Source organism: Brassica napus, chromosome C7 (genome assembly GCF_020379485.1).
Source record: "Brassica napus cultivar Da-Ae chromosome C7, Da-Ae, whole genome shotgun sequence".
Taxonomy (NCBI): Eukaryota; Viridiplantae; Streptophyta; class Magnoliopsida; order Brassicales; family Brassicaceae; genus Brassica; species Brassica napus.
Window position 1 is genome coordinate 9,515,399 of NC_063450.1, and position 72,089 is coordinate 9,587,487.

At 37.6% G+C, this 72,089-nt stretch overlaps 4 protein-coding genes, 1 non-coding gene and 2 pseudogenes across 11 annotated transcripts; 3 read left to right on the top strand and 4 right to left on the bottom strand.

The window, feature by feature from the left end:
• Nucleotides 1-6,136: 6,136 nt before the first annotated feature.
• Nucleotides 6,137-9,447, bottom strand: LOC125590323 (annotated as a pseudogene).
• LOC125590893 lies at nucleotides 6,564-6,670 on the top strand. Its single transcript, XR_007326895.1, has one exon. It is a non-coding gene; the product is annotated as a small nucleolar RNA R71 (small nucleolar RNA).
• On the top strand, nucleotides 9,331-12,661 carry LOC106407863. Its single transcript, XM_013848715.3, has 7 exons — nucleotides 9,331-9,713; nucleotides 9,771-10,140; nucleotides 10,430-10,972; nucleotides 11,158-11,304; nucleotides 11,395-11,696; nucleotides 11,888-11,969; nucleotides 12,047-12,661. The coding sequence occupies exons 1-7, from the start codon at nucleotides 9,331-9,333 to the stop codon at nucleotides 12,659-12,661; spliced, it is 2,442 nt and encodes an 813-aa protein (XP_013704169.3).
• Nucleotides 12,662-14,208: 1,547 nt separating this feature from the next.
• LOC106407862 lies at nucleotides 14,209-17,248 on the bottom strand. Its single transcript, XM_013848714.1, has 6 exons — nucleotides 16,945-17,248; nucleotides 16,714-16,857; nucleotides 15,303-16,156; nucleotides 14,718-15,176; nucleotides 14,367-14,522; nucleotides 14,209-14,289 (listed from the first exon to the last, which is right to left on the bottom strand). Exons 1-6 carry the CDS (start codon nucleotides 17,246-17,248, stop codon nucleotides 14,209-14,211), a joined length of 1,998 nt encoding a protein of 665 aa, XP_013704168.1.
• A 5,566-nt stretch (nucleotides 17,249-22,814) lies between these two features.
• Nucleotides 22,815-25,885, bottom strand: LOC106409440 (putative polyol transporter 1). The gene is given in 4 exon segments (XM_013850079.3): nucleotides 22,815-24,013; nucleotides 24,101-24,235; nucleotides 24,237-24,448; nucleotides 24,523-25,885. Coding segments are annotated over 4 exon segments (1,536 nt in total). The 5' UTR covers nucleotides 24,650-25,885; the 3' UTR covers nucleotides 22,815-22,951.
• A 20,913-nt stretch (nucleotides 25,886-46,798) lies between these two features.
• LOC106407861 lies at nucleotides 46,799-51,505 on the top strand (annotated as a pseudogene).
• Nucleotides 51,506-67,581: 16,076 nt separating this feature from the next.
• On the bottom strand, nucleotides 67,582-71,135 carry LOC106410995 (putative polyol transporter 1). 7 transcript variants are annotated; one of them, XM_013851651.3, is made up of 6 exons: nucleotides 70,823-71,135; nucleotides 70,684-70,749; nucleotides 70,166-70,573; nucleotides 69,304-69,433; nucleotides 68,883-69,229; nucleotides 67,582-68,795 (listed from the first exon to the last, which is right to left on the bottom strand). In XM_013851651.3, exons 3-6 carry the CDS (start codon nucleotides 70,190-70,192, stop codon nucleotides 67,734-67,736), a joined length of 1,566 nt encoding a protein of 521 aa, XP_013707105.1. In that variant the 5' UTR covers nucleotides 70,193-70,573; nucleotides 70,684-70,749; nucleotides 70,823-71,135; the 3' UTR covers nucleotides 67,582-67,733. The 7 variants fall into 7 exon arrangements, with proteins under 7 accessions (XP_013707105.1, XP_013707104.1, XP_013707102.1 ...); XM_013851650.3 differs by having other exon boundaries at nucleotides 70,684-71,134; XM_013851648.3 differs by having other exon boundaries at nucleotides 70,166-70,259; nucleotides 70,324-71,134.
• Nucleotides 71,136-72,089: the final 954 nt, after the last annotated feature.

Genomic DNA, 72,089 nt, shown 5'->3' on the forward strand with positions numbered 1-72,089 from the left:
CTCGGATTTCATCCTCAATACCAGCGTACAGGGTTTGCAGCTCCCCGTTGGTGACCTTCGAGGTGAGATCTTTAGCGAACAGGAGGTTTGAGATGATCTTTGCAATGACCCAAAGCGCCGGGTTCCTGATTTACGACTGGTAAGCCTTTCCGGGTGTAAAGTTCCCATTCGCAATGCAATCCCAAAAGGCGTTAGAAGGAGAGAACTTTTTCGCGACCGCTTCTCCTTTCGGTTCAGTGGCTGTCTCATAGATCTCATTGAGTTTGTCGAGGGACAAGGAGTAGTACTCTCCATCGGCCATGAAAGAGAATGAGCAGTTGGCGTAAGAGGGTGCATTGGAATCCTCGTACATGATCGTGGCGGTGGCGAGCACTTGGCGAGCAAGGTCTGGGTAGAGCTCATGTGTTGTATAGCACAGAGGAGCTATCCCTATGGCGTGTAGCGTCTCGAACACGTCCTCGTTGATCCCAAGATCAGCCAGAGTCTCCACGTGGCAGAAACGAGTGGGGAACATGTCAACCCGGAGGAGGGCGTTGTAACGCGCTGCTGTTCCCTTATCCCATCCCTCGCAGTTGAAGTCCAAGAGCAGTGGGCTGTCGAGATCAATCGGTTCACCCTCTTGTTCACGGGGCCATGGGTAGGTCGCGGAGGTTTGTTGTTGTGCTTGCGGGGGTGGCGTACTGCTCGTGCAGGTCGCTCGCGTTCTCTTGGGTGATTGCTTAGTGCATGCCATATGCAAAGCAAACAAAAGAAAGCTTTAGTTCTGTTATGCGCACATTTGAAATGGAATAGAACAATTTCCATCCCTCCTTATGCAAACCGTAATTTGCCTTGACACGACAACCAACAAATCGAAACTCAACCCAATAACTCCATTCAACTATCCACAAACCGAATCCAAACAGTCCTATCAATTACAAATCGCAAATGTGAAATGAATCATGAGTTCATCTTCTAAATCAACCCTAACAGCAAAAGGGAAAATCGAAATCAATGTAGTACAACAAGGATCGATCTATTGAAGCGGTTAGAATGATGAACTTTGCAAACTGAGTATTGCGATTTGGATGAGGATTGTCGAGCCTCTTACCTGTAGAAACTGGTGAAATGAATTGGAAAAACAGAGAGAACTTGAAATTCCAAACAAGTGAGAAGCAAAAACCACTTAAAACGATTGAGAGACAAATATTTGGTGGTCGCTTAAAAATCGCGGGGGGAAGGGTCAGTGTACGGCGCAGTGAAAAGGGGGAAAGTGGAAGGGTGGAGCCTTAAATAGGCAAAGCCCTAACTGCCCTTCCCTTTTTTTTATGTATATATATATATATATATTTTTTTTTTGGTTCGGAACACTTATCTGGAACAGGCAATGGGTTGTTCTACCAGAAGAACAGTCCTTTGGTTGTTCTGACTGAAGTGTCTGATTTTTTTGACCTACAAAATAAATCTGAAAAGAAATAAAATAAACTATAGGAAACAATGTACACACTAACCAGTGGGTTGCCTCCCACCAAGCGCTTGGTTAAAGTCATTAGCTTGACTTGGATCAGCCGATCAGGCTGATGGGGGATCGCTTAGGGGAATTTCTTCGCCCTCTGCGATAGTGGAGTCAGCAAGGTAGTGCTTTAAGCGCTGCCCGTTCACTAAAAACTCGTCTCCTTTTCTGTCCAGTAACACAATAGCTCCGTAGGGTCGAACTTCCTTAACAGTGAAGGGTCCGAACCGTCTAGACTTCAGCTTGCCTGGGAACAACCTCAACCTTGAATTGAAAAGCAAGACCTTATCGTTTGGTTCGAAATGTCTGGCAATGATGCGCTTGTCATGGTAGGCCTTGGTCTTCTCCTTGTAAATTTTGGAGCTTTCATAGGCGAGGTGCCTTATCTCTTCCAGCTCATGGATTTGGATCATGCGTCGCTTGGTTGCTGGCTTGATGTCGAAATTCAGTAACTTGAGTGCCCATGCAGCTTTGTATTCGAGCTCGACAGGGAGGTGACATGCTTTACCGTAGACCAGGTGATAGGGAGTTGTTCCCAGCGGCGTTTTGTAGGCTGTTCTGTAGGCCCATAATGCATCGTCCAGCTTAAGTGACCAATCCTTTCGTGAAGTGTTGACAGTTTTCTGGAGAATGCTCTTGATCTCCCTATTGGAAACCTCAACATGTCCACTCGTCTGCGGATGATAAGCGGTTGCCACCTTGTTCTTCACTCCATTCTTTTTCAAGAGGCCCTGAAATGCCTTGTTGATGAAGTGTGTTCCACCATCGCTAATTACGACTCGAGGCACTCCAAACCTCGGAAAGATGATGGAGCTCAACATCTTAGTCGCCACTTTTGCATCATTAGTTGGGCTTGCTATCGCTTCTACCCACTTAGATACATAGTCAACGGCGATGAGGATGTACTCGTTCTTGAAGGATGAAAGGAATGGTCCCATGAAATCGACTCCCCAACAGTCGAACACCTCAACCTCTAGAATGTAATTCTGAGGCATCTCATTCCTCTTGTTGATGTTCCCAAGTCGTTGGCATGCATCGCACCTGGCTATGTAGGCTTGAGCATCCCTGAACATAGTTGGCCATCAGAAACCTGCTTGAAGGATTTTGGAAACCGTTTTGAATGTAGCGAAGTGGCCTGCGTAAGATGAACCATGGCAGTGATGTAGAATTCCTGGAATATCTGCCTCTGGAACACACCTTCTGAACAAGCCATCCTTGCCATGTCTGTACAAAAATGGTTCATCCCAAACATAACGACTCGCCTCCCTTAAAAATTTTCTCTTGTCGTTTCCAGTGAACTTAAGGGGTTGCTTTTCAGCAGCAAGAAAATTCGCAATCTCAGCAAACCACGGGAGGTGAGAATACTGCTTTTGGATCACGGCGACCGGATGTTTCGCGACGTGATAACAATCGGATCTCCTTTCCAGAGGTTGTTCCGCGATGCTAGAGCAGTCAGATGTGATTTGCAGAGGTTGTTCCGCGAAACGCAGACCAATCGCATTGACGTGTTCCACTGGGTATTCTTCATCAAGAGTTGTGTCGTCATCAATCTTCATTCTGGACAGATGGTCTGCAACCCCATTCTCGACTCCTCTCTTATCCTTTATCTCAAGATCGAATTCTTGGAGGAGAAGAATCCACTTAACAACCTCGGTTTCACATCTTTCTTTGTGAGCAGATACTTAAGAGCAGCATGGTCTGTGTGCACAATCACCTTAGATCCCACCAGGTAGGATCTGAACTTCTCGAATGCAAAAGCAATAGCCAGGAGCTCTTTCTCTGTTGTGGCGTATCTGCACTGAGCTTCATCCATAGTTTTGCTCGCGTAATAGATCACATGAAGTTTCTTATCCTTGCGCTGCCCAAGTACTGCTCCAACTGCAAAGTCGCTTGCATCAGTCATGATTTCGAAGGGGAGATCCCAGTCTGGCGGTTGCACAACAGGTGCGCTGACTAGAGCTCCTTTGATGGTGTGGAACGAAGCTAGACACTCACTGTCGAAATCGAACTTGATCTCCTTACAGAGCAGTCTGGTGAGTGGTCTCGCTATCCTTGAGAAGTCCTGGATAAACCGTCTGTAAAACCCAGCGTGACCCAAGAAACTCCTGATAGCTTTCACATTTGTTGGTGGTTGCAAACTCATCATCACCTCGATCTTTGCCTTATCAACCTCAATTCCTTTCTCGGAGATCTTGTGCCCCAGAACAATCCCATCTGTGACCATGAAGTGGCACTTCTCCCAGTTGAGCACGAGATGTTTCTCCTCACACCTTTTTAGTACTCTGCACAAGTTTGACAAACAGACATTAAAGGAGCTTCCATAGACGCTGAAATCGTCCATGAAAACTTCTATAATGTCTTCGATCAGGTCAGTAAAGATTGACATCATGCAACGCTGAAATGTTGCTGGCGCATTGCACAGGCCAAATGGCATTCTCCTGTAAGCGTACGTTCCGTAGGGGCAGGTGAACGTCGTCTTCTCCTGATCGTCTGGATGGATAGGGATCTGAAAGAAACCTGAATAACCATCTAAAAAGCAGTAATATGGGTGGTTAGCCAATCTCTCAAGCATTTGATCAATAAAAGGGAGTGGAAGTGATCCTTTCTAGTTGCTGCATTTAATTTCCTGAAATCAATGCACATGCAATGTCCTGTCACTGTCCTAGTAGGGATCAATTCATTCTTTTCATTTGTGATAACAGTGATCCCACCTTTCTTAGGTACTACATGAACATGGCTGACCCATTTACTATCAGATATGGCATAGATTACACCTGCTGCAAGAAGTTTCATAATCTCTTTCTTAACGACATCTTTTAGATTCAGGTTTAACCTCCTCTGATGTTCAACAGAAGTCATTGATTCATCTTCTAGGTGTATTCTATGCATGCATAAATCAGGTGAAATGCCAGGTATGTCAGCTAGCGAATATCCTAATGCCTTACGATATTTCTTAAGCTCACACAAAAGCAATGCAGTTTCCACATTATTTAGCTCAGCATTGACAATGACAGGATATGTGGAATTCGGACCTAAGAAAGCATATCTGAGCCCCTTGGGAAGGGGTTTTAGCTCAACCTTGGGAGCTTTAAGCTCGCTCCAGGGATCCTCTGGTTGGTTCGACAGAACATGCGAGTTCGGTGTAGGGGTCGCTCTAGATGGAGTGGTTTTGACCCTGTTGCTCTCCTCCCCCAGACTTAAACTTGCTACCATTCTTCCCATACTCCTTGCGGAGTCAAGCATCTTGGCATACCCATCTGCATCAATGTTCACGACACTCTGCTCGGCCTCGGCTTGCACTAGTGCAAGCTCCAGTGGGTCTTCGGTAAGAATCTCCTCGATTATTCCTTCTCGAGGTTGGAGCGGATCAATCCCTTCATGAACCTCAAAGGTCTGCCCATCCAACATCGGCTTCTTTAGCAACTCATCCATCTCGAACTGCATAACTATGTCTCCAAGATTCAAATCAATCTTCCCCTGTCGCACATCAATGATGGCTCCAACAGTACATAAGAATGGTCTTCCCAAGATGAAAGGATCTTTAGACTCTTCTTCCAGTTCTAGAACAACGAAGTCTGCTGGAACAGAGGTGTTCCCGACCTTTACTTGGAGATCCTCTAGAATACCAACCAGGAATTTGACTGATCTATCTGCGAATACCAATGACATCTTAGTTGGTTTGAAATGCATGTATCCTAGACGTCGAGCCACAGAGTAAGGCATGAGATTCACGCTGGACCCAAGGTCAACCAAGGAGCATTCAAAAACTGTCTTCCCAATCTGGATAGAGAGGAAAAATTTGCCGGGGTCTCCTCGCTTCTTTATCTGCCTGTTCTGAAGCACTGCGCTGCACTCCTTGGAAACCGTCATGAACTCGCTCTCCTCTGATATTTTTCTTGCGATCAATCCCTTCATAAAGCTGCGCATGGAGGGCATCATCTGGAATGAATCCATCAAGGGGAGTCGGGCGGTTAGGTCCTCCAGCATCTTCATGCACTTCATTTCCTCTTTGTCCTTACGAGTGGCCCTTGCTGGAACAGGGTAAGGGACCTTAGGAATGTATTCGCGAGGAGGAACAGCCTCTAGGATCGGGCGCACCGCTTCAGCTGGTTGTTCTGGCCCTGGCGAACTTGTTTCAAGTGCTGGTTCTGTATTCCTCTCATCTGCCTGATCGGCTGGCAGTTGTTCTGACTCTTTCTGCTTCCCTTTCTCAACCGCGGTGAACCTCCTCCTTTCTGGCTCGGAAAGTTGTTTCCCGCTCCTTAGCTGAACCGCATTGCACTCCTTGGGGTTTTTGTCTGTTTTACCAGGTAGAGTACCTTGCTGCCTCTTGACACTCTCAGCAGTCTGAGCTATCTGAATGTCCATCTGTCTCATATGGCTTGCGACATTATCGTACTTGGTGCTCAAATCTCCGAACATATGGTTTCCCTTGGAGCTGTTGTCCTTGGAGGAGTTGCTGCAACATGGTTTTAGTTTCATCTTGCGGAACAGCGACAGGGGTGGAAGTAGCGACCTGATTGTTCTGGTGGTTCTGCATCTGAGGTTGATTGTTCTGTGGTTGGCTTAGAACATAGGTTCGAGGTTGATAGTTCTTCTGATACCCCGCATACTGACCTTGGTTGCTCTGCGCCGGATCAACTGGTTTGTCCTGCTTAGGCCAGAAAAGCTGTGGATTGTTCCTTAGATTAGGGTTTGGGTGGTAATTCTTCAGCTGCCATGCCCATTTACGTAGCTCACTTCCTGCTGATCGTCTCCTGCTTGTTCAGCTTCAAACGCCTTGTCGCCTGCGCTCTTCTCAGGAGCTGCGTCTTCCATTATGAAAACCTGGCTCTGGTTTCCCTTAAGCAGTCTGTCCACCTTTGCCGCTAGGTCATCTATACTGTTCACACTTTTGGAGCGATCATGCTCCTTGTTCTTATTGAGTGAACTCGAAGCCATGTTCTCAATCAGCGTGAACGCACCAGGTGTGGTTTGAGTCATGAAGTCTCCGTTACTAGAGGAATCAAGGGTGTTCCGGAACTCATAGCTCACTCCATCGTAGAACACCTCCAATATGTAATCGTCATCAAACCCATGGTGTGGGCACTCTCTCTGGTACTCTTTGTACCTTTCCCAAGCTTCATGAAATGATTCATCAGATTTCTGCTTGAAGTTGGAGATTCTATGCTTCAGAGCCGCAGTTTTGGACTTGGTATAGAAGTGGCTCAGGAATGCTGATCGAACCTGGTCCCATGAGGTTAGAGAACCGGTTGGGAGAGATTGCAGCCAACGAGAAGCTTTCCCTTCGAGAGAGAATGGGACGACCGCATCAATCCCGGAGGCTTGCTGAGAGAAATGGATACCGAGACATGCTATTAGGATATGTCGGACAGCAGGGGTTGGCCGGACAAGAAGATCCTTCCACACGCCTTTTCCGGCACTTTTCCTGTTGGGAACAACTATAACATCGTCTGTCATGTCCTCGGGGATTCCGGCAGCCCGTTTGATGTCATTGAGTCTAGAGATGGCTTCTTCTTTTGTGTTTGAGGTTTTATCGAGGACTTTAAAAGCATCCCCAAGGCGACCCTGGAGGACTAGCCATCTCGGAGACTCGGGCATTGACAACACTCCGATGGCTAGGCACACTAAGGGAATCGCTCCGACACCTAACATGAATCTCCACCCAAGATGCCCGGGAAGCTTGGCGAAAAAGTAGTTCGATACGTACCCAAGAAGTATACCAATGTTGATAAATATCTGCAGACAAAAGAACATATAAGCAGTAAGTTTCATTTAAAAGTGTTTTTAATTATATCCAAAATTAGAAAGGCAGATCTATTAGACCTCAGGGAAAGAGCTGAGAAAACCACGAGAAGTAGCAGGAGCAACGTCAGCCGTGTAAACCGGTGCGATCATCATAGCATAACCGACGCCAATACCAGCTACAAATCGGCCAACCATAATGAAAGGATAATTTGTTGGCAAACCCCATGAGAAGGGCACCACAAAAGAAGAAGGCTCCTGCCAACACTATGGTGTATCGTCTCCCGATCCAATCAGAAGTTCTCCCCGCGGCGCCTGAACCTACCAGGGAGTAGATGTTTAAAATTCCCATGAGGATCTCAAGCTGTACGTCTGACAGTTTCAAATCTTCTTTTATAAAAATTGCAGCTCCACTCATCACTCCACTGTCTGCAACATCCATATATATGTAAGGATGGTTACAGAAACCAACTATGACATGGATCATTAGAATAAATCGTACCGTAACCAAGGATGATTGAAGTCATGGAGGCTAAGATTGCACATGCAAAAGCAAACCGGCTTCTATTCCCCCTCGGCGCCTCGACTTCTGCAGTGACAACACCTTTCTCGACTTCTGCAGAGGAACTCATCGTTTTCGCTATGATTGCAAGACAATGAAATTAATTAATAGAATAGAGTATGAAACTGACGGATGAACTTTGGTTCTTGTGGATGATGGAATCATTGGGATGATGGAAAGGGTTTAAATAAATGTGTAATGCTCACAACAGAAACTAACTAATATCGACTGTTAAAAACTAGTTAGTTAATTGATTACCTGTTATGGTTAAACTAAATTTTCAGGGATAAAAATTAGATTAGAAGATGTCAAGAGTCAGTGTTTTCCACTCATCTACAAGTTTTGTCCTAAAATTGGTTGTTTACAGTAAAAACAGATCTAACAAGATTCGTTTCTCTCTCTCTCTTTGTTTTTTACTATCCTAAAGTTAGAAACATACGAGAATATAATTAACATAAATCTAAATATATATAAATATCTTTGGACCTAGAAAGCCTTTGGGATTCCCACGGTTATCAAATTTTTTTTTTTATAGATACATAAATATATCATCATACAATGTCTAATATTTTTTATTTGAAATATATAACTAAGTGGTTCGTCCCGCCGCGCCGCCACACCTATCTGAACAAATTCTACATTTATCTGAACAAATGAATTTGTACAATATAATTGAATCATGAAAATTAGGTTGATATTTTATTTTCATCTATTTATTATAATTTTAAGGTTTATTATTTACATGTATTAAATTTACATAGAGAGAGTTTTAGTTGATTATTGTATGACTTTAATTAGGATTATGATTCGGATTTAACATTTCAGATGGACTATATTACTCATTTTTTTGTTACACTGGATTGTTCATCATTACGTTTTGTTGTATATACAGTAGAAACTTTATAAATAATACTCAATCAATTAATAAACACAATAAATTAAGAGAAATTGGCACTCCTATACAAACATAACTGCCTACTTTGCACGGATGGAAAATGGTCTTTAGCGATGATGTGTTTTTTTTAAATGAGAATCCTACCCCTACTTCGAACTAAATCACTCGCGTCTTTACGCATATACAAACACTCTATGTACCTATATCACGCGTGAGAAAGCTTGTCAGGATAAACACGATAACCGATTACATGCATTCAATAGAAACCGTAACTTCTCTTTCTTTCTGTCTCTCTCAAAATCCTTGTTCACTCGTCTTCCCTTTTCATCTCGTTTTCTCTAGAAACCTCATCGATCTCCATGTTCAAGTTCTCCCGAAGATAGTTTTCAATCACAACTGAAACCGTCACATTTTGCCATCATGCTCAACAAATCTCCTTGTTGACTCCGCGTTTAATTTTCTCTCGGTTCCTCGTGAAACATCACCGGTCTCTCTGTTCCTTATTTCATCGCGAAACCACCGTAAGTCAAAAACCATCTGTCTTTTTTTGTTTATTTCGCAGTCAATTATTAGTCCATTCTCAATCAATTACCTTTTTTACATTTTTTAGGGATTCGACTCTCGTTATAGACAGTCATGGCGGAGACCAATGATCTACCCAGAAGAATGTTTGCTCTAGGCCATGAACCCGTCGGCTTGAGAGTGTCACCATACCACAAACCCGGTGCACTTGGCCACATAATAGATTCGTTAGAAGAAGGCGAAATCGAGGTTTTAAAAAGAACTCATTTTGGGAAATTCCTAGAGCTAGCCGACAAGACGCCATACTCTGGCCGTCTAGGTCGATACATGCTTTCGAGACAGCTGAAAGTTCGCAAGAAATACGAAGCTTGGTTTCTTTTTTCTGAAAACCCAATAAGGTTCTCTCTGAGAAAATTCGCCATCGTCACCGGTCTTCCGTGTGGGAAATACCCGAAACAACCGCAGAAAGAGGCGAAGAAAATGATCTCTGAACAGCCGTACTATACAACACTTTTCGGCATATAGAAGGAAGTAACTGCAACATCTGTTATCAGGGTGCTCAAGCGCAAGACTATCACCGACCAAGATGCACGGATAAAGTATGCCTGCCTGGCTATACTCGCATACGTGATACTGCCTACAACACACGTTCCCAAAATATTATTTGAACACGCCGAAAAAATCAGAGAACTTGATGAGTTCTTCGTGTACCCGTGGGGTCGGGTATCCTTTGAAATGCTCATGAGTAGCATAAAAGAGAGAGATGAGGTAGCTCTGACTCAAAGCACAATTGCCCTGCAAGGCTACGTGCAGTCCCTTCAGATGGTCATGACAAAAGCAGTTCGAGGTTTAACAGAGTTAGTTCGTCAAGATTCACCAACGGATGCTGCGGGTGACGATGATGGTGACATTGCATTCCCCCCCGTCCAAGAATGGTATAAAACCAGCTCATGCCAGGACTCTGGATGCTGCAGACAATGTAAGCGGCTCCAACTCATCAACATTTTCTTGTCTTTTCTTTGCTGGCTGCAATGATATTTCGTGTAACCGGATAACAAAGTTCATGGTCACATATCCAAAAAACTAGCCGGCCACAAATGTGCCTAGTTTGTATAGGGGTCATACCCCCCAAGCAATTAGCCGCCCCCAATAGTGTAGTCTATTTATAATCTCATACCTCAAGACTCTCATTTGATGATTTATTTTTGTGTAGGTTCGTGTGACTTCGATTATTCAGCCAGCCACTGACTTCGAGATCAAGGAAGACTGCTTGTTTTTTTCCGATGATGAAGACGATGACAGCGTAGACAAAATGGTGAGCCTCATCAGAGACGGTGCCCGCTTTACAAAGAAGATGTTCATAGGGGGAGCTACCTCTGCTGACGTAGAGCGCATGAGAGAGGAGGCTGAGGCTGAAGCACTAGCGAAAAAGAAAAAGAAGAGGAAAACCCCCTGCCAAACGATACCAACACCAACACAAGCGGCCGTTGATGCAGAGCTCGTTGCCTCACTTGTACAAGCTAAGATCAAAATCCAAATTGATAGGGTCGAAGGCAAGGTCGATGACCTACGGGAATCATTTGATCAGTTGCAAGAGGTCGTGAAAAAACACATTTTCGAAAACTCAGCCCAACTGCTTGTTCTTCAGAACGGCTTTAAGACGATACTAGACTCCATTGCATCTTTATCCTCTCAGTCTCATTCGCGCTCAGTGGAAGACAACCCAATGGCTAACGCACCCGTAGCCGACTCCGTGGTCAGCCACAAACGAGACAGCCTAATCCTAATGTTCCAGCAGAGGCGACAAAGTACATAAACTTTGTTGTAGCGAGTGTCCAGAATACTCACGGAGACACAACCGCAGAGGTATATGCGTTGTTACCAATATATTTTAAGCACATTTTACCTCAAATTTTAACCCTCTTATGTCTGTCATCGCAGGGATCACGTACTCAGACCACCATCCCCGAGCCGCAACGCACCACATCCCGTGGTGATGCTGATATGGTCAATGAGGACACAAATATCAACCAAATGACATCAGGAGAAGATGATGCCAGTGTCCAGAGGCATGTTGAAGAGCAAAACGTTGACGAGGATTAATCTTCTGTGAGTAAATACTTTTCAGCCAGAGTTTTTTATACTTCTCAGCCATCCTTTTCTCTTGGATTGATGCAGGATTTTCAGCTATCAAAAGCTGAATCAGGAAACGAACGCGTGTCTGCAGAAGACTACGAGCCAAACCTGGACAACGAAGCTCCGCCGATTGTTACAGAAGACCATCAGCCTGACGCCGCCATACCAATTCGGAAAAGCACCCGTCTGAAGGCAGTCACGAAGTCACTGGTTGGTGTGTACGAATGCGACAAGCTTATTCTAAATAGGTTCCGGGAAGCACAACTTGGCGCCATCAACAAAGATGCAGCAACAGACTACCATGCGAAGTTCAACAAGTTGCTCCATATTCTGAAGACGTCTAAGTAAGCATCCACACACATGTGTTCCTCTGTCAATTGCCATTAGCTTCGTACATGTATATAATTGGCTGGCTACATGTAGTAATTTCCGTTCACCGTCAAACCTAGCCGTACAAATCAACAATCGCGTGCTACCGTTTTAAGTAGCCGGCCAACTTTCGAACCAAAACTAAACCATTTTCTCCTATCTTCAGGTCTATTACTATAGGTGGCATTTCAGTCAGCAACAAAGACATCATTGATATCGCTGAGAGGAGCCGAGCACTCTCGTTCAAGGTATATGCCTACACAACGCAATGAGCTCGATACACACCATGTTTTTCTAATTCTCACGTACATAATGTGTTTCGCAGATGATCGATGTACTGATGCATCACTCTCATGTTGTCACCTTGCACCAGCCAAATCCTCGCGACAGTTGCTGCTTTCTGGACTCCAAGTTTGTCTCCATCCTCTCCAAGAACTACTCGAGATTTAGCAAATCTCCCCAGAAAGAGGACTTTGTATTCACCCCCAACGTTTTAGAAACTCTTTGTGACCTCGAGTCTCAAACTTTCGAGTCATTGCGTTTCTATCTACCATCCAACTTCGACAAGAATTATTGGGTTGGCATTTGCGTTGACTCCACTACATGGACCTTGATTGTCCTCGACTGCAACGCATCGCTGAGAAGCGATTCGGTCATGGTAAAAGAACTGGCGCCAATTTGTCACATGTTCCCTTACCTCCTGAAGCAAGCCGGCAGAAACATGTGTTCAAAGGACCTCAAGGCACTGACGGTGGAGAGGCCAAGAAACATCCCTCAAAACATCAAGACAACGGACTCTGGCGTCCCAACCACACTGCTTATGCAAGCTCACGCTGTTGCTGGCATAGAGGTATGCAAATCTCTGACTTCGGATGTGTTGGACCATGAGGCAAAAAGGCTGGCTGTTATGCTCTACGAAGAAAACGTAGGGCCAATCTGAGTATCCGGCCTTTTGTCAAATTATCTCTGTGCTATGGATGTATAATAAATGTTTCTGTTGTTTTCTATGTATTGCGTTATGTAACTCCGTCTGGACATATGTTCTCATATATCTTGGGTCCCAACTTCATTATGATCTATGCAATTTTTTTTACGGATTCTTACTGTTTTACACTTACCTTCATACACAATACAAAGACTCCCACATGTAACCGGCTAAATATAGTGTTATCATCTTATCCTCTCACTCCATAACATCTTTTAACATATGGCTGACACGTATCACATGTACACCTTGTTGATATCGACACTTCTATATTAACCACACGTTTTAGATCTAGCTCATTCAAGCCATGGAAGTCTTTTCTCGTAATTCGCTCAGCACAAACCGTGTTCATTCCAAAAAATGTTGTCTTTGCGGCTACCCATCGTCGATCAAGAAGTTGTGGACCGACAAGAATCCAGGCTGGTTGTTCTTGGGTTGCACGCGATACCAGGTTCGCACCCATTTACTCTATTTCTTGCAAACTTCTCGATCCGTATACTTCGTTTGATTGTTTTCCGTTACTTAGCAGGAGGTAGATGGCTGTAATTTCTTTGAATGGTATGATTTAGAAGAAGTTAGAGGGTGGCCGAAGAGGTCTTTGATAGAAGCTCGTGAAGAAATTAGGGCGAAAGATTTAGAGATTAGACGGCTAACCAACATTAAAGCTAAGCTGCGTAGGGAGCTTGATAACCACCACCTCACCGAAGCTAGAACAAATCAGCTGGACGTCGACCATAGCCGTCACAACAGCCAGAACGATGACGATCATGAACCCAACATCAGTGTGAGTGAAAGATTTATTCGTAGCCTCTTCTTGAACTAGTAGCTAACTATGTTTTTTTCCAAAAGACCTAATTATGTGATATATGTGTAATCGTATGATTCCTGCTTTGTTACGGAAACATTAGATCAATTCTCACCTTGCTTGAACGTCTTTTGTCTTAGTATGTAATCAAACCAATTATGTGCTCTGAACATGAATCTTATCAATTATCCGTTTATTTATTCATTTAACCATATACTTATAAAAATATCCGGCTAATCAAAGCATCATGATGATGAACATTATCATCGTGTTCGATGATTGTGTTTACCAGTTATCCGTCCATTTTTTCACGTAACATTTTCCATGTTAAAATAGCCGGCTAATTGTAAACGCTATGAAGATGAACATTTTTATCAAAGTGTTCCCGACCATTTCTACAATAACAAGTTATACGGCTACATATAGATGTGGCCTAATGTTATTATTAGCTTAGCCGTATAACCTCGACCCAAACTAAATAACCAACAATATTTAAAGGGGAAATGCTTTATTTTTGATAACAATACGAATTCATACAAAACACCACATTCACAACCATGGACTTACACACTTATTTATACTGTCTACTCCTAACAGCAATCGAAACCAAATGTGTATCGTAAACCCAAGGCAACCACCAGACGATGCATACAACCCCCCTCGTACAGCAACCCCCTTCTTCTTACTTATTACTTTTTTATATTGCTTGCTTTCTTGTTGCACGATTATGCCCTAGCCCCTTGCAACGGCTGCAATACCTTCTGCGTATCTTCTTCATCTGCATCCAATAGCATATATTTTAGTAAAAGCAATAACATTTCTACTATTCAAATTCATAGCAGTTGCTGCATTTGCCTTAACTTCTTCACGCGAGAAGAGTCTCTTCTTTCTTGGTCTCCCTGGTGGTCGTCTCGTAGCTGGTGGGTTGAGAGTAATTGAAGCAACATCATCAGCCAACCTATGACCGCTGTCCAACTCAACAGGCGGTAAAACATGTTCTGCATACGCTGCCTTCAAATAATTTATAGTGTACACATCACCAATTAATCCCTCCACCTTAACGTTAGCTTTCAATGCCGCCGCAATTGCATGGGAACATGGCATGCTGAGCTTTTGGAATTCAAAGCACGTGCACGACTTTTCTTTTAAACTGACGACAAACAACCCTCATTTCAAGTCCTGGACTTCATAATCATCATTATCTACCTTTCTTACGTCATATCCACCACATATCTCAAAGTTCGCAGCAAGCAAACTGCTAACCTTTGGTGTCAAACCAGCTTCCACATCTTTGATAGCATCACGTCGTGATGTGAACCAGCTCATTATCTTCTTTCGTATGAACTCCACCAGCAGGATAACCGGATACTCCCTTTCGTCCCTAAGGACCAAATTCCAAGACTCAGCCAGATTGCTTGTCATGATGTTGTAGCGCTCGCCAGGGAAATGAGATCTGGTCCAATGTTCAACACCTATGTCAACGAGGTAATCAGCACACTGTTGATTGATGGATCGAATCTCACTGAAGACCGTGTAAAACTCTCCCATTCTAAAAGCTCTCGCTGCCTTCGAAACGAGATAACCGAGTTGCCTCTCCTTAAACAGAGTCTTGATGTTCCTCTTCAGATGAATGATGCACGCGTAATGACCAGCTAGCGGATACACCTACAAAAATCGATTTCAGTGCAGTGGTAAGTGCAAAGTTAACCGAATAACAATTTAGACATCCACAGATCAAAATGTATATACGTACAATAAACAACATAACCGTATAACACGATTACACCATACCTTGCTCAATCCTTGGTAAATTGAGGCATGTCTGTCTGATACAAACACCACACCGTCTTGGTTAGGAACGAATGATGACATCTTATTGAAAAACGACTCCCACGACTTGTCATTCTCCCCATCCACTATAGCAAAGGCTAGTGGGAAGATTTGATAGTTCCCATCTTGCGCAGAAGCGATTAAGAGACAGCCAGCATACTTCCCTCTTAGATGTGTACCATCTATAACCACAACCTTCCGCATATGCTGAAAACCCTTCACGCATGCACCCATAGCTAGGAACATATATTTGAAGCGGTGCCCCACATCCTCTACATATTCGGTATGTATATGGCCAAGGGTCCCCGGATTAGCCACAACCAGCCTCTGTAGATAGTTGGGAAGGCTTTGGTAAGAAGCACCACAAGATCCCTTTGCGATGTCCACAGCCACCTCACGCGAACGCCAAGCCTTCCAGTATGAGATATTGACAGCATGGTCTCCCCTCATAACCTGTCTGATCTCTCTTGGGCGCGGACCCACACCAGTTCCACTGAACTGCTGTCTCAACATCTCCCCAATGACGCTCGATGTTGCTTGTCTCTGGTACCCAGATCGCTCATCAATACTACAACTATGTTCACCGCCAATCTTACGGACCTCATACATACTTGAGCCCTTAACTAGCACCGCATAAACTCGCCAAGTACATGTCTGACCAATACACTCGAGCACCATAACAGAAGGTGCTGATTTCGCACTACGGTCAACGAATTTGTTCTTGATATCGTACAAAGACATGTGCTGCTTGAATGTATTTCTAGTCTCAAAAGTCTTGCCAACGAAAAGGTCTTTATCACCAGATCCCACATACCCTGCACATTGGTGTCAAGTTAATTAATTTTTGCATTACTATGGATAGAAATTGCACAGCTTATCATAAACTCCATCAAATCTGCTTATACTTATACATAAACAACTAGCCGGTTAGATAACACAATCCAATATCATTCAGCAACATACTTTATTTCATAACTTACGAATGGAACATAACATTCTACATCCATCAGCCGTACATAACCGTAAAACAAAATGACATAACTAGATACATATTACATGACCAAAAACAAACAACACCACGATTTTTCACTGAAAAATCAAACACTCTAACCGTTCTTCATAACACTTAGCCGCACGGGGTTTTCACCCGGCTAATATATCACACGTAAAATGCTAACAAACCCATTCCGTTGGAAAACACTTCCTTAAAAGGAAACACACTTAGCCGATTAATACTACAAATAACCCATATTGCATTAGCAGTCGATAGCGATTAAATAAATTTAGTTAAACCCACCATCAGCTCCACTTTCATCAAACGAGGAGTTTGGGTTCTTAGGTGTCACATCTTAGGGTCCGGGGGCTCCCATACCACCACAGTCAATGGTGAGTCTGAGCTTAGCTGTAACGACCACAGTGGTCTGGTCTTGACATTTTTCACTAACTGACATTCCACTCCCAGACGCTACCACGGGTTGAGGGGGTTGAGGCACTTGGCTACCTTCGCCCCTTGATGCTGCATACCAAAACCGGGGTGATATTATTCATCTTGTCACATGTGCAGTAGTCAAATCAAAAAGGAGATAACGCATTGTCTCATTACCCAAGAATTTCTCAAACGCTGCGAGCAACTCGTTACCAGGCTCTGGTGCAGCGTTAGCACCTCCGTGAGTCTCATCCGGCACAGAAACAGGCGGAGGGACCTCCATCTCCAAATCTGGACACGATCCAGTAGAGGAAGCATCATTTTCTTCGTGAGCTGCTGCAACCCCTCCATCACCTACAAGGCATATTGTCTCGTTTGTGCGTCCTTCACCCTCCACTACAGCCCGATCTGGTTCCACGTCCTCAGGGAGAATAAGGTCATCACCCATCAGACCCTCCCAAAAATCCATCGGCGTCTCCATTGTCCATCGCTGGACGATTTGGCCCTCATTTTGATTCACGGTTGCTGCTTCTGGGAGAGCCGGAGCTTGTTGTGTAAGTGGCAACCCCCCTACCAAATCATTATATATTAACCGGTTAAGTTAAAACGTGGACTCCAGATTTAATCATAGACGGATAATATGTAAAACCTAACATGCCGCTAAAAAGTGCAAGTGGACTTCACATTCTGTTAATGCCTACATCTCATACGGGGCTGTAGGTGGCTGGATCAGGGGCAATTGTGACGGATCTGGATTAGGTGCATGATCCTTGCCCCCACCTGTGTAACGTAAACAACACACATATTAACCGGTTAATAAGAAATGTAGCCGATAAGCGAGACAGAATAGCCGGATATAGCCACGCTTTTACAGAACCAGTTCAACTGCGAACTACCAAATCAAACCTGTACCTGTTTGTGCATCAGTCATGTTTTCATCGTTGTCTTCCACCAATATCACCTCGCGAGCAACAGCTTCGTAGCGCCGGTCAGCTTGTTCCTGGAGTGTGTCGGCCAAGTCCATCTCAAGAGCAACCCTATGCAGGACCATCATCTCCTGCTCATTAAAAATTTCCTCCAAGATGGATCTGTTGCATGTCATCCTTCTCCCAACCACGAGCCCTGCAAAAAAAACGCGCCACATGTCTCTTAGAAAAATGAACAAAAACAATCATGCAAAACAAAAGGCCAACAATATAAATGTCCGTACACTTACTTTGACACTCTCTTCTGGCATACTCGTCTTGACTACCGTCAACAACAAACCGCTTTCGGCCAATAACGAAGTTGTCCCTTCGGTTGAAATGGAATCTAGCGATGCTCTCAGCTCCGATTGTCACAACGAGCACGAGCTCGGTGAACCACTCCCTTACACTGAGCATGACTGGTATGTTAGTGGTAGTGGTGATGCTAATCGGCAGAGATCGCCTCCCTAGTGGCCCGAGAATCCATGCCGGAGACTAGTAAGACAGTAGGACAAGAGTCCCTTGCCCCACCACGTATCTCATCCTCACAACGTTCAGCAAAGATTCGTAGGTTTCATTGTGTCTTATCATCGCCCCGAACCCAAAGTCAGTAGGATCAGCATTAAAATTCCAAGCGCCGTCGCCTTCATTGAGCCACTCTCCACGCCAAAGCCTTACAAGCTTCCCCATCTGAAAAGATATTTTCTCTTAAATAAAGTGTAATGACAAAGCAAACGACCACATGCAAAAAGAATGTTCAGATAAAGAATGTTTCTAAGATATAGACATGTTAAGACTGATATGCATCCATCATAAATGCAAACATTATCGGCGGAAACAACAGAAGATACGACATAAATACTAATAACTGACCTGATTATTACTTCCCAAACTGGAGTGATGAAGAGAACCTTAAAAAGCCAGTAAAGACGTTTTTTTCTAAGAAAGTGATAGTTATGGTTTGTGTTTCACCCACGGACCAACACTTGTTATATAGAGCAAAACAAATACACACGTCGGTACAGTTTACTCAGCATGCATACCGTTTTGTTACCCGTGTTAAACAAGCGAAAAGTTGTATATTTTCTATGTGCAGTGAGTGGTCAATTTATTATGCTAATTTTAGATAGAAACCTAGACAATTATAAACGGTCCGACGTATATATATAGATTTTGTAATCATTACTTGCATGTCATCATTGCAAAACTCCTCCGCTTCTCTACGTAAAAGAAAGAGACGAGCAATAGGGGCACCGTCGTCTTTTCGCCCCTTCAGAAGCTGGGCCTTGAGTTTGGGCTGTCTAATCTTCCATCCACGCAAATTTCCCACTCTCTGTGTATTTATGGTGCAAATCGCTCATAAATTAATAAATTCTTTCGGTTCTGAGTTGGTCATGTTCAAAATATGATCCAAATCGATAAAATAATAAAATAATATATTCTAGAAAACCATGTGTAAATGTATGGTCCCATTAAAAACATAAATTAATAATTATATGTATATACATTTTCTATATGTACAAAAAAGCATTTTATTGTTTTTCATATTCAAATAATATTAGCTCTATTTTTTCTTAACATTTAATATATTTTTATAATATTTAGTAAATTATATCTAAAACTGCAATTAAATTCTATAGAACATATTTCAGACACACAAAACAATATAAGAGATATAATATGAAGTTGAATTTCAAAAACTTAATCAATGTATGTATGGTAAAATTAATTATTTTGTTATTTTATATAAGAGATATACTCTAAAATAGAAAAATATAAAAAATAATTTTTTTTTGTAAATTAATAACTCTATAATTAATAAAATATCACAATCTCAACATTGTTAATTTATAGAGTTTTTACTGTATTTCAAAATCATATTTACCGTTTTCATTAATTTACTCGCTTAATTTAGCATTTATTGACATTTACTTTGGTAAATTCGGTCATGTGTGTCCGTCAAAGTGATTTATTTATTTTTCAGTGTCTTATCTTTAGTTATGTTAGTTTTTTTCAATATGTCATGTTAATTTCATCTTTATAAGGAAAATCGGTGGAGCGTTATCGCAAGTACCTTTCCTACATTAGGCCAGACCTTTTTTAACCAAATCCGAAAACCGAACCGAATGCGAAAAACAGAACAAAACTAAATCTGAATCGTTATTATGATTCCTGTATGAAGAATGAGATTTAGGTATATTAAAGTTTGGATACAACTCGAACTGAACCAAAATCCGAATTAAGATCCGAAAACATCTGAACTTAGTTAAACCTATTAATTTTTACATATATTAAGGTAATTTAGATATTTTAAAAAATTTGTATTTTTTGTTATTTTGAATACTCTTTAGTTATTTTAAATAGATTAACTAATTTTAACTAGATTTTTGAATCATTTATTTGAGTATTGTTTCAGTTTCATTAGTTTTAATAGATTTTTGGGAGTTCAATCATAGGTTACAAACCCGATCTAAATTGAACCCGGAAGGAAGAAAATGAATCTGATCTAAAAATTAGTAAAACCCGAATGAGACTTATGATCATACTACCGAAAATCCAAAAATTAGAATCAACCAAACCGAACCCGAACGGGACACCAAATGCCCATGCCTAGCCTGCATTCATGTGTCCATCTTGTATTGTCTTGTGCGTCTGTCTCTTTTTCAGTTTCGGTGTAGATTCCTTTGTACATGCTTTTATCCGAGTAACATGGCATGCATACTTCTGGGGGCAGTAGTCCTGCTGGAAATTTGTTCCAAATGAGCAGAAAGATAAGTGGTGGCAAGCTTTCATTGTACGTCTTTCCTTTCCATTTCATTTTCATTTTCTAAGTAATGAAATAATCATCATAAGTAACTACTAATGTCTTCTCTTATTTGACTTATAAGCATACTAATAAAAATCCAATTTTGAAGGCTCTTATGCCCAAGAAGATATAGAGTTTGATAGGTAGACCTTTGCCAAACAGTCAGAATGCATATATTTTGATCTCTTGACAGAAAATAGAATATGAAGAAATCAAAAGAAGAAGAGAGCGATTTGATATCTGATATTACCCTATTTAGATTCTTTGGTTTGAAGATCGAATTGATGGCTCGGATGAGCTCTTGTGAGTCTGAGAAAAGTCATATTTTGGAGATTCCATGGTGGTGAGCATGAGAGAGGGCTGCTCGAATAGCTAAAGCTTCAGCCAAGAGAAGTACCTATGATATAAGTTTTAACAGTCTCATTCTAATACCGATCTAATAATTGTTTTTGTATATGTCTAGGCTTTCTTGTGGAGATGAAAGTGTCCCCCAAAAACATCAATTTCATCTAGGAATATTTACTGGGTTACCAGTAGAAAACAAAATATGGGTTTCTGCAAAAAAAAAAACCTTAACTTTATCCGCAATCTCGAAAATTCACAGGTCAATCCAATAAATACGAGTCAATCCGCAGTATAATCTTTGATTGTATACACATAAAGAGTGTTCGAACCTTGAACCTTAAACACATTTTGCAGGTTATCTAAGCATTTCGGCCAGCTGATAAATTTGTTTTCTTATCATACGAAATTATTTATATAGCAAACCCGTTCGAAAATGACTTTGGTTCTTCTTCTTATTCCCTTGGACATGAGAGCTTGGGTAATGAATATGATCCTTTGATTTTTACTCAAGCATCTACTATTTTCGATTTTCTTTACTTATAGTTATTATCTCACATGATTTGAACAACAATCCGAATCAAATTATCGTTTCCGGCTCAGCTCCACCTTCTTCGAGTGTATCGTGGCGAGAACAAAAAAGAAAGATATGATATGCTCCCGTGGTGATATCAAAGAAGAAAGATATGCTGCGCTCCAAAGGGTCATCCCACATTCATTGCTCAAGCTCCCATGTCCATGGGACAAATAAGAAACAAGGTCATTTAGGAATGGCTTTGCTATATAATTAATTTCGTTTAATAATTATATATCAGCGGCCGACATGGTTAGATAGCTTGACAATGTGTTTAAGGTTCAAGGTTCAAGCCTTCTATTTCAACTACTTTTTATATTATAAAAAATGCCGAAACGATGTAGTATTGAAAAATGTTAAAATTATACAAAGTTAAACACACATATACAGCCGAATTTTATATTGAGGGTTGAATCCTATTTTCGTGATTGCATAAAAAGTTGCAAAAGAGAAACTCAGAAAACCCAAAAAATAAGATGCTGAGAAATAAATTATAGAGAAATGCCATAAAATAACTCTAAAATTTGTTATCAAAAAAATATCAGACAAGGGTCAAAACGACGAAAATAGATTTCATTAAAAAGATAAAAAACAAAATACTCATACCCCCTACGATTAATTAATATAGACTTAGGATTTAAATTTGAGGGTTGAAAGATGAGTTTAAGATTAATAAACCATTAATTAAAATTTAAAATATATTTTTTAAAATAGTTTCAAAAAAAATTGGATTTCAAAAAAAAATTGAAAATAAAAAAAAATTGAAAAGAAAAATTGAAAAAATATTCGAATTGAAATTTTGTTTCTCAAAAACAAAGTTCACGGATACATGACTTATTCTTCAATGGTTATGGATGGACACAAAAGAACTCCTCAGGGAAAATCTAACTTATGGGAGCCAGAAACCAAAGGATAAGAGTTTCATCCTTACCTGTCGTGCTTGAGACGCTTTCTTAGACAACGGAAGGTGTTCTACAAGTAGCAACATGTCAGTTTTTTATACTGACTGTAAGGATCTAATCTCAATTATTTAAGGCCCAAGAGCCTGGCCATGCTTTTTCAAAAAATTAAAGGAGTTGCCGAGAGGCTAAAATTAAAGGAGGTGAGATAGCAAGATCAATTCATAGGGATTTGTATTACATTGATTGTTCTATTCCGGTCTAGTTCTCCAGACAAGATCAAGTTGAGTAATAGAATAACCGTTTGATGAAAAAAACTCATTATATGTACATATGTTTGTTTATGAGAAAATAAAAAGCGACGAGTCTATTGAAGAACGTTTTCCCCTAGGCGCGTGATGAATATATCTTTGTAAGGTTTTTATGTTCTTGTCAATTAAAAAATAGCATCAGTTAGGTTGAATTGACATTCTCATCAAAATAAAGTTGAGCTTAGTTAACAAGTTGAGCTAGATGGAAACTTACATTATTAAAGCAATTTTCTTTTCTTTGTAATGAAATTTCCCCAATTCACGACAACATATTTCATTATTTCTTATCAGTGTTTCTCAACCACTTCTTGACCTTCCTCTGTAACATTCTTCTTCTTGTTTGCAGTGTAGCTCCCGAAAAGACTCTCCATCTCTTCCAAAGGTATACCTCGTGTCTCTGGAAGGAAAGTAAAGAAGAAGACCCATGCAGCAGCAGCAACTCCGGCAAAGAGAAGGAATGCACCACCGATGGTTAGACCTTTAGAAAGCGATAGGAATGTCATTCCGATAATACCACTCATCAATCTATTCAACATCACTCCCAAACTTGCCCCTTGAGCTCTTAGCCTCACAGGGAATATCTCTGAGCAGTAGACCCACGTCACTGGTCCTGCACCTATTGAGAATGCTGCTACAAACGTCATTACCGTCGTAACGCTAAGCCCAATAGCCCACTTGAGCGTGTGTCCTGGGTTTCTGTCGATGACTGTAAGACTAGTCCCAAGCGCGGTCAATGAAAGAAACTTTCCGCCCATACTCGTGAGCAACAAGGCACGGCGTCCAAACCGGTCGACCACGCAAGTCCCTACAACGATAAAGAGTGTTTTGACAACTCCAACAGCGACAGTTGCCAAGAGCTGGTCATTCTTGGATTTCAGTCCAGCCTTTTGGAAGATGGTCGGAGAGTAAAGGACGACCGCATCAATTCCGGAGGCTTGCTGAGCGAAATGGATACCGAGACATGCTATTAGGATATGTCGGACAGCAGGGGTTGGCCGGACAAGAAGATCCTTCCACACGCCTTTTCCGGCACTCTTCCTGTTGGGAACAACTATAACATCGTCTGTCATGTCCTCGGGGATTCCGGCAGCCCGTTTGATGTCATTGAGTCTAGAGATGGCTTCTTCTTTGGTGTTTGAGGTTTTGTCGAGGACTTTAAAAGCATCCCCAAGGCGACCCTGGAGGACTAGCCATCTCGGAGACTCGGGCATTGCCAACACTCCGATGGCTAGGCACACTGAGGGAATCGCTCCGACACCTAACATGAATCTCCACCCAAGATGCACGGGAAGCTTGGCGAAAAAGTAGTTCGATACGTACCCAAGAAGTATACCAATGTTGATAAATATCTGCAGACAAAAGAACATATAAGCAGTAAGTTTCATTTAAAAGTGTTTTTAATTATATCCAAAATTAGAAAGGCAGATCTATTAGACCTCAGGGAAAGAGCTGAGAAAACCACGAGAAGTAGCAGGAGCAACGTCAGCCGTGTAAACCGGTGCGATCATCATAGCATAACCGACGCCAATACCAGCTACAAATCGGCCAACCATAATGAAAGGATAATTTGTTGGCAAACCCCATGAGAAGGGCACCACAAAAGAAGAAGGCTCCTGCCAACACTATGGTGTATCGTCTCCCGATCCAATCAGAAGTTCTCCCCGCGGCGCCTGAACCTACCAGGGAGTAGATGTTTAAAATTCCCATGAGGATCTCAAGCTGTACGTCTGACAGTTTCAAATCTTCTTTTATAAAAATTGCAGCTCCACTCATCACTCCAATGTCTGCAACATCCATATATATGTAAGGATGGTTACAGAATCCAACTATGACATGGATCGTTAGAATAAAATCGTACCGTAACCAAGGATGATTGAAGTCATGGAGGCTAAGATTGCACATGCAAAAGCAAACCGGCTTCTATTCCCCCTCGGCGCCTCGGCTTCTGCAGTGACAACACCTTTCTCTATTCCAGAGGAACTCATCGTCTTCACTATGATTGCAAGACAATGAAATTAATTAATAGAAGAGAGTATGAAACTGGAAGATGAACTTTGGTTCCTGTGGATGATGGAATTATTGGGATGATGGAATGGGTTTAAATAAATGTGTAATGCTCACAACAAAAACTAACTAATACCGACTGTTAAGAAAATACTTAGTTAACTGATTACCCGTTATGGTTAAACAAAATTTCAGGGATAAAAATATAGATTAGAAGATGTCAAGAGCCAGTGTTTTCCTCTCATCAACAAGTTTTGTCCTAAAATCGGTTGTTTACAGTAAAAACAGATCTAACAAGATTCGTCTCTTTCTCTCATTTTTTTTTCTATCTTAAAGTTAGTAACATATTTTATTATATAAAATTTAGTTCTTTAAAGTTAATAATTAACATTATCGGCACACATGGCACTTAAACATTTGAAATGGTGACATATTTGAAATGGTGCACGCATAGTATTTATTTTTACGTTTTTATACATTTATATTCGTTTTTCATGATTAGTATTATATATTTTAGATGTGTCGCCGTAACTAATTGTATTCAAAAGACCTAGACTGTATCGGGTAATAAGATTATTTTTGGTACAAATATCTGAACCTGTTTCAGATACATTGGTTATTTAGATATTTTTATGTTCCTACACATCTGAATAAAAATCATTCAGACCCGGGATGACCTAACTCAAACCCCACACAAAAATTTATAATATACAAGCGGGGACTAATTTCAAAACCCAAAAAAATTGATCCCGAAAGAAACAACTTGTACCTGAATGAATACTTGAATGTCCTTACCTAACTGATTCTGTAAATAATTTTTTTAAAAAACTCTTTCTATATATTTTGCTAAAATAAAGGAAATAAAAAGAATTTTTTTTATTTATTAAATAGTTATACGGAGTAAAACATTAAGTGACAAGAAATGTAATATGTTTTAATTATTTTGATTTAAATTATTATTTTGTTCACATAAACTTTGACTTTGAATTATGTGTTTGGTTAGGTAACTTTTCACCGATTGGAACTCATATAATTTTTTTTTAGTAAAACAGATTAAACCGAACTATTAACCATATGCAAAACCCGGTTATTTTATATTTTTGATTTTTATAATTTGCACAAATTTAGGGTATGAATAGTGATCAAGGAGCGACGAGGAATAATGCATTTCCTAACGTTTCTAAAAAAATTACCATTCACAAGGAATAATAATTCTCTCTCATTCCCTCTCATTCATTTTTTGTAGAGAATTAAAAAAAAAATTATTCTTTGTTAAATTTGAGAAGGAACAATCATTCTTTTTCATTCCTGCTATTTTATTTCCGTGCATACCTTTTCTATTTGTTCCTCTTGTTTCCCGAATGATCACCAGTCAAACAATGTTGATTAACTGCTAAATAAAAATCTGCACTATTACTTTTATGGCAATATAATTAATGATTTGAAGTATAGTTAAGGTAAATATAATTAATGATGTGAAATTTCTAAGGTAATATAATTAATGAAATTACTGAAAAGACAATATACTTTTTTTTTATATATCTATCCATGTTTCCAAATAAATTTCATTTATACTGCTGATATACCATGAATTTTACAACTTTTAGACCATGGTATATGACATATTTAGAGTCTACTATATGGGTTTGGAGTATGTTTTAGAGTGCTTTAAGGTTCTTGTACGTTTTGGAAAATTTTGGTGATTTTGGAGTCTTTTGAGGTGCAAAACTGCATAGACACGTTAGATGTTTAGCTATGTATGGAGACCTTCCCGCGGTGCGATTGAGTTAGATTTCTAATGCCACCGGTTTGAGGTCAATCAACATCTTATAGCAGAAGTTATGCTCGTTTTACTGAAGAGTGGTACGTCTGCCTCGCGAGAGGAAGCTGTTGAGGAGATGAATGAATGTTGAACGATGACAGAGACTTGGTGTCAATCAATGGTGATTCCAGAAGAGGGGGCGAGCCTATTTCATGACCGTCTTAAGCCCATAAGTTACCACATGTTACCAGAATATCCCAGGACGACTCAAAACCCTATCTATCTGTTTTTATGACATTGTTGACGGCTACACTTTCTTTGATTCATTATTCTTGTTTTAGGGTTGGAGAGAAGATCAATTCTCCTTCAGAGATTGATTGGAACTCCTTTGGTTTTATATATTATTCAGAGTATGATTTGTGTTATTACTTGCATGGCTGAGTAATCGTCTTGTTAGATTTAGGGATTTCATGAGCTTAATGGCAAACTGAATCTGTTAGGATTGCTAGGGTTTCTTACTGAATTCTACACCAGGGTCCCTGGTAATACTAGGATATTGAATAGTTAGAATAGCACGACAGTGTGACTGATTGTTTGAACCTAGAATCATAGGACAATTGAGAAGCACAAAAGTGCAATTAATTACCAGAACATGAACCCTGAGTGAATTAGATACCTAGGGGAATACGACAGTTGGTCTAGGATTTAATTGAACATTATTGATATGTGTGATAATGCTTGTCTGAAGTAGTATCGATTGACGCTTAACCGATTGCATCGATCGATACTCATTCTTTGTTTGCATGCGACGGCTAGAACATACTATTTAGTCATCTAATTAGTAATTGCATGCGAAAGGTGAATTACTTGCTAATGAACTCAAGTTCTAGAATTGAACCTATAAAACCCTTTGCATCCTTGAATTTCAGTTTTGAATCTTTTGATTGATAGATCTCTAAATCTAATGTTTCTTCGTTATTGTTTACAAACATCAATCAATCAATCGAATAATTGCCTTGTTCACCCTGCTTACTGCTTTGTTTACTGTTTTAATATTGATTGCCTAGCTTAACCTTGATTTCTAAAGTCTATTGTGTGTCAACGCTCCATGTGGATTTGATCCCTAAGTACTACAACTGAACCTCCTATTTGAGAGAGAGTAAAGTTTCTCAAAAGATAATTTGAGTGATATCAAATTTGGCGCCGTTGTCGGGGAGCAAGGATGCGCCATTAGACTTGATTAACAGGTTTAAGCTAGGTTTTATTTTCTGTTTTAAGTTATTTACATAAAAAATTTCTTGTCTTTCATGTACATGCCTATTAGTACTAGAAGGAGCAAGGAGAAAGAGCTTTTATCCTCAGACCCAGAACGTTTGGAACGCTCAATCTGCAAGGAGAAACGCACGTCATCGATAGACACTACCTCTAGTTCGTTGATCAACCCTTATTATCGAGCAGCGATCGACGCCTCAACTCGAGGGTCGATCGATATCGACCCGCAAGCAGACAACATGGTGGCGACTCTTGTGCTGACAAAGAATGAGAATGGAGACCTGCATGACCCCGAAGGTCATCTGTGTAATGCAGCAGGTCAAAAAGTATATGCACATGGGGCTATAATCCTTGAAGCATCTGCTGCTACTGAGGTTGATAGAGTTCCTCGACAGAGGACGATTGCAGAATGGATCAGACCTGGTCAGTTCTATGTTAACAGGTCTGCGAATCAACCTCCAGCAATCCAGGGAGTTGATATGAAACCCACCTACTTCTCTTATGTCGTTCAGCACCCTTTTCATGGTCTTCCTCATGAAAATCCCTTGGACCATATTGAGACACTCGAGAATTTTGTCTCTTGCATCCAGGAGCATAAAAGAACCGAAGACTACATCCTCTGCAAGCTGTTCAAGTATTCGCTTTCTGGCAATTCGGTTAATCGGCTGAAACGTCTATCACCAGGATCTCTCACTACATGGAATGAGGTCAAGACTGTGCTTCTGACTGATTTTTTTATCACCCAAAGACTGAATATATGAGGAATAGAATTTGGACATCCTTTCAGGGACCTACTGAAGCTTTCAGAAGCTCTTGGGACAGGTTTAGGAGCTACCAAAGGGACTGTCCACATCATGGTTGCACGGAGGTTCAGCTGTTGCAAATTTTCAAAAGGGGAATTGATTTGCGATATCATATAATGCTGGATACTGCAAGCGAAGGAAATTTCGAGACACCGACCCAGAGTAAGCTAAGAAAATAATTGAGAACATGATGTTTCGTAACAATACCAAAAATCTTGATTTTCGAAGGATGAAATCGCCTGTAATGGATGGTGACAAGATTGTTGAGGCTGATATTGGTTCTGTACATGAAGTCTCATTGGTAGAACAGGAGGTAGAGAAGGATGAGAATCATGGCCATATTCAGATGATGGAATCTATGATGGAAAAGCTCCTTGAAATTCAGCAGAGATGAGTGAATACTTGAATCTGAGGTTGGATTTTATCTACAGAGAGCTGAATAGAAAATTTGAAACCTTGGACGCCCATGTCATGATGCTAGACACCCAAGTTTCTGAGACTGCAAAAGCTGTGAGGAAACACAAAGCTCTGGTTAAAGAGAAAGCGGAAGAAAGTGAGAGGCACCAGATCGAAGCCATCTTAGATGACAACTTTGAGGACGTAGTCAAGCATAAGAAGCTGCTGGAAGAAGTTTTTTTAGTCGAAAGTTCCATGTCCATTGGCAGCTCGCATTGGTGTTTATCGACACCATCAGCATAGCATCGATCGAAACCACTTTTGGGATCATGCAAAACTGTTCGAATTCAGAGCCACACATAATTCGCTGCTCGACACCCGCATCCTCCCATCCTGTACTGTGTTATATAAAAAGTCAAATTTCTAACAAATTTCTGATAAATTTCGGTCAATTGCTAATATACCATGGATTAACTTGTTTTTAGCCATGGTATATAAGTGTTTTAGGAGTTATTTGTTATGTTTTGGACTATTTTTAGTGTGTTTACAGGTTCATGAGTGTTTTAGAGATATATGGTGATTATGGGGGCATTTTGGAGAAAAATCTAGAAGAAACTCGTAGCTACCCATCGAACCAGTCTAGAGTCGACATTTAGAGTCAACCGTCGATCGACGGACAACTCTTGTCATCAATCGACAGCGAAGCGCGCAAAGTCCGACTTGGTTCCCAGCCGACTTATGGACCAAGTTCCACATCATTTACAAGATTACCCCTGGCCGACTTTAACCTAATATTTATGTGCTCTGCCATTTTTTTGGGCAATACACGCTTTCATACTTTCCACTTTACACAACAAAACATATTTAGAGTTTTCAGTAGTTTGGAGGAAAGATCCAAGACTCCTTCAGAGATTTGTATTTGGAACTCCAGTTTTTTTACCTTATTCTATTTATGCAGTTTATTCAAATATTTGCTATGTTCTGTTTTGCTATGTCTGAGTAGTTACTCTTGTTAGATTTAGGGATAGAAATAAGGTTTTGAGAGATTACCCCAAAATATCGATACAGTAAGGTGATAAGATTTCCTTTAAAGGAATTGCTATTAATGCTTGTGTTCTAGAGTAGCTAACTAGAAACCTGAACTTATGATAATTAGGCGCAAGCGAAAACATGGTCTTTTACCTGAATTAATTTCCTAGAGCTAGGATTGCTAGAAACAAGCGATAGCTGATTTAGTCAAACTAGTGAGCCAATCGAACATCTCGGTAACGCTGGACTAGGTAAACATCGAGCGACGCTAGTCACATAGCGTCGATCGACGTTCGAACTATATCAACAAGCGACGGCTGAGATATAGCCTTAGATCAATAGGATTTATTCGCATGCGGAAGCTGGAATATATTGGAATTAGAATTCGTGTTCTAGGATTGAAACCTTAGAATCTATAATTTAATCCCAGTTACCTGAAACCCTCAATCTAGATATTTCTCATAACTGTTTACAACCTCAAATCAATCAACCGAACAACTGCCTTGTTCACCTCTGCTATTTACTGTTTAATTGCTTGCCTAGCTTAACCATAAACTTGTTAGGATCTATTGTGTTCATTAGCTCCTTGTGGATTTGATCCCTAAGTACTATGACTAAACCTCTTATTTGAGAGAGTAGAGTCATTTCTTAGGAAGTCTTCTACCTCGATCTTTATTAAAATTCTATTTTCTCAAAACTTAAAATGAATTTTTAATATTTTCTTGTTAATTCATGTTTATTATAGTCAATATTGGGACTGATGAGTGGAATTCATAACTTAATTTGTGATAATTATGAGGTTATAAACATTCATGTTTATTAATGTTTCTAGCTAATCAGAAAGACTTCTTAAGAAATCCTTCACTCAGAAGTTTACATTTGTTTCTGTAAAATTTGTATTTTCAAGAGTGTTAAGTAACTTCTAAATGTGTTTTTTTTTTTAATTTTCAAAACTGTTAAGTAACTTCAAGATTAATATCAAGTCATGTGGTTTAATATGTTTTCTTAGATCATAAGGTATACTTTTCAAGTTTCATGAAATTTAAAATTTCAACTTTCAACTTTCACTTAAAATTTAAGTTTCCCGCTTAAATTTTAGTTTTCCGCTTAATTTTCCCGCTTAATTCGTGTTAAGTCTACGGAGAAGACTTCTTAAGAAGTTTTCCGAGAAGAATTCTGGAGAACTTTTACGAGAAAACTTCTGAAGAAGTCTTACGAGAAAACTTCCGAAGAAGTTTTCTGAGAGAAGACTTAACTTGTTTTCTCATTAATTTTTAAAGAATTTTCTTAAGAAGTCTTCTGTTATTGATAATGTTAAAGGAAGATTTCCCGTAAGACTTTTAGTGAAGTCTTTAGAAAATTCTTCTAGTGAGATTTATGTATTGTTTAATCTTTTGTGAGTTTGACTAAGTCTTTTTGAAAAGTTTTTTCCCTTAGGTTTAGTAAATTTAACTAAATTTTTGTGTTGTTCTAGTTTGCTATAAGTGGGTAGAATTGTTAAAATGTTGTATCAATAACTTCAATATTATCAAATACTTTTTGGCAAAACATGAACATATTTACCAAATTCTTTTGATTAATTTAAGTTTACAAAAGAATTCACAACTAAAATAGTACACACACAAATCATAAAACAGACCATAAACAAAAATATTACACATGGATCTAGATATCATTCCTTAACATAGATAAGATTGGAATCCATTTGACATCATCTCTTTGTAACACTTTGGGCATAAGACTTCGGAAGACTTCCTGAAGACTTCGTGGGAAGTCTCTAGCATAAAATAAATTAGAAGACTTCCCACTAAGTCTTCTGAGAGTCTTCTGAGAGTATTCCAAGAAGTCTTCCAAAGTCTGATTCAGATATGAAAAATCTGCATATTCAAAAGCATTCAAATGACTTCAAAACAGAGAAAACTTAAAAAATAATTTTTTATGCTTAAACAATCATATTTTGTTGAACCTATAACTTTTTAGAATCTAATATATAAAACAAAAAAATATATATATCAAAAAATTGTACCACTTTGGGCGGAGGACTTCCCGAAGACTCCGGGGAAAGTCTTTTAGCATAAAATGCATTAGAAAAGTTTCCAAGAAGTCTTCCGAGAAGTCTTTCAAAATCTGTCTAAATCTGAAAATCCTGCAAATTCAAAAACATTCAAATAGCTTCAAAATACAGAAAAACATCAAAAATATAATTTTTATGTTTAAATAATAAACAAAACAGCAACATTAGGTTGAATCTTTAGCTTTTTAGAATCTAATATATAAAGCACACAAAAATACATATCCAAAATTTATAGATCTACTTTGAAAGAGTGAAAGATGAGAACCATATAATGAAAAACCTACAAAAAGAAGATAAATTAGTGAGAAGACATAAGAAAAAATGAGAAATAGATTTAAAGTTTGGTGTTTTGATCTTCAAAGAGATTAGAGAGAGGTTAGAGAGTTTTATAGTGAGAAACATTACATTTTTTTTGAAGCCATTTGAGAGGAGGAAGGAGAATGTGTAAATTTTCTTTTTATATGGAAACAAAAATTCTAATTAAGTTAAATATTTTCGATACATAAGACTTTTTGGAAAGTCTTCTAAGAGCCTAAAATTAAATAACTAACTAAATAGCAAAAAAAAACACTTCATTAAACTTAAAATCAAATTTTAAAGTGTTTAATATACACAAAACTAAACAGATATATGTCAAATTTAATTGTTTTCTTTTAAGTTAAGATTTTCAAATCTAACCGTAAAAAACAAATAATACTATAACATATGTTACCAAACCCTAAATCAAAAATTATCATGACCCAATCTACATTCACTCATCTATGTTAGAAATAATTTAATTTTAGTGAAATTAAATTTACACCATTTAGAAATGTTTATATTTACATGATTTAGATTTTTCTCCCTAGCAAAATATATTTTATAAATTACTTTTAAGATCTAATACATAAGAAGACTTCTGGAAAACTTTGCTTTAGGTGAAAAACATATATTCTACTAAATTTTAGATGGGAAACCCACATTCTACAAAAATTCAGGCGGGAATATGTCAGAGTCTTCTGGAAGTCTTCCAAACCCTAACCTAATCAAATAACTAACTAAATAGCAAAGCACAATTCATTAAACTTAAAATCAACTTATATAAAGTGTTTAATATACACAAAACTAAACACATGTAAGTTAAATTTTTTGAGTTAATATTCCAAAATCTAACCCTAAATACAAACAATACTATAACATATACAATACTATAACATATGTTATCAAGCCCTAAACCAAAGTCTTCTGGGAGTCCTTCACACCCTATAATAAAATAACTAAACAAAAAAAAACATTTCCTTAACTTAAAAGAAACTTAGAAGGCTAAACCAAAGGCTATCATAACTTGATCTTCATTCACTCATCTATGTTAAAAATAATTCAATTTTAGGAAAATTAAATTTTTTTTCATTTAAAAATGTTTATTAATACATGATTTCGATTTTATCCCTTTCAAATTTTTTTTTTTTATAAAATTTAATAATTACTTTTAAGATTAATACATGAGAAGACTTCTCCCAGAAGACTTCTAGAAGACTTCGATTTAGGCGGAAAACCTAAATTATTCAAAAATTTAGGCGGAAACCCTAAATTTTACTAAAATTTAGACAAGATATGTCAGAAGCAAAAAAAAAACTTCTTTAAACTTAAAACATACTTAGAAAGTGTTTAAATCTAGTTATTAGTCACTAAACACGTATGGTCAAATAAAAAAAAATAAGATTTCAAAATCTAACTCTAAAAATACCAGCAATACTACAACATTTGTTACCAAACCCTAAACCAATAACTATCATGACTCAACTTTCACTCAACTTTGTTGAAAATAATTCAATTTTAGTAAAACTAAATTTATTACATGATTTCATTTTTTCCCCATCAATTTTATTTTTTAAATAAATTATATTTAAGATTTACTGAATGAGAAGAGAAGACTTCTTTTTGTAAATCTTCTCACCCGGAGGGTTATAATGGTAAAACTCAATACATGTTATTTGTTTGGTCATAAGGATGTTATTGTAATTTCACTAGCCTTTTGAGTTATTTTTGAATTTGATTGAATTTGAAGTACATTTTTGTATTCAAAATCAAATTTTGAGTCATTTTTGACAATTTCTCCATAAAGTCCGTGCAACGCACGGTTCCATATCTAGTGAGAATATAATTAACATAGATCTAAAGATTTCAAGCAATAATTACAAAATTTGTTCACTTTGAACTTTATTTTAGTTTGGTATATATATAAATTTTATGTATAAGATTTTTGTTGTTCAATATAAATATATAATACAATGTCTAATATTTTTATTTAAAATATATAATACAAGGTTGCAGGACAAACCTATCAGCCATCCATGCAGAGATGGAATGACTCATATGGGCGATGTCCTGTTTACAAGAGTTGCAGTACACTGTGATTCATATCGAGACAGACTGTTCCGACCTGGTGGACATGATTGCTAACCCTATTGACTGGCCGACATTTGCCTCCGAGTTAGTTTCCTTCCGACTTCTACGAGCCGGCTTCCTGGAGTTCAGTATCGGCCGTATACCGAGGACAAGAAATTCTCGTGCAGATTCTCTCGCCAAGAAGGCAAGATGTAGCGGTGTTATCTTTTTCCATATAGATCAGACCCAGCCGGACAGAGCGTCTTTTCGAAACGACTCAAACCCGACTACCACTTGATTTTAGAAGATGGGCGTCGACAAAAAAAAAAAAAAAGTAAGTGATTCATCCGCCGCGCTGCCCCACCTATCTAAACAAATTCCACATTTATCTGAACAAATGAATTTGTACAATATAATTGAATCATGAAAGTTAGGTTAATATTTCCTTTTCATCTTTTTATTATACTTATAAATTTGGGGTTTATTATTTACATGTATTAAAATTACACAGTAAGAGTTTAAGTTGATTATTGTATTATGTTAATTAGGATTTGATTTGGATTTAACGTTTCAGATGGACTATATTACTCGTGTTTCCGTTACACTGGATTGTTCATCATTCCTTTTTGTTTTCTATAGTTAAAAATCATATTTACCATTTCCATTAATTACTCACTTAATATAGCATTTATTGACATTTACTTTGGTAAATCCAGTCATATGTCCGTCTAAAGTGTCCGTCTAAATTCGGTTTGTTTCTTTTTCAGTGTCTTCTGTTCACTTTAGTTATACTCCCTCCTTTCTTTAAAAAGAAAGATACATAATCTAGAGAAAAATTTTGTTTCAAAAATATCCATTTTTTATATTTTCAATACATGTTTTATTAACTAATTGCAAATTTCAAAAAACTTAATTGCACTAATTGATTTCTTATTGGCTTAAAATTATAGGAAAAAAATAAACACAAAAAATATGCAAATTTAATGTGTTTTATTAAAATGTGTGAAAAAACTAGAATATGAATCTTTTAGGAACAGAGGGAGTATTTTTTTTTTTTTGAATATGTCTTATGCTAATTTCACATTTTCAAGGAAAATCAATGGAGTTATCGCAAGTACCTTTCTAAAGTCTGCATTAAGCCTGAGCATTTTAACAAAATCTGTAAACCGAACTGAATGCAAACAAAAAAAACTAAACCAAATTAGAATCATTATAAAGATACCTGTTTGGAGACTAAGAGCTAGGTATATTAAGGTTTGGGTACAATTCTAATTGAACCAAAATTGGTATTAAGATACGAAAACATCCAGATTAGTTTAAACTATGAATTTTTACATATATTAAGGTAATTAAATTTTTTTTTATTTTTTTGTTATTTTGAATACTTTTTTGTTAGTTTAAATATATTAACTATTTTAATTAGATTTTTGAATAGTTTATATATTTTGACACTACAAGAAAAACGTTTCTATAACAACGAACATTTACGAAGAAATTATTTTCTCGTAAATTTACATGGCGTTTACAACGAAATTACGAGGAAATTATTTCTATAACAACTGGTTAGCTGCTATCAAAATTACACCTCGTGGACGCATTGTCGCTGGAGAAGAACCGCCCTTGCAAGAAGAAGACGCTATCACTGAAGTTGAGGTACCTGAACAACAAACTGATGAAATCCTTTTGATCGACCCGGAAAAATTTCAATATGAAGATATTTCCGAAGATGCGACAGATGAAGCACGTGAAGACGAGTTCGAGAGAAGCGACGATGATGATTGTAATGATATTGATGAGAACGAAAACGATTAAGAGTGATGTAATATATATAACAAATGTTGTATTTCTCTATTGTAATGTATGTTTAAAGAAATATTGTTTTTATATCATCTTAATATATGTGTAACAAATGTTGTTTTATATAATATGTATTTTTTTAGATTTAAAAAAATTATTTGGAGTTTTAGGGTTTAAGTTGAAGAAAGAGTAAGAAGAAGATGTTAGATGATATGTGACTTTGGGGAGTTTATGGTTAAGGGTAGTAAAATCCTTGTAAAAATAACACGGGCCTGGTAACTTCGTCGTAAATGAAAAGCCTGTTCCACGTAATTTCGTCGTAAATGGAAAAAGACGAATCCTGGTAACTTCGTCGTAAATGAAAAAAGACGGGTCTGGTAACTTCGTCGTAAATGAAAAAAGACGGGCCTGGTAACTTCGTCGTAATATTACGTGGAGTTTACGACGAATGCCTTTCCCTATATATTGAGACGCGCCAGAACGAGGGTGTCTCGTTCATTACTCCCAAACCCCTCTCTCCCTCTAAAGGTACCCCCCTCTCTCCTCTATTATTTTTTTAAGTTAGTTTAGATTATTAATTAGTTAGGTAATTAGTTTAGGTGATTAGTTAGGTAACTAGTTTAGGTGATTAGTTAGGTGACGGAATAATAGTTTAGGTGATTAGTTAGGTGACAGAATAATTTTTTAATTATGTCGTAATTGATTAAATTTATTTTAATTTTTTTTAGATGGCTCCTAGGAGGAAACCAGCAGCACCTACTTATTCTCAGTTGTTTGGCGATGGTTCCGGTGCATCTTCTTCCGGTCCATCATCTTCCGATGCAGTTCCAGACTCTCAGACTTCTCAAAGAGTTTCTTGGAGTCCTCCTCCTCCACCGCAGATGCCTCCACCTCTTCCTCCAGCGGCTGCACCTCAGCCTGCCCCAGCAGGTGCAGTTCATCCAGATTTGCGTGTGCCTTCATATGCACCATACACGAGATATACGGTAGAGGATTTGCTTGCCCAGCCTGGATGGGAGGGTTTGGAAGTTCTAGACCCCGATAGACCCCGAGGAACTTATTGGTAAGTTATTAATTTTTATTACATTAAAATTTAAATTATTTTTATTTTCTAAAAATTAAATTTTTTTTTGTTTCAGGTTTGGGGCTAACAACCGTGTTAGCCGGAGCGTTTCGGCGGTGATTAAGGGTTACTATGACGGGGCATATCTAAACTGGAGCATGACACCAAATCACGTTAAGATCACTTGTTTAAATGTTTTGCGGTAAGATTTTTAAATTTAATTAAATTATCACTTTTAAATATTACTTTTTATTTTAAAATATTTATTATTAATTTTAATTTCTTCAAAAATTTTGTGTTTCAGCAAAGGTGGCATTGGTCTTTGGGAATCACCGAGAGGGTGAAGAGGGAATTCGTTGCAAAGGCAAAGACCCGCCTTTGCAACACAGTCTCCGATTGGAAGGACAAGTGGGAGATCTACGGCTATGGGGGAAAGCCCACTGAGCTCACGACGGATGTGTGGGATGGCCTCATCGCCTATTGGAAGCTACCCTCTTCGATCATAAAGGTCAATTCGTGCTCTGCTTCTCGAAGAACGAAGGATAAAGATGGTCATTTGCCCATGGTTCAAAGAACCGGACAAAAACCTCATGCAGGAGTCCGTCTAGAAGGTGTAAGTTTTGTTTTTAATATTTATTTTAAAATTTTCAATTAATTTAAATTTTAATATTTAATTTTTTTTTGTAGTTAGAGAAGACGGGAGTCTTACCATCTCTGTCTGAGCTATTCAAGATGACTCACGCCACATCCGACAGAGTTTTTGTGGATCCTGCATCTGAGAAACCCTTCCATGCAGTGGCTGCTCGGATTGAAGAATGGGAGACGCAACTAACCCAGTAGTCTCCCGATGGATTACCCGTCACATTGACCACCGAAGAGGCCGACATAATCTTCGAAGAGGTACAACTTAAAATTTTTGTTTACGTTATTTTTAATATTTTAACATAACTAACTATATTAATATATGTTTTAATTTTATAGGTGGCTCCTAAAAAGAAGGGACGAATAGTCGGCATAGGCTCTGTTAACGAAGTTGAAAGGGCAACTTCGTCATACACTTCGAGACGGGATGAAGAGACTTCTCAGATGAAAGCTCGAATAGATAGCCAGCAGGTTCATATAGACTCTGTTGAGGATCTGCTAGACGGGATGGTGGTGGGAAACCCGGCTATGCAGAGAATGTTGAGTGAGAGACGAGCCGCTCTTGGGTTGCCATCACGAAATCCCGAAGAGTCCGATCCAAACCGTCAACAGCAGAGCAACCCCACCGACTACTTCGACAATATGTAGTTTTTTTTTATATTTCTGTTTGTATTATGAATTTAAATATTGTATGACTTTTAAATGATTTTTAAAATATGTTTTTCATTTTCATATTTCGTTTTAAAATTTAAAATATTTTAAATTTCAAATATTAAACATAAATTCAAATTTATTATATACTAATAATAATATAATAAAAATCGATGTAAACTCCTCGTAAACATTACATGGAGTTTACATCGAATGTTTACGAGTGATTAACATCGAAAGATTTATGAGGGTTTTACATCGAAATGTTTACGTGTTCTTTACAACTAAATGTTTGCGTGTGCTTTACATCGAAATCATTACGTGGGTTTTACCACGAAGTCTTACGTGTCGTTTACGACGAATACTTTCCCTGCGCTTTACGAGGAATATATTTCGTCGTAAACGTAACGAGTCGTTTACGACGAAACCTCCGTTACGACGGTCGTTTAACAACGAAACGTCTTTCGAGGTTAATTCGTCGTAACACCCCGTTTACGACGAATTTACAACGAATATTGTCCTCGTAAAAAATATGTTTTCTTGTAGTGTGAGTATTTTTTCAGTTTCATTAGTTTTAAAAGATTTTTAGGAGTTAAAACATAGTTTACAACCCGATCTGAACTGAACGCGGAAGGAAACGAACAAATCTGATCTAAAAATTAGTAAAAACCGAATGAGACTTATAAGCATACTACCAAAAATTAGAATCAACCAAACCGAACCCAAACGGGACACCGAATACCTATGCCTTGTCTGCACTCATGTGTCCATCTTTTATTGTATTGTGCTTCCGTCTCTTTTTTAGTTTCGGTGTAGTTACCTTTGTACATGCTTTCATCCGAGTAACATGGCAGGCATACTTTTGGGGGCAGTAGTCCAGCTGGAAATTTCTTCCAAATGAGCGAAAAGATAAGTGGTGGCAAACTTTCATTGTAAGTTTTTCCTCTCCCTTTCCTTTTCATTTTCCAAGTAATGAAATAATCATCATAACTAACTACTAATGTATTTTCTTATTTGACTTATAAGCATACTACCGAAAATCCAAATTTGAATGCTCCTATATATGCCCAAGAAGAGATATAGTTTGATAGGTAGACCTTTGCCAAACAATCATCATGCACATTTTGATCTCGTGACAGAAAAGAAAACACGAAGAAATCAAAAGAGGAAGATGGTGATTCGATATCCGAGAGTACCCAGTGGAGATTCTTCGGTTTGGTGATCGAATTGCTGGCTCGGATGAGCTCTTGTGAGTCTGAGCAAAGCCAGATTTTGGAGATGTCAAGGTGGTGAGCATAAGAGATGGCTGCTCTAATAGCTAAAGCTTCAGCCAAAGGAAGTACCTATGATATAAGTTTTAATAGGCTCATTCTCATACTTATCTAATATTTTGTTCTATATGTCTAGGCTTTCCCGTGGAGATGAAAGTGTCCAACAAAAATCATAAATTTCATCTAGCAAGTTTTACTTGGAAGTGTTAGGAGTAGAAAAAATAGAATTTCTGCAAAACAATATCCTCAATGTGATTTTTTTGCAACTTTATCCGCAATTTCGAAAATCCACAGGGTCAATCCAATAAATACGAGTCAACCCGCAATATAAACTTCAAATGCAGACACATACAGAGGGTTCAAACCTTGAATCTTAAACACATTTTGCAAGTTATCTAACCATTTCGGCCAGCTGATATATTTGTTTTCTTATCAGACAAAATAATTTATATAGCAAATCCATTTGAAATGACATTGTTTCTTCGTATTCTTCCATTGGACATGGGAGATCAGGTAATGAATGTGATTATTTTATTGTTTCTAAAACATCTAGTCTTTTCGATTTTCTTTACTTATAGTTATTAACTCACATGATTTTAACAACAATCAGAAGTTTACGGCTCAGCTCCGCCTTCTTCTTCGAGTGTTATCGTGGCAAGAACAAAAAAAGAAAGATATGATGTGCTCCTGGATGATAGCAAAGAAGAAAGATATGCTGCGCTTGATCCAATGGATCATCCCACATTCATTAACAACGCTCCCATGTCCATGGGACGAAAAAGAACCAAGGTCATTTCGGAATGGCTTTGCTATACAACTAATTTTGTTAGATAATTAAAAAATATATCAGTTGGCAGAAATGGTTAGATATCTTTAAAAATATGTATAAGGTTCATGGTTCGAGCCTTTTATTTCAACATTTTTTTCATTAAAATTTAATGCCAAAACGATGTAGTATTGAAAAATGTTAAAATCATTCAAAGTCAAATACACATACAGTAAAATCTCTATAAATTAATAATGTCGAGATTTTGATATTTTATTAGTTTATAGAGTTATTCATTTAGAGAATTTTTTTTTTAGATTCATATTTTTAAAGTATGTTTTATATAAAAATATGAGGAATACTTGAATTTTTGGTATATGCATTGGTTAGATTTTAATGATACAAAATTTATGTTGTTCTTATTATATTATTTAATGTATACCGTAATCGTAAATGCGTTTTAAGTTTAAAATAAATAATAAGATCAAGGTGTTTATAAATATTAAGAAAAATAAAGATAAACTTCAGCATAAATAAAAAACCAGCTAGGGAATATATTAATTATATTTATATGATTTAATAGATCTTCAGGTTTGTTAAAAATATATCTCTCTCTGTTACATTAAAAAAAGTTTTGACATTTTTGTTGTGTCTGTGTGCAGAAGTTGAGTAGTTGAAAGAGATGACGGCGAAACTACTGCTTGGTGAAGACATGTCAGGTTCTGGTGAAGGAGTTTGTCCTGCCATCTCTAACGCTATTACCAATCTCTACGGTAATTAGCTTTAGCTATAAATAAATGGTGGCTTCCTCTGCCACGTGTGCCATATGATGGAGTCTCTGAGCAGTCCAGGAAGAAGCTAGACCACTTTCACTAACCAAATCTTGAAAGCGTGTATGTCAATCAACAGCATTGCTTTAGCTGAAATGGAAGTCCCACAAGCATACCTTGAAGCTCTTCCAGAGGCATGATAAAAGTTTTTAAATCTCATAGCCATTTTTCTGAAATTGCCTCTGAATCACATTGTTCTGTCAACAGAACGGGAGGCTATGCCTTGGAGATTTTCTTATAGAAACATCACGTCTGATAACTTCTCAGCAGATTTGTAAAGTGGGCCTCAACTTTAACACTTCAAGCCCAGCTCAGCAAGGAACCTGCACAAAACCAAAGGAACGTTAGTTTCCTTTTGTCAAGAATGTCGGTCAATATTTTCCCAAAGACAATAGGAAAATATACAAAGTTACAGAGGACAAGGAATACGTGATCCAATATAAAAGGAGGCCATAGGTGAAGGTTACAATCATCCGATAAAAAGCAAATAACAAAGGCATAGAGAGAGATTAAGAGCATAGCAAATAAGTTCTTAGAGTTCTTAGTTTGGTTATCACACTTGTGATCTCTATTATTGTTATTGTGAAACTTCTTTGAGATATTGAATAAAGAATACGTTTGATTCATAAAGTTATTCTAAAGCACAAAGTTGGATTCAATTCCTAACAAGTGGTATCAGAGCAATCCAGGTTAGATTGCAGGTGATTAAGGGATGGGGAAAAACAGGATCGAAATTGATAGGTTCGACGGAACCGGAGATTTCTCGCTGTGGAAAGTTCGTATGATGGCTCACTTTGGAGTCCTAGGGCTAAAGGACATTCTAACTGATGAGACCCTTCTGTTGGATCCGCCAAAAGAGGAAGCAGAAGGAGATACAAAAGTCACAGGAGATGGAACTACGGAATCAAGCTCAAAAATTGATCCCGCTAAACTTGAAAAGTCGGAGAAAGCAAAAGACCTCATCGTAGTCAACGTAGGTAACCAAGTTCTACGGAAGATCAGTCACTGTGAAACTGCTGCTGCAATGTGGACCGCATTAAACACGCTGTACACAGAAACATCTTTGCCGAATCGTATCTACTTACAACATAAGTTCTACACGTTCAAGATGAACGATTCCAAGGGCATAGATGCAAACGTTGATGATTTTCTAAAGTTAGTAGCAGACCTAAGTAACTTGAACGTGGATGTCTCAGAAGAAGTTCAAGCTATCCTGTTACTAAACTCAATGCCTCGTATGTATGATCATCTTAAGGAAACTCTCAAATACGGCAGAGACATTCTCAAGATAAATGAAGTAACAGGTGCCGCAAGGTCAAAGGAACGAGAGTTACTTGAAAGTGGAAAGCTTTCAAAATCACAAGATGAAGGGCTATACGTGGAAGATAGGGGAAGATCATCTAACAAGGGAGGTAACCGAAACGGTAAAGGCAGATCGAAGAGCAGACACGGACGATCTAAATCAAAGCCAAGATACGATAAGAACAACAAAGGATGCTGGATATGCGGGAATGAAGGACATTGGAAGCGGGAATGTCCGGAGAAGAAAACGCATAGAGCTGCTAATGTAGCTGAAGGACCAAAGCAGCCACTTGTACTAACAGTTAGTACACACGACGCAGGTTCAGAGTGGGTCATGGATTCTGGTTGTTCTTTCCATATCACACCCAACAAAGATGTTTTGTTTGACCTAGTGGAATTTGAAGGAGGAAAAGTGTTGATGGCAAACAACACTCACTGCGACGTCAAAGGGATTGGCAAAATTAGGATCGTGAGACCCGACGGATCTGTGGTTATTCTTACAGATGTAAGATATATGCCTAATATGAGCAGGAATCTAATATCCTACGGGATGCTAGAACGAGCTGGTTGCAAATACGAAGGAGAAAACTTCTTAATACGCTTCTTCAAAGATGGGAAAGAGATTTTATCAGGCAAGTACCATGAAGGTTTGTATTACTTACAAGGAACAGTTATGAAAGGGGAGGCGAATGTGACACGAGCAGACGTGGACATGACGAAGATTTGGCACTCCCGGCTAGGGCACATGAGTTTAAAGAACTTAAATGTGCTTGTAAAGGAAGGATACTTGTCTAACAAAGAAGTCGATAAATTGGAGTTCTGTGAGACTTGCGTTCTGGGAAAGTCTCACAAGCAAAGCTTCCCTGCGGCCAAGCACACTTCGAAAGAGGTCTTGGAATACATACACTCTGATTTATGGGGCGCACCATCTACTCCGGATAGCCTAGGAGGGTGCAAGTATTTTATAAGCTTCATAGATGATTATTCTCATAAGGTTTGGATTTACTTCCTAAAATCCAAAGATGAGGCGTTTAGCAAGTTCAAAGAATGGAAGGAAGCCGTGGAGAATCAGATTGGGAAGAAAATAAAGTGTCTTAGAACGGATAATGGATTAGAGTTTTGCAACAAACAGTTTGACAAACTTTGCAAAGACTCAGGTATCAAAAGGCACAAAACGTGTTCATACACACCGCAACAAAACGGTGTGTCAGAAAGAATGAATAGGACGATCATGGAGAAGGTAAGATGTATGCTCGCAGAAGCAGGATTGGGTCAAGACTTCTGGGCAGAAGCTGCCTCAACGGCTGTCTACATTATAAATCGATCTCCTAGCTCAGCCATAGACTACCGACTTCCTGAAGAGATGTGGACAGGAAAGAAACCCGAGTTGAACCATCTGAGGCGATTTGGCTGCTCAGCGTATGTCCACACGATCAAAGAGAAAACAAGTCCAAGAGCGTTAAAAGGCATTTTTGTGGGATATCCATTTGGAGTTAAAGGATACCGTGTTTGGTTACCCGAGGAAGGCAAATGCGTTACAAGTAGGAACGTGGTGTTTAATGAAGAAGATTTGCCTAAACACTCGGAAACCAAAGAGGAACAGGAAGAAAGTAAGAAAGGGATCAGAAGAGTTACTTTCAGAGAACCTCTAATCAAAGGGCCTAGTTCGGCAGATGTAGAGAAGTCACCTGTTCAAGGTGGAGTTTCCGAATCTGAAGAATCAGAAAATTCAGAAGAAACAAGTTCTGAAGAAGTAGATGAAAACGCAGAAGAAGAAGAAATCGAAGGATATATGCTCGCACGAGATAGAGTGCGAAGACAAATCAGACCTCCTTCAAGGTATGAAGATACTGATTTCGTAGCTTATGCTTTAGCCGCATCTGAAGAGACAGAAATCGACGAGCCAAAGTCATTTAAAGAAGCTATAATGAGCAAGAAAAGCAAGTTTTGGAAGAATGCTGTCGGGGATGAAATGGACTCTCTTCAAAGAGCTGGGACTTGGACGCTAATTGAAAGACCTGAGAATGCAAAAGTCATAGGCAGCAAGTGGATCTTCAAATTAAAGCCTGGAATACCTGGAGTGGAAGATCCGAGGTATAAAGGCAGATTGGTAGCACAGGGATTTTCTCAAAAGGAGGGGATCGACTACAATGAAGTGTTCTCACCTGTGGTGAAGCATGTGTCGATCAGATTAATGTTATCTCTCGTGGTCAACAGGGATTATGAGCTTGAGCAGATGGACGTTAAAACAGCTTTTCTTCATGGAGACTTGGAAGAAAGAATCTTAATGAATCAACCAGAAGGATTCATAAAGAAAGGAGATGAAAATAAGGTCTGTCTACTAAAGAAGTCATTGTATGGATTGAAACAATCTCCAAGGCAATGGAATCTCAAGTTTGATTGTTTCATGAAGAGCCAGCGGTTTGTAAGAAGCAAGGAAGATCCATGTGTTTACATGAGAAACGTCAACACAGAACAGGCCGTGTACCTACTTCTATACGTCGACGACATGCTAATAGCTTCGGGAGATAAACAAGAAATCAACAGCGTCAAAGAGAGTTTAAACAAAGAGTTTGAGATGAAAGATTTGGGAAAAGCTTCAAGAATATTAGGAATGGACATCATAAGAGACAGAAAGAAGGGAATTTTAAAACTGTCTCAACAGAACTACTTGGAGAAGGTTCTGAAATCATTCAATATGACTGAAGCTAAGGCAGTGAATACGCCTACCTCAACTCAATTTAAACTGAAGAGTCTTACGAAAGATCAAAAGGAAGAAGAAGGAAAATTCATGGCAGATATACCGTATGCAAGCGCGGTTGGAAGTATAATGTACGCCATGGTCGGTTCAAGACCTGACTTAGGCTATGCCGTTGGACTCATCAGCCGTTTCATGTCAGAACCGGGAAGAGAGCATTGGCTAGCAGCAAAGTGGGTTTTACGATATCTTAAAGGTGCTACAAGAAGGTGTCTTACGTTTACTAAGCACTCGGAGTTTAGTATTCAAGGATTCTGCGACTCGGATTATGCAACTGACCTTGACCGAAGAAGATCAGTTACAGGTTTCGTGTTTCAAGTTTGGGGAAACACGGTTAGCTGGAAATCGAGTCTACAAGACGTGGTAGCTCTTTCGACAACTGAAGCAGAGTACATGGCTCTTACTGCAGCCGCGAAAGAAGCTATATGGTTAAGAAGATTATGTGGAGAGTTGGGTTTTGAACAAGAAAGTGTTAAGATTCACTGCGATTCACAAAGTGCTATAGCCCTAGCAAAGAATCATGTTCATCACGAAAGAACTAAACACATAGACACTAAATACCATTTCATCAGAGACGTTGTAGCAGAAGGCAAGGTTCACCTATCTAAAATCCATACTAGCAAGAATCCAGCAGATTTCCTAACTAAAGCCTTACCCGGGCCTAAATTTGATCTCTGCTTTGATCTTCTCAACATCAACGAATAAACAAGAGAACGCCGCAGGTAACTCCATTATCGAAGATGTCTCGCAAAAGGAAGAAATAATGAGTCAGTAACTCCGGATTATTTCTTAAGCGATAATGGGAAGGCTTAGGAGAAGCAAAAAGGTTACCTGCAAGGGCGTTTTGGAAGCGAGGCACAAGGTTCTTAGCTCAAGGTGGAGAAGCTAAGGGAAATCAAACAGAGTTAGTAAAGGATGATAGAAGTCGATGAAGAAAAGTAGGCTTCAGAACGTTATACCTAAGAGAACGTCTTAAACGGCAGTGGCAGCTGAAGGGAGACGAGTATCTACATTGGCAAAGGAGAACACAGATCACTAGACAAGATAAACATGTCTTAAACAGCTTAAAGTAAAGTGAGAGAATTTACAGAGAAACTGAAGGGAGATGGGTTTATTGATAAGAACGGAGGAAGCTCGAGAGAGTCGCCGGTAACGTTCCAAGGAGGATACGTGATGTGTTTGATCACTGAAGTTCTAGCTGTGACATTACAGAGGAGGTTAATACAGGAAACTCAAAGAAATCTAATTGGAGAGGTGCTCCAAGGAAGATTAATCAACTATCACCATCAAGAAGAAATTAGAGATTCAAATCTTCAAGGAAAAAGAAATCGCGAGCTTTTTTTCAGGATGAAGATTCTTACCGGGTGGTGCTTAGATGGTGGGAGTTTGCTGAAAATCGAGCTGAAGATCTGGAGAAATTCGATCTACCGGCAAGGAGTCGAAGCGAGAGAGAGTGGTGAGGCTGTAGCAGCGTACGAGCTACACGGACTCGTCGGAGAAATGACGAGAGAAGTCACCGGTGTGTGACGCCATCAACGTCGCGAGACTCGTCGGGAGAAAGAAAATAAATGGTCTTTGATCGTCGTCGATGAAAACGAGAAAGACACCGAAGAGTTAAAATTGGGCCAGGTGGAGTTTGTAAAGTGGGCCTCAACTTTAACACTTCAAGCCCAGCTCAGCAAGGAACCTGCACAAAACCAAAGGAACGTTAGTTTCCTTTTGTCAAGAATGTCGGTCAATATTTTCCCAAAGACAATAGGAAAATATACAAAGTTACAGAGGACAAGGAATACGTGATCCAATATAAAAGGAGGACATAGGTGAAGGTTACAATCATCCGATAAAAAGCAAATAACAAAGGCATAGAGAGAGATTAAGAGCATAGCAAATAAGTTCTTAGAGTTCTTAGTTTGGTTATCACACTTGTGATCTCTATTATTGTTATTGTGAAACTTCTTTGAGATATTGAATAAAGAATACGTTTGATTCATAAAGTTATTCTAAAGCACAAAGTTGGATTCAATTCCTAACAAGATTACTTGGTTAGAGTCAATAGATCTTTCTTCTGGCCACCCCAATATTTTTAGCAACAACAAGAACAACAAAACCACGTGGCTCCTCCTACAAATTTCTACTCTTTTGGTATGGTTCCAAGTGGTAGCACCCATAAAAATAACAGGAGTAGTAATCGAAGTTTGTATTTCAACGTCGTCTCCGACCATGGGCCGGTGAGATCCTCCACGGGAAGGTTTACGGTAACCAGGCAGTAACCAGGCAAAGAAGCATGAATTGCCAAGACTGTGGGAATCAAGCCAAGAAAGATTTTCCTTATATGAGATGCCGTACTTGTTGCAAGAGCCGAGGGTTTGATTATCAAACCCATGTGAAGAGTACGTGGGTCCCTGCTGCTAAACGCCGTGAGAGACAGGCCCAGTTAGCTTGTTTGCCAACTAAGCGGAGCAGAGAGGCTAGCTCTGGTGGTGGTGATGATGATGATGATGAAAATGGAGCTCAAGGCGGTGGTGGTGGATCAGCTCTTGCTTGTATCCGTGTAGTCAATGCTAGCTCTTCAGGTATTATGAGTTTGTAATTAACTAACATAATTTATCGGTCTTTAGTGAAACATCAACCCTTTTTGATGGTTCATAAGAAGTTCTGATTTTGTTTGTTTTGCCAAATATTCTTAAGTGTGAGAATGAAGTCTTTATTTACAAGGATTTGGTTTTATTCGATTATATGAACTTTATATTAAAATATGTGTTATGTTTGGCTTTATAATCATTTTCAGTTTTATTGAATTTAGGGTTTGAGAGTAGTCACTTACCACCGGAGGTAAGTTTACCCACGGTTTTCCGGTGTTTGAGAGTCAGCTCAATCGACGATGAAGACGAAGAGTATGCATAACAAACAGCTGTGAACACTGGAGGTCACGTGTTCAAAGGCATTCTCTACGACCAAGGTCCATCAGATGATCACCGCTACAGCTCAGGCCCTGCCGCCATAGCCGCAGAATCCTCTCATTACCATTTTAACCTCTTGGCTCAGCCTCTTCAGTCGCCACTACAACCGCCGTGACCGCAAGTAATATTAATAGCGCAACAGTTGACCTTTCTTCGGCTTACACTTCGGCAGCGGCTCCGATCAACTCTTTTATCACCTCCGGTACATCATTATTGCATCTCCTAGGTCTTAAGATTGAAATGTTATATCTTCAAAATGTCTGTTATTACTCTTATAATTATCAGTTTGTTATTACTCTTATATCAGTTTGTTATTACTCTTATAGTTATCAGAGGACTACGAGTACCAAAAGAATTATTTCGAGGGCTTTGTTGTTGTCAGACAATATGGTAACTTTCGTACCTACATAGGGTTTGTGAGAGTACTGATTAACAGGCACATTGTTGCTGTTGTGGAGATGGCGAATAGAGTAGAAGCATCAACGTACATATGGAAGAGAAGCTCATTCAAGGCATTTGATTTCACTGTATAGATCCACTGGTGCAAGACCCTCTTGGGAGGGATGATACTGAAAGAGATGATGAATCAAACGGTAAAACTTTTGATTGGTCGGAGAAGAGAAGCAGTTCGCAGTTGAAGAGAGCTCAAGAGCTCAAGAGAGAGAGCATAATCCCTAAACGGTAACACTTTTGAAATCCCAGTCTAGTTTTTTGATTTTTGGTTTTCTTGAACATTGGGAGCTACCCAGTCTACTTTTTTGATTTTTGGTTTTCTTGAACATTGGAAGCTACTAAAGGAAAGTATTTAGCGATGTGGACAGTTGAAAAGGAAGTATTGGAACAGGATGGTTTGTTAACAATTACCCAACAAAGAATCTGAAGTTTGAGATGTACAAGATTGAAATGGTGAACGGTGAGATGAGCCTCGAACCTGGAAATTTGGGGATGAAGGAGTGGCTGAAAGAGAATGTCAAGGAGGAGGAACATGTGGTGATGAAGGCAGAGGTTGGGGTGTTGGAGGAGATGATGAGGAGCAAGACGATAAAATGGTGGATAAGTTTGCTTGGAATGCAAGCCAACAGGGCTAATTAAGGAGAAGGAACATGGAGACAGATGTCACTACAAGAAAAAAGGCTTTTTTATCAGACTGAAAACGCTATCTATCGATACGATAGCGGTTTCTGAAGCGTTGTATCATCGCGCGTCATAGTAGATCAGACACATTAGATAGCAGTTTTTTGTACAGCTATCATATTATGATATACTATTGCGCTTTTTTTTTTGTTGAAACAACATCATATTATAGTTTAAACTGTATAAGGTGAATACAAATAAGGTATTAACCAAGTTGGTGGAACCGAAAAAAACAAATGATCAACATCAGTCTCACGAACACGCTTAGAAAGAGCATCCGCTGCCGCATTCTTTTCACGATTGATAGCTGCTAGAGAACAGTTTCCAATGCCTTATATCATGAAGGAGATTACCTAACTCAACATGTTGTGGTTGTATTGTATTGACTATGCCAGATAATTGGATGCTATCACCCTCAAACCATACTGATCTCCATCCTCTAATCCACACATGTTGCAAAGCGTAGAGGAAACCAAGAGCCTCACCTTGTAAAGGAGACGAGACATGGGGAATACGAGCCATTCCAGCACACAAGAAGCATCCTTTTCTTGTTATTATTTACATTAAAATTATTTAATTTTAAATTATTTATTTTTAGTTAATTATTTAAAAATAAAAATATACAGTAGAAATTAATTTATACTTAAATCGGTTTGTATTTATAAAAATTAAAATTTGGTTTACATAGTTTATAATTATAAATTGGTTTACAATTACAAATTACAATTATTAACTAGCCCTAATTAAACCAATTTACTATAGCTAAACCTATCTAAACCTAACCAAGTTCTTCCTCAATCTTAGCCGCCACAGAAAGGGAGAGTTGAAGGAGGCATCACCTCATACGCCCTTCTACAAAAGAAATTATATCCTCTACAAATCTCAATATCCTTCTATTTCATTGAAGCATCTGCAATTACGAAATTGGCCTCAAGGAAAAGAAAATAAATTAAATAAAATCCGAAAATAAATTAAGCAGTTGCGGTCTCATCTCTTTTGTGTTTGGAGGTGAGAAAAATTGAAAGAAAGCCCGACGACGCGACTGAGCTCAGTTCCTCTCCCTCGATTTGGCTCTCCTCTCCCAGTCGAAGCTCCTCCGGGTCGATCTTCCGTCCTCCACCGTTTCTTCATCAATCGAATCCCCAGTCCAAGGCTGATCTACCGTCCACTGTAGAAAGGTGAAAACAGGTATGTATAACTGTTACAAAGCTCGATTTTGAAAACGTGATTGGAATGGATTTAGATGTTGTTGGAGGTCCAGTTGGTCCATTATGACTTCAATTGAGTAGGAAATTAGTTGCATTGTTTGAATCGTAGTACATTAAATGTAGATTTGAGAATCAATACCGGTAAGACAGGACAACTAGTGAAGCTAGTATTACTGATAACTGTAGTATAGCTAGTAATAATGGTATTACTGAATTAGTTATTACTAAATAAGTTTACGCTTGTGAATTAATTTTTTGGCATTTTTCTATGCATAATGAATGGTATTCAATGGTTGTCTTGGCAGGATCCAATGAGCAACAACGTCATCATACATTTCAAATGCGAAGGTCAGATGCATAGTTTAGTGTTTAAGAATGAAGTGGATGATATAACTCTTTCAATGGTAGAAGCACGGATATGCAAGAAGCTTGCGTTTGATGAAAGTTCTGTGAAGTTGAAATTGAGTTACATTCCACTGCTGGTTGGGTGTGAGGAACAATTTATCATTTCTGATGATGAAGACCTTTGTGGTTATCTATCGTCCTTTGATAAAGAGAACCGATTGTGCATATTGTATGTTGAAATCATCAGAAGATCAGAACTCCCCGAGCAACTTCCAAGAGCCGGCAAGCAAAGTTCTTTAGGTATGAACTATGAAATGTTGCATTCGAATTACAATGATTTCAGAGATAAAGCCATAAGTTTATATGGTGGCAACATTCTAGTTCAAAAACAATCCGAGGGGGGGGGGGATAGTGGCGATAGAGGAGATGTTGGAAGAAGTTGCTGAAGAAGTAAATTTGGATGAAAATGCTGGTGGAAAGGAGGATGAAAGTGTTGGTGGAAAGGAAGATGAAAACGCAGGTGGAAAGAAGGATGAAAATGCTGATGGGAATGTGGGTAATGGTAGAAAAGACTTAGAAATGTGTGATAGATATGGAGAGGCTCCTCCTCTTGGCAAACCGGGTCAGTTTATGGAGGCATGGGAAGACGGTCTGGGGTTGAAAATACAACAAGAGTTTGTTAGTAAAGGCAGTGCAAGAAGTGGTGGATCGAGGCGCATGTTCGAAAAGTTTTGGATTTGACGTGGTAAATTCGGATAAGCAGCGATTAGTGCTAAAATGTCCTAAGGAAGGTTGTGAATGGGGACTACGAGCTTCGAAGATTAAAAAGACTGAAATGTTCTCTATTAAAACGTACACCAACATGCATACATGCTCTGGTGGAAGTCTGAGTAAATGGAACTCAAGGAGGAAAGGTACACCACAGCTAGTTGCATCGATATTGCAGGATGATTATCCAGGAATAATGGAAACTCCTCCTCCTAAAAGCATCATTGAACTTGTGTGGAACAAACTGGGTGTGAAGGTATCGTACTCCACTGCTTTGCGAGGTAAAAACGAAGCTGTAAAGGACAATAACAAGCGTAGAATTGGATGAGTCAGACAAATTAAAGTATTTGTTCATCGTTCTGGGAGCTACCATAGAAGGTTTTCAAGTGATGAGGAAAGTAATAACCGTGGATGCCACATTTCTCAAAATTGGATATGGGGGTGTACTAGTTTTTTCCACGGCCCAGAATCCTAATCGGCACCACTATCCTTTAGCCTTTGGTGTATTAGATGGTGAGAATAAGGACAGTTGGAGTTGGTTTTTTGAGATGTTGAAAAGTGTTGTGCCGGATTCATCAGAGTTGATGTTTATGAGTTACAGAAATGTAAGCCTCATCAATGTCATAGCTAATGTGTTTCGATGGCTCATCATGCGCATTGTATATGGCATTTGGCATAAAATCTGAAAGGTCGTGTAAGTAACATCAACAAGGATGTTGTTGAATGTAGATTTATGAACATTGCTCGGATTTACACAGTGCCTGAATTCGATGCTGCTTATTATGGTTTCAAGACTCGGTATCCATCTGCTGGGAAGTATCTGGAGGAAATTAGTGAGAAAGAAAAGTGGGTGAGGTGTTGGTTTCCAGGAGATAGATACAACATCGACACAAGCAGCGTTGTGGAGTCGACGAACATCGTGTTCAAAGATGCTAGGAAGTACTCTTTGATACCATTGCTAGATACGATCGTTAAAAACTGCGGATTGGTTTAATGAGCATAGGAAAGAGACCGTTAGAGGATTCAGTGAGCGCAAACTAGTGCCTCTAGTAGAGAACTTTGTGCATGACACATGGGGGGAAGCCGAAAACCTAATTGTGTCGGAGCTACACACTTTCAACCTTGAATACAGTGTTATGAGCAGTGATGAGAAACCATATTTGGTGAATTTACTAGCCAAAAGTTGCACTTGCAGGTTCTTTGACATTGAAAAGTATCCTTGTATCCACGGAAAGTTGAAGAAGAAGATGTTTATTGAGAGAAATGATATATTAATATTTTTATTAGAGATTCTAGGGAAGAGGAGAGTCAAATGTCTGATCAAAGAGAGAGAAGTGGGTTGTTTTCGAGTTCTTTTAATTTAATCTGGTTTAATTATTTGTACCAAACAAAATACCATACCTAGTTGTTGTACTAGTTTCATCTAGTTGTATTAGTTCCCGTAGTTTTTCTAAATTGTACTACTTTCACCTAGTTCCAAATGCATCATAAGTTTTACTTTTTAGTACAAACCAAAAGCATCATAAGTTTTAGAACACACCTAAGCAACACACGTTTTAGAACACACCCAAAGCAACATAAGTTTTAGAACGAACACCAAAAGCAATTGATCAGTTTTTTTTTTTACTTCTTCTTTGGCCTCTTCGACATGTCCTCTTCCTCCTCCACATCTGCATCCGCATTCCTAGCATCTAACAGCTCCTGGACGAAACCTTCAGATGCAACGAGTCTTGAGTCAATCTCTCCAACCTTTTCCTCAATCCTCGTCAGCCGCCCTCCAATATCTTCTTTGAAGCTGTTTATGACTTCTACCACTTCATTTAGTTTAAATGTGTTCCATGTTGCTTCATTGGTGGCTTCTGTCTCCTTTCCACCATTCTGAGGGGGAGGGGCTTCTCTGGCAGCCACATCTTCCTCAAACATATCTTCAAACCTTACAACATAACCACTACCCAACCTCTTCATCCAGCTCTCCACAATCACGTCATCCTTATCTCTGATTTCCTCTGGTTCTGTTATCCGACGTAGTAGAGTCCCTTCCTCGTCAGTACAAGCCAAGATGTTCTCAATGTCCTGCAGTGTCAACGCCTTATTAAAATTTCTATAAACTAACAGTACAAGTCTATAATATTTTGATACATGGAACAACTAACTTTAGTATTACCGAGTTCTTTATTTATTTTCGATAGGGAAAATCCCTTCATTTCACTTCTCTTGAACTTGATCGGCACATCCGTGGACATGTTGGGTCTACATCTACGTCTTCAACTGACTCTCAGAATTTCTCCGACAATTTCGTAATGGCCTCAAATGCTAGGAGCTACACATGTAAAAATACCTCTCCAGTGTCAATATCATACTTTCCATCAACATTTAAAACATATATACTTACCTCAATTGGAATACAAAAGGCGGAAACTGGCCATATCACACCTTCTTTCACCTTCCCATCAAAGTGGCTCATAGTGTTAGAAATTTGTTACAGCATGTAATCGAAGGACATTCTACCCCAAGGGAATGTTCTACATAAGTTGAGATCATCAACAGCTCCTTCTATTCCCGGGAGGGGCATCATCACCGCTCCTTCTCTGCCCAACTATAATACTTGATAGGAAATACAAGACCAGCAGCCTCAACCTATCACGAGAAGGTTCCATTCCCTCCTGCACCTTTGCTATCACGTGTTGATATCTTATTATTCTATCGCCAAAACATTTCCTCACAAATTTTGTGCCTCCCCTAAGCTTTTAGTTCAATGGATAGTTTTGACAGTTCAATCCAGATATCAAAGCATGTTCTCTAATACCATAGCGGATGAGACAACCATTCACCGTAAACCATGCCTCTTTTTTCTTTACTATGCGTATGGTTCGGAGAAGGAGCATCCACATGCCCATTACCTTGTGGTTTCCAGCCTGTGGCATGTGGAATATGTGTTTGAACTGTGAATGATTCTCAAACCACCTCTTCTCTACCGCACTCTTCGGAGGTTGTAATTCTTCTAGGGTTTTCATTACATCAGGAATAAAACACCTCGTCGATATCTTGATCTTCTTCCTATACTCAGACGGTGGGAAGTACATGCCCAACGGTTTTATCGCCGGCGGCTCATCTTCAACGGAATCCTGCAAACAAACCACAAACAATTTCATTTAGTTATACTTAGTTATACGAGTAGTGCAAGATAACATCCTCTCTATTTTAAGCTACTCCTACACGAAACCATCAACCACATCAGTAACACCTCTCCAATTACTAAATAAGATCAAACATTATCATTTCATCCTATCACAAAGAAACAAGTTATCACAAAGAAACCAGTTATCCTTAGTTCTACCAAATTGTTTTGTGAAACTATGAGACAGAGGTAGAAATACCAACCTCGCTTAAGGTTGGATTGGTACTTCCTTCTTCTCTAGCTCCTTCATCATTTCTATGCACATTTTCACCTAGAGGATCATTCTCACGGTTAGTCTCTTCTTCCTCTGATCTCGCTTCCTCTTCTCCTGAGTTCTCCTTATTCTCTTCTACATCATTCTCATCCAAGTTCACCTCTTCTTTCTCTGATCTCTCTTCCTCTTCTCCTGAGTTCTCTTCATTCTCTTCTACATCATTTTCTCATCCAAGTTTGCCTATTCTTCCTCTGATCTCTCTTCCTCTTCTCCTAACTTCTCCTCATTCTTATCCAACTTCGCCTCTTCTTCCTCTGATCTTTCTTCCTCTTCCTCTTCTCATGACTTCTCCTCATTCTCTTCTACATCATTCTCACCCAAGTTCGCCTCTTCTTCCTCTGACCTCTCTTCCTCTTGTACTACGTTCTCCTCAACATCAACCTCTGGAACATATTTTGAAGGAGTAGATATATCCTTCAATGCTTTCGTTTTCTTCCTCCTAGTCCATCGTGTTTTCGCCATTTTTACTTCCTGCAACGACAATGATGGAATGAGACCAAATAGAGAGAGAGACACAACAGAATGAGTCCGATTCGACGAGATCGAGTTCCGATTCGTCTTCAAATCGTGCGAATTTACAAGAGACAACCCTTCGAAATCCTAAATTGAAAGGAGAAAGATTAACCTCTCGATGGTTGTGGTTGGATTTGCGAGATCTCTTCGTTTGCTCCGACGAGATCTCTTGCTCCCTTAGTTGTCCTAGTTACGCAATCTCGAGAGATAGAGAGTTTCAAAAATTTTAACAGAGAAACTCTCCAAGTCGAAGAGATAGAACAAAATAAGAGGAAAGGTGAGTAAAAGTAAAAATAATGGGGCAAGCGATTAGAAATCGTGTTTGATTTTAGGGTTTTCGTTGGTTTAGTTGGTTTACCCAAATAGATCTGATGGGTCGTTAGATGGGTGGGTTTGACCCTGGTTTTCTTTGTAAACATCGTCACTTCCGCTGGTTTATTAATATTTCACTCATTTTTTTTGATTTAAAATTAATTGTAAACGAAAATAGAGTTATAACGAGGAGATCATAGCTTTAAAATTTTGATCCAAGGGCACTGGAGACGATTTCTCGAGTTATAGGTAAGGACGACGGCGAGCTTGGAACCATACTTCTCCGACATATTTCTTCTATCACTTCTTAGCTTCAGATTCTCATCTTCTCTTCTCTCACTTTGGCTCTTCAATTTCCTCCATATCTTCTTTACCATCTTCGACGCCGTTGCAATGTCTTCTCCGACACCTCTTATCATGTGTTCATCACAACCTTGCTCTGATTCTCCAAGCTTAGTCTGTTTTCTCCAGCCTTTAATTCTCTGAAACCTTCGTACAAACAAAAACAAGTTAATCAAAGAATCAACAATTAAAGAACAAAATTATCAGATTGTACCTATCTTCATCGACTGATTGAGAAGTGGTGAGTTTGAGAGAGAAGAGAGGTGATATGCGGAGAGATTGAGATTAGGATCGAAATAAAAACAAAATGAGAGAGAGAGATAGAGGTCTATGGTGTCAGAAGGCGATGGTGATGACGAGCGGTGGTGGTGGTGACGAGTGATGGTTTCAAAAGGAGAAGGTGATGAGCTTCACCAGAAAGAAGAAGATTGCAGATGACCAAAGGTTATGAGAGATGAAGAGATGAGATTGCAGAGGATTGTGAGAAGATTGATAATTTAGTTTGAGATCTATGAGAAGAATTGCAAAGGTCGTGACTCGTGAGAAACAGACTAAAATCTACTATAGACCAAAAGGCAAAAAAAAAATCTACCACATCCTAAAAAATCTGTATGGACCAAGTGATTGTGAACTACCATATTAACCTTAATGAATAATATGAGTCATTGGATTCTATAATCTTTGTTTAAATCAGAACTGTCGGATTAAGAGAAGGAAAGAAAAATGTTATATTTACAAAAGTTCCATTCAACCAGAGCCGTTGATCATCTTTTCTATGTTTTAATCTTGGCCACACACTTTCACAGATCTCTCATTCTCTCTCCTCTCTCCCTCTTTAATCTGACCGCATAAATAACTCATAGCCACACGATTTTCATTATTTCATTTTCTCATTCGACTAGGTACAACTAGCATAATTCATACAACTAAACATGTTAAGAAATAATATAACTGGTATATAAATGTTATAATTCGTGTACAATTTGATCTACTATAATTAACTCAACTATTAAATCATTTTTTACATATGATGATAAAATTTCATCTATTTTTTTAAGGTTCTTCAATTTTTGTTAAATTATTAAATTACACTATCAATTTTACATAAGATACCTTATACTTTTAAGGTTTGTTAATTAGATTGACCATATTATTATGAAAAATAAACATCAAAAATATATTTACAAAGTTATAATGTGAAAATATTGGTACAACTCCCAAAACTAAACATATAAATCATTTGGTATAATTTTTTTATTTTATATTAAACGAGTATTACTGGTACAACTGGTACAACTTTAACATCTCAGAAATTGACAAAATCAATTCGGTATTCTATATGAAAAAACAATCAAATGGCCAAACTGGTAAGTGTTTAGATAGATTCCTTATTTTTTAATGATTTTTTGTTTTTTTTTTGTTTTTGGCAATTCTTACACCATCACATAAGTTTACATGATCTACCTTATACTTTAAAGTTTGTTAACTTGTCTGTCTACATAATTTATGGAAAACATACATGAAATGTATTTTTACGAAATTGATGATTTCATTGTAACTGGGAAAAGCTATGTACACATAAATAAATGGTACAACTTATGTAAATATATTTATTATGTGGTACAACTAATATTTTTCGATTTCCCTGTCAAAGTACAACTATGCACAAGGTGGTACAACTCAAAAACTAGTACAACTATGTACAGAAGGTACAACTAGAAAACTGGTACAACTACTTGTTATTTTAATTTAATATTGTTTTAAATGTTGACCACGTTTTAAATGTGTATCATACTTGAACACATTAGTAATACTGGTATAACTAGGACAACTATTCAAGTTCTGAAATTTAAATATTTAATTGGGTACTGCATATGAAAAAACAATTAGCTGGCCAAATTGGCAAGTGTTTAGATAAGTTTTTTTTTAAAAAAAAAATGTTTTTTGGCAATTATAACACTATCACATATGTTTGCATGATCTACCTTATACTTTTAAGATTTGTTAACTTCTTTGTCCATATAATTTTTGGAAAACATATATGAAATGTATTTTAACAAAACTGATGATTTCATTTTATTGGGGCAAAGACATGTACACATAAAGAAGTGGTACAACTAAGGTAAGTTAATGAAACTTCTACCAGTACAACTATACACAAATTGGTACTACTCAAAAACTAGTACAACTATATAGAGTTGGTACAACTAGAAAACTAGTACAACTACTTATTATTTTATTTAGTATTGTTTTAAATGTGCTTCAAGTTTAAAATATGTATCATGTTTAAAATGTTGTGGTTACTAATGTCGAGTAGTTGTACTAGTTGTACCATTTGTAAATATTTATTTTATATATATATATATATATATATATTTAAACTAAACACAATTTATTTCATAAGAAACATAAGTTTTAATAGATCTTGGGAAGAGAAACCTACCATCCGATGTTAAAACAACGCAACTCAAATGTTGCCAAAATTAAACTAGCAATACTATAATTGTAGTTAAACCAGTTGTATCAGTCATACTATTATTATCGTAATCCAAACACCAAACATGAATGCTTATACGTCCTTTTGAACTCTTGATGGTTTTTGTGTCAACTTCTGGAATATATTCTTCTAAACCTTTACTACTATAACATTTTTCGGCTTGACAATTGTCTTTTTTGGTTTCAATAGCAAAAAGATAAAAATGATTTTTTCTGTAAATAATACAACTAGTACAACTGGTAAAACAACTAATTATTCAATTAAATATTATATAAAACAAAATTTTAATATATATTGACAAATTCATGCATGGGAAAATTAGACCAACATTTTCATTGGTTCTACATTATCCTCTTCTATAACATTATTCGCTGGAAACAAAAACCTTAATATAGTAATATTAGTTATAAAATTGTACTAGTTATAGTTGTTCTAATTATACTAATTAAACTCGTTGTAGTTGCACTAGTTATACCAGTTTCAGTTGTACTATGTGTACTAGTTTCAATTGTACTATGTGTACTAATGTCGAGTAATTGTACAAGTTGTACCATTTGTAAATGAGAATTCGGCCAAAAAAAACCTCAACTTTGTACGAATTGCCAAAAGAAACATGAACTTTTGAGCTGAAAAAAAAAACACTAAACTTTCATTGACTTTAGAATTAATTAATAATGTTTTCGCTGACTTGCCAATTTAGCACGCCGTCAACAAATTTAACAGAAATATTTGACATCGTTTATTGTTGGCGTTAAGTGAAACGACGTCGTTTTATATGATTTGAAATGAAAAATATGTAGACCCCTGGATTCGAATCCAGGTTGGTTGGTCAAATGGCAAGGTATTTTACCACTAGGCTACTCACACTTTCAATGTACTTACTAGCATGTTTACTTTTATTTGGTACATATTAAATATTAAAAATTCTCTAAAAACTTAATAAGATCTTTAAAATTCCAAAAAATAAAAAATAAAGAAGATTTTTATAAAATAAATTAATTTTCTTTTTAAAAAACAAAATTTTATTTAAAAAAAATAAAATAAAAACTCTTCCAAAATTTTCTAAAAACTTAAAAAGATCTTTAAAATTCCAAAAAAATTGAAAAAATAAAGAATTTTTTTATAAAATTAATTTTGAAATTAAAATAGAAAATAAAATAAAATTTTTATTTTCATAAAATAAAAAATCTTCCAAAATTTTCAATTTTTTTAATACATTTGCTAAAAGTTGAAATTAATTATACACACATAAAAAGTTGATAATTGTAACTTTAATTTTTTGCATTTTATTATAATTTTTTAAAAATTTGGTTTTTTTTTAAAAAATGAAAATTTTGGAAACTTTTTGACTTTTTAAAGAAAAAAAATATTTTAATTTTAATTCAAAATTAATTTTATGTAAATTTTGGGTGATTTTTTTTTAAGAAATATAAAATTTTATTTTTTTAAAGAAAAATAAAATTTTATTTTCAAATTTTAATTTCAAAATTAATTTATTAAAAAATTATTTAATTTTTTCAATTTTTTGGAATTTAAAGTTCGTTTTAATTTTATAGAAAATTTTGGAAGAGTTTTTATTTTTTAAAAAGAAAAAAAAAAATTATTTTCAATTTTAATTTCAAAATTGATTTTATAAAAAATTTCTTTTTTTTCAATTTTTTGGAATTTTAAAGATCTTTTTAAGTTTTTAGAGAATATTTTTATATTCAATCAATAAATAAAAGTAAACATGTTAGTAAGTACATTGATAGTTCCACTAGCCTAGTGGTAAAAGACCTTGCCATTTGACCAAACAACCTGTGTTCGAATCCAGGGGTCTACATATTTTTAATTTCAAATCATGTAAAACGACGTCGTTTCACTTAGCGCCAACAATAAACGACGTCAAATATTTCTGTTAAATTTATTGACGGCGTGCTAAATTGGCAAGTCAGCGAAAACATTGTTAATTAATTCTAAAGTCAATGAAAGTTTGGTGTTTTTTTGGTCAGCCCAAAAGTTCATGTTTCTTTTGGCAATTCGTGCAAAGTTAAGGTTTTTTTGGCCGAATTCTCATATTATTGTGTAGTTGAATATGTTGTATTAGTTATACCAAAAAAAAATATATATATATATATATATATTTATTTATCTAAACTAAACACAATTTAGATGTGAAAATGTAGAGTTGGGCTGACTAATATTGTTTGGATTAGAGCATGATTAACGGCGTGGGTTCTTAGGTTTTTTTTTTGTCCGATTTAAAAAATATTTTTTTTAAAAAAACGGACTAATCGCGGACCGCCACGTGTCTGTGGGGTCCGCCAACAGTACAAAAACTCCACCAAACTCGACTCTTGCAGAAGAGGAAGAAAGGTGGGTTTTAGTTTTTTTGTGGGGCCCACAGCCCTTAAAACCTCTTAAAAGTCAGGGATAAAAGTGCTCTAAGGGCATTTGTGGTGCTACTTTTTGTTGTGTGATTTTACTTTCATGTGTTTTATAGGGGTGTTGTTAAATAATTTTATAGCAGAGGTTTCGGATCATTTCTAGTATATATCTATAAATATTTCTTTAAAAATAGAAAAATCTATTACAGAAGTATTGCTCCAGTTATTGTATACAATGGAAAGTTTTTTTAAAAAATATATATATATATATAAAATATTATTCTTATCTATAAATTTAGTAATAAAAATAACATTTTCTATTTTTCTAAAAATAAAAAATTATATTATAAAAATATATTGGAGTAAAAGCATAAAGGTGAGCTTGAAATGGTTTTATGGGAATTTTCATCTTTACCACTTTGTTGATGCCATTATTCAAGTTTACCATCATTTATTAACACGCAGTTCATCCGTGGTCGACCTAGTGACCCAGGGATACGGTAAATCGTCTGGTTCAGTGTCCGGGTCGGATTTAAAAACATTGGTTAGATGTCATTTTGGGTTTTGATAAGCTTGTTCTCATAAATTAATTTGAGCATATATGTGATATATAATAATTTTAATGGATTTCAGTATATATTTGTAGTTAATTTAAGTAATTTTATGATTATTTAGATGTTTTTAGATAAGTTTATAGGGCAATTCTCTCAAATAGCTTTTTTAAAGTTTTTGTCACAGAAATAGCTTTCAATAAGGAAAATGATCAAAATAGCCCTTTTTTAGTTTGAAAATTTTAATTTTAATTTTAATTTTTTAAAAATTTGACACTCTTTCCTCAAAACTCCACCCCTTAACTCTAAACCCTAAGTCTAGATTAGTTAACCCTATGGTACAAATGTATTTTTACTTTTTAATAAAAAAAAATTGGTCATTTTTTTCATGGAGTGCTATATTTTTGACAAAAAACTAAAAAAAAAAAAGACTATCATATAAAATTTTTCAAGTTTATGTGTTGAATTGCATATACAGGGTTGGAGCGCTCCTTTGGTAGTTTTTTACATAAATCAAGAACAAACAAAAGAGAAAGGACCAAATTAGAAATAAGTGTAACTTGAGTTGTTTATCAGATTGAGTGTGTTCAACAATCAGATCCGATCTCAAGCTCTTCAAGGGATTTGGCTCATTGCGTTGACAAATCACGGATTGGCTGCCGCGGCATGAGATCCGCTGCATTTGGAGGTGAAATCGATGAATTTGGAAGCTAGTAGATGCCGTGGATGTTGGGCGCGAGCTTATGAGGTTGCAGCTGTAAAACAACGAATGCGGCTCACGCCGCGGAGGAAGCTTGGTCACGGCAACAGAGGAAGGCAATCGCAGTTGTACCACCGGAGATCAACCGGAGCCGCGGAAGAGATGACAGGAGGAGTCGAGGTCGCAGAGAAGATGAAGACTTTGAAGTAGTTTGTTGCCATGGCGAGGAGTCGAAGGTTGCGGAGAAGACAAAGACTTTGAAGTAGAGGTGAAGGATTGAGTTTGGTTTAATCTCTATGGCTAAAAAGGAACCATTATCGATAAAAGTTTTGAGGAAGAAGTTAATTAGATGCAGCTTGGATCGATCGAGGTCATCTATTATGGGTCCTATGCTCACTTAATCGAACCCTGGTTCTTCCATTGGAATGAAATTTCCTCCTCCAACACTTGATTTTTACGGAAATTTTCTGGTGGGTTGAAGCTAAGTAGTTCAGCAGAGAGATAGAAATGAGTTGGATGAAGCTGATGAGAATTATCAAAATTGACATTCCAATTATAAGAGAAAATTGCCGGATGAGCTAAGGAAGAGGATTATGTGAATTTATTGTGATGTAGTGGGAGTTTGGGTTTAGGGACAACGGAAAGCTTAATCAGATGTTGTGTGCGTTTCTTAGAGCATCTCCAATGTAAAACTCCATTTTTTTTTCAAAATGGAGTAAAAGCAAGTGTAGAGTAAAAATGCTCCAACTCTATTCTATTTTCCACTCCAATGAACAAACAAAAAATAGATTATTCCATTTATAGACTAAATCCCGTTATGGAGTAAGAAATGAAGTATGGTTGGAGTACTTTTTACTCCATATTTACTTTTACTACATTTTGGAGGAAAAATGGTGTTGGGTTAGAGATGCCACTGAGACGGTAATAATTAGGGCATGTGAGACATGGAAACGGTGTAAAATGGAAAGGGCCGAGAATATGGGAGGTAACACAAGTATGAAATAATTATGCTAACTGCTAAGGTTGAAGTGGACCTATTTAGTTTCACAGCCCAATTATAGAAACGAGTAAAGCGGAGGTTTAAACCAAGTAAGTAGAAGTGCAGGTGTGTCGTGATTTGCCCTTCCCTCTGGATAACGTGGTAGCACAAATGAAGAGAGTTTTTCTTTTGTCACAGATGAAGAGAGCATTATACTTTATATATATACTAGGGGTTGGCCCGGGCTACACCCGAGATTCTCTATAATTTAAATTATATTTTTTATTTGATTTTGTATTTAAATATATCTTACATATACAGTGAATCGGTTATAGAAATATATAATGGTAAATAAATGAAAAAGTGTTGTTTATTTATTCATGATGAAAAAACTAAAATTATCTGTACTCATATTTTGCATTTTGATAACTGGAAATTATATTTAAGAAAGCAAGCTACATGAATAAAAAGTCAGTTGAACTTTAGATATGAGCAATTTTGAATACAGTATGTGCATTTAATGTAATCGTTAATATGGTACTCTAACTGTAAGAGTTGGTTTGCAATTAACGTTGTAGTTGTTTACTTGCAAGTTTAAGTCACTGGATAAGCGGTTAAGACTGAACATCATCTTTTGAATTGTATTTGAGCTTTTGTAGTTGGGATATATTGTTTAATTAAGTGTGGTTGTTTTGTACATATAATAAAATGTTATTTTTTTGCCGAGCGAATACATTGGTGGAAATAATATGTGAAAATTAAACGATAATGTATTATTTAGTGGAAAAGAACGTAAACAGTGTGGCTTAAAAGGTCATAGTCTTGTAGCCATTTTTGTTTTGACTTCTAAGCGGCTTTGTCAAGGATTGGTGATGATCGCATGAAGTTACGGATTGGTTAACCCGGGGGATGATATCTCCTAGGATTTCTTTAGGGAGGTCGTCGATGTTAGAGAATGGCTGATTTGCACTTATTTTGAAAGATAGATTTTGGAAGAGGTTGTTGGATTGTAGTGGAGGTCGCTAGTCTTTTATATCCGTGTGAGCGGCACAAAACGTTTCTATTGAGTTATGTGTGAGTTAATGAAATAATTTATTGAGAATGGTAATTTAGTGGTAACATTGTAGGCTAGCGTAGGTGGCTTTTAGTTAATGCATCAAACATTTACTACAAAGCTGAGTAAAGTTTGCTCGTAATCGTTAAATTTGAAACGACATGAACATATTGTTGTTTGTCTTTTATTTTGTATTGCCGTGGTGATTTGGCTTTGAGAAAGTCAAACAGACTATTGTCGTGGGTCTCTGATTTATATGATTGGTTTTTGATTTATATATTTTATAAATATATTAAGATAATCAAATTTATTATTTATGTTCTATTAAAAAAAATTATGCTGTATTTTATAGTTTATGATGTAACTTTGTGTACTTTTTCAATTTCCTCACACATGTAAATATTAAAAGATTATTAATAACATTTTACAGTTATTTAAAATTTTTTTTTATATTTAAATATCAAAATTATTCAAATTAGATATTTAAATGAGGTGATATATATGAAGATGATATGATATTTATTATTGAGTTTATGTATCTTCCATAATTTTAAAATAATAAAAATATAATTATATCAGTATAACTAAATTTATTAATTTTGTTATTTAATAAAAAAATGTGTATGAATATTTATTTATGTTTATAAAAATTTTACCTGATTTGTGTTAAAGACATGATTTGTTATAAAAAAAACATTAAGAACATTTAATGTAGTGTAAATATAATTAGTCCAAATATAAAGATGTAGGGGATTTCATAAGAGCTCGAAAGATGTAGTAGATTTCATAATTTCAAACTTATGATGATATTTAGCGTTCTTCTTTTTAAATTTGAGATTTTAATAATTTTAGGAATGGAATAGTATGTAGCGAGGTTTAGTTGTATAAGTTAAGAGAATTTGAAATTCGATTATCATAGCATGAGTGTATGTATGCAAACTGAGCTAATAGGTTATAGATACTTGGAAGAAGAAAAAAGATTAAAGATACATATTTGACAAAAAAAGAATCTCATAGGTACAAATACAATACACGAAAAAGCGAAGTAAGCTCATCCTGACGTTAGTTATAATTTAATAATCGTATTAAATGATTTTTTTTGGTCAAACTTATTAAATGATTATGATTGCGGAATCTGAGCACGTCCGTTGGTATTGGATTATCCAGATCGGTTAGCTCTCAGCAAACGCGATCTGATCATTGGATCATATCGAAAGAGGAGAAGTAGAGAGCTTGAAATTGTTATTGCTTCGCGTAACAACAACAGCGTAGATGAAATATGAGCTTGAACTTTGCTTCCTTTTTCAATTACGGGCTTCCTAAATTCTCAGCAACCGGACTTCGACGGTTGTGCTACAATGTTCTGCCTTCAAGTCGGCGAGCAGATTAGAAGAGTTCGTCATTCCGGATTGATGGGTTTGTGAAGATTACAATGATGTAAAAGAAGAAAGTGATGAACTGCACAGAATAGAAGTCGCTTATTTATAAGTGTGGATCCGCGAGCTTTACATTAGAGCTGAGCGATTAAAGCAACCAACACGGCCAAGTGTCTTCCAGAAGTTGAGTTCAACACTAAAGGAAGCTAGACAATGACAAACGAGAAAACCGATATAGCCATTATTCTCACAGCATAGCTGGTCCAAACATCAACACTAACACCAGAATCTACAGAGGCAACAATGATCACAGTTTTATAAGTAAGAGAAAAAAATGAAGAATCCAATCCATAAGACATAATAAACACTTTCTCATTACCTTACTTATATGGAAGCCTTTTAGTGTCTTGGTTGTTTACAACAATAGCATAACGAATGTCACACTTGCTAAAAACTGTGCAAGTTCCCTAAATAACAGTGAGAACCATAAAGGTAGAGCCCAGCGAGTAAACCCATTCCCACAGAGGCTTGGCTTTGCGCAGTTGCTACATCTCCAGAAAGTCCAGATATTTAAACAAACACCAAAAGATTCAAAACCCAAAAGAGCAAATCTCAAACTTTACAGGAAAAAGTTATATTGACAGAGAAAAAATTGACTCATTGACTAAACAAAGATTCACTTTCAATCTCTCACATATAAAGTTACACATCAAAGTATCTTTGCTACTCACTATTTGATTCGCAGAACCAAACAACGATTCACTTTTTATATCTCAAAGTTCAATAAAGAATCTACATTTTCACCTACCCATAATAAGTATAGCTTCAGGCTGTGCTCCGAGCATGGAAAGAAACAAACCACCGATGATTCAAGGGTAGGATCTCACTTTCGGCAGATAGATACATAGCTGCCGTGAACATGAGAAATCCATAAACCAAATTAAAAACACGTTACCAAGCTTCCTCTTTCTCTTCATCCGAGACCACTGTCTTGATAACAGATCAAGAGCCGAGACTTCCACAGTCGATTCCATCGGAGATGAGATAGGTAGTAGATGGACGTACGGTGGTGACGAATCAAGCGTAAACTGATGAAGTGAAGAAGAAAAAGAAGAGGATGTTAGAGATCGATGAAGACGATGAATATGAACCCTAGATATCGAAAGGAAAATGCTCGGATTAAAAGAAAAAAATAAATGAAAACTGAAGGTGTTACAGGAAATTCATCGGACGGGGTTGTTCTCTAGGTTGATCTTCGTAAGGTGGTGAAACGGACGTTACAGTGGGCCTGAACAAAATGACAAGAAGTATCGATAAGCCCACATGCCAAATAGCTTTTGTTCACATAAAGAGTTTGTCGAAGAATTGGGAAGCTACACGTGTCAAAAAACACCCATCCCTCTTTGTCGACGTGGACGCCTGTGGAGGGACCAAACTCTACTTTATTTATAAAGAAGATATATTTGTTATGAGAAAATAAAAAGCGATGAGTCTATTGAAGATCGTTCTCCCCTATGTGTGATGACTATATCTTTGTAGAGTTTTTATGTGATTGTCGATTTAAAAAAAAAAATAGCAGCAGAACTCAAATTCTCAATAAAATAAAGTTGAACTTAGTTAATAAGTTGAGCTAGATGGATACATACATTATTTACACATGTTATTTTTGTATTTAATTTATGAAACGTCCCCAATACTCACAACAACATATTTCATTATTACTTATCAGTGTTCCTCAACCACTTCTGTACCTTCCTCCGTAACATTTTTCTTCTTGTTTGCAGTGTAGCTCCCGAAAAGACTCTCCATCTCTTCCAAAGGCATACCTCGTGTCTCTGGAAGAAAAGTAAAGAAGAAGACCCATGCAGCGGCAGCAACTCCGGCAAATAGAAGGAATGCACCACCAATGGTTAAACCTTTAGAAAGCGATAGGAATGTCATTCCGATAATACCACTCATCAATCTATTCAACATCACTCCCAAACTTGCCCCTTGAGCTCTTAGCCTCACAGGGAATATCTCTGAGCAGTAGACCCACGTCACTGGGCCGGCACCTATTGAGAATGTTGCTACAAATGTCATTACTGTCGTAACGCTAAGCCCAATAGCCCACTTGAGCGTCTGTCCTGGATTTCTGTCGATGACTGTAAGACTAGTCCCAAGTGCGGTCAAGGAAAGAAACATTCCGCCCATACTCGTGAGCAACAAGGCACGACGTCCAAACCGGTCGACCACGCAAGTCCCTACAACGATAAAGAGTGTTTTGACAACTCCAACAGCGACAGTTGCCAAGAGCTGGTCGTTCTTGGATTTCAGTCCAGCCTTTTGGAAGATGCTTGGAGAGTAAAGGACGACCGCATCAATACCGGAGGCTTGCTGAGAGAAATGGATACCGAGGCATGCTATTAGGATATGTCGGACAGCAGGGGTTGGTCGGACAAGAAGATCCTTCCACACGCCTTTTCCGGCACTCTTCCTGTTGGGAACAACAATAACATCGTCTGTCATGTCCTCGGGGATTCCGGCAGCCCGTTTGATGTCATTGAGTCTAGAGATGGCCTCTTCTTTGGTGTTTGAGGTTTTGTCAAGAACTTTAAAAGCATCCCCAAGGCGACCCTGGAGGACTAGCCATCTCGGAGACTCGGGCATTGCCAACACTCCGATGGCTAGGCACACCGAGGGAATTGATCCGACACCTAACATGAACCGCCACCCAAGATGCACCGGAAGCTTGGAGAAAAAGTAATTTGATACGTACCCAAGAAGTATACCAATGTTGATAAATATCTGCATACAAAAGAACATATAAGCACTACGTTTCATATACAATTTTTTTTATTATATCTAAAATTAGAAAGGTCAGATCTATTATACCTCAGGGAAAGAGCTGAGAAAACCACGAGAAGTAGCAGGAGCAACTTCAGCTGTGTAAACCGGTGCAATCATCATAGCATAACCGACGCCAATACCAGCTACAAAACGGCCAACCATAATGAAAGGATAATTTGTGGCAAACCCCATGAGAAGGGCACCACAAAAGAAGAAGGCTCCTGCCAACACTATGGTGTATCGCCTCCCAATCCAATCAGAAGTTCTACCCGCGGCGCCTGAACCTACCAGAGAGTAGATGTTTAAAATTCCCATAAGTATCTCAAGCTGTACGTCTGACAGTTTCAAATCTTCTTTTATAAAAATTGCAGCTCCACTCATCACTCCAATGTCTGCAACATCCATAGATATGTAAGGACGATTACAGAAACCAACTATGACATGGATCGTTAGAATAAAATCGTACCGTAACCAAGGATGATTGAAGTCATGGAGGCTAAGATTGCACATGCAAAAGCAAACCGGCTTCTATTCCCCCTCGGCGCCTCGACCTCTGTAGTAACAACACCTTTTTCTATTCCAGAGGAACTCATCGTCTTCGCTATGATTGCAAGACAATGAAATTAATTAATAGAACAGAGTATGACTGGCAGATGAACTTTGGTTCTTGTGGATGATGAAAGGGAGGATGATCAAAGGGTTTAAATAAATGTGTAATGCTCACAACAGAAACTAAATACTATTGACTGTTAAAACAAATACCTAGTTAATTGATTATCTGTTATGGTTAAATATATATCCCAGGGATAAAAATTAGATTAGAAGATATAAACAGCCATGGTTCTTCTTCTTATCTACAAGTGTTTTCCTAAAATTAGGAGTTTACAGTAAGAACAGATCTAACAAGATCCGTCTCTTTTTGTTTGCTTTTGTTTCTGTCTATCCCACAGTTGAAACAGAAGTTATGATTAGTTTAAATCAAAGATTGTAAATTTTCTTTTTTGTAATAAGAAAAAGATTATGGTTGTGCTGTATGTCACATATATCGAGATACTTTAGTGATACATTTAGAGGTAAACATTTTTTTTCCCAACTGATTTTTCATTGATATCTTGTTAAAATACATGGGTGAAATACTAGAGCCGGAGGAACATATGAACTTCCCCGGAAACTAAGCCCAAACGAGGGAGACGATAGCCCAAGAAACATGCAACTAAAGACCAACTGGAACAGCAAGATACAAACTAAATTCCTTCAACTAAACCATAACCTATCAAAAATTGATAGAAACTAAACTTAATTGTCTTACGATAAGCCGGAAATTTTACCACACACAGAAAAAGAGCATGAACCATAGAAGAACTTTGTGAAGAGCAGGAACCCTCATCTAAACCACCCGTTCACGATGACCATACACCAACACTGTGAAACCAAGACAAAAACATTAACGAAACAACACCCAAGAAAACTCACAACTCAACCGCACCTTCATCCGGAGCCTCAAAACCACCACCTCTTTCTATTGCTTCAACACGAAGAAGCCACTGAGGAAATCCAGAGGCCGAGGACAACCTAGAAATGGCATTTATTCAAAGGGCAGGAGATGAATTCTCTCGAACCTGGGAGATTGAGACGTAACCTGAACCAACTCTTCTTCTCGACAATAACCTTCAGCTGCTCTCCACACACCACTATTGTTCAGCTACACCGTTGTTGTATCGCAGCAAAGCCAGCTTCTAAACTCCATGACAGATCAATCAAGATCAATCTCAGAAGACTAGCAGAAAAACCACAAACTAAACGAAACCTTAACAACGAACAACTTCAAAGGTGAGCGAGAACAGACCCACTATAGGATAGATACCGCAGAGACCATAGGGAGAAGAGGCTCCATACTCTTTAAGCACAAGTCCTGCGCCAAGACCAGTAGATCTAGAGATTAAAAGGAGAAACAAACTCTGATGCCGGTGAGAAACCAACCGTACACGTCTTCATTATCTAGAAAAGACCCGCCTTTAGCCGTAGGGCTCTGTAAACGAACTTCACGCGCCACCACGCTCCTCCACGCCGGAATCTTCACACCCATCCAACAAGTCGGATCCTCACCACACCTTCAGAGGACAACCAGAGAACACAACAACAAAGCAAAGAAATTCGACTCCGGTGCTGTGAGAGCCACCGGAGTCGACCGCCGTCATACCCTAGATCTGGTTTTTCTAGAGAGAATACGGGGAGTTTTAAGTTTTTTTTTTAGGTAAACATATTTACTTTGACTTCTGCTAATATTTCAACAATCAAATGAAAAATATATACTTTATTGTTTCGTTGATAATGGTTTAATTTATGCTTTTTCTTTTCTATTTTCCATATTTTTTCCCTCTCATTATCTCTTCTTTAATTACTCTGAGTTACTACACTAATAAACAATCAAATCCTATGATATATATATTTTAAATTATTTCAAAGAGTTTTGAGCTATATACATGAAAATTAAATTAATACATTAACTAAATTTAGAATTACAATATATGATAATAGGAAAAATAAGAGATAAAGTTATATATAAAGAAAAAACTTTGTTACAAATTTTTATATTCAAATGGATAAAAAAATATCACCCAACCGATCAAAAAAAAAAATATAGTAAAAATTCTATAAATTAATAATGGTTGACTATGATAGTTTATTGATTTACTAGGGGTTTTCACGCTTCACAAGGAGTTGCTTTTTTTTTTAATTTTGATTTTGCTAAATTATATATATATATATATACATATATATTATTTATTTTTTTAAATACAAATTTTTTTGTTTCTGAAATAAACTGTTGATATGGTTTTTCTTTTGCTAAGAAAATTGTTGTGTTTTTCACCGTTTTTGTGAATCATTTATTTAGTTTTTCACTAATGCTGTTCTTTAAGCTTGACTCGCTTTTTATTTTTTATTTTTATCTCATTAACGATTTTGTAGACTTTTGTTTCATCCTATTAACTTATTAGGGAGCCTGTTTTTCTTCATTTTACAGGATTTTTATCTCCTTTTGAAAATAGAAGCCAAAAGCATCAAAGATAAAATATTATTTGATTAATTTCTGAAAATGATTTCGGCTTAGCCATTTAAAGAATTGAGAAAGACATATAAACATCAAAGCATAAACCCTAGTTCCTAGTACAGATATAACGATCCTGATGATTCTGGGATATCAAGGGCTGCAAAGCAACTGCTCAGTTGTAAAGGAGGAGATCCAGTCAT

What these genes read in the sequence shown, in the direction of transcription:
- LOC106407863 (XM_013848715.3), top strand. Translation starts at nt 9,331, where the DNA reads ATGGCGGAGACCAATGATCTACCCAGAAGAATGTTTGCTCTAGGCCAT. An exon ending in GGCATGTTGAAGAGCAAAAC is followed by an intron (nt 11,305 to 11,394) that starts GTTGACGAGGAT and finishes GGATTGATGCAG; the next exon opens with GATTTTCAGCTATCAAAAGC. An exon ending in GCCGAGCACTCTCGTTCAAG is followed by an intron (nt 11,970 to 12,046) that starts GTATATGCCTAC and finishes TGTGTTTCGCAG; the next exon opens with ATGATCGATGTACTGATGCA.
- LOC106407862 (XM_013848714.1), bottom strand. Translation starts at nt 17,248, where the DNA reads ATGGAGACGCCGATGGATTTTTGGGAGGGTCTGATGGGTGATGACCTT. An exon ending in AGCGTTTGAGAAATTCTTGG is followed by an intron (nt 16,858 to 16,944) that starts GTAATGAGACAA and finishes TTTGGTATGCAG; the next exon opens with CATCAAGGGGCGAAGGTAGC. An exon ending in TTTACCAAGGATTGAGCAAG is followed by an intron (nt 15,177 to 15,302) that starts GTATGGTGTAAT and finishes CGATTTTTGTAG; the next exon opens with GTGTATCCGCTAGCTGGTCA.
- LOC106410995 (XM_013851651.3), bottom strand. Translation starts at nt 70,192, where the DNA reads ATGGTTCATGCTCTTTTTCTGTGTGTG. An exon ending in TTCAATCATCCTTGGTTACG is followed by an intron (nt 69,230 to 69,303) that starts GTACGATTTTAT and finishes TGGATGTTGCAG; the next exon opens with ACATTGGAGTGATGAGTGGA. An exon ending in TTCTCAGCTCTTTCCCTGAG is followed by an intron (nt 68,796 to 68,882) that starts GTATAATAGATC and finishes TTTTGTATGCAG; the next exon opens with ATATTTATCAACATTGGTAT.